At 40.6% G+C, this 72089-nt stretch overlaps 1 protein-coding gene across 1 annotated transcript; it reads right to left on the reverse strand.

Moving 5' to 3' along the window:
- Positions 1-22639: 22639 nt before the first annotated feature.
- Positions 22640-53336, reverse strand: LOC124144459 (putative methyltransferase-like protein 7A). The gene is made up of 2 exons (XM_046513870.2): positions 52252-53336; positions 22640-23598 (listed from the first exon to the last, which is right to left on the reverse strand). The coding sequence occupies exons 1-2, from the start codon at positions 52729-52731 to the stop codon at positions 23353-23355; spliced, it is 726 nt and encodes a 241-aa protein (XP_046369826.1). The 5' UTR covers positions 52732-53336; the 3' UTR covers positions 22640-23352.
- Between the last annotated feature and the right edge of the window lie 18753 nt (positions 53337-72089).

Here is a 72089-nt window from a genome sequence, read left to right on the forward strand (position 1 = left end):
CAAACATTTCAGTCTGACTGGACGGTATTGAGGAATAAAACAGGCGTAATCTAACGTTGGGCCAACGTTGGCTTTCAACGTTGGGCCAACCTTATTTTGATCGGCGGTCCTACGTTGGGCCAACGTTCGTGCAATGTTTGATTTTGATGTGTATATTTTCGGAAACAAATATGATTCTTTACATGTTTTTAACTTCGAATATTTCTTTTTTTTCAACTCTTTCGCAGATATATACTGAGTCAAATTAAGAACTTCACATTTTTAAAAGTAATCCCATATATGATATACAACGGACAAATGTATCAGAGAAGGTTATTTTTAATCATTTATGTCCAAAGAAGGATTTTAATTAACGGTGATAACCATAATTTGTTCCAAGCACCTACGGTATTCGGTAATAACATCAACAGTTTAAATCATAAGTCCCAAGCACGAGAATCTGATGGCACACAAGTTCAGTAGCGTGTATGGCCACCATGTGCGTTGACAACTGCAATACAACGCCTCCGCATGGACCTTGTGATGCTTGTGAACACATGATTGGGAAGACGACGCCATTGTTACTGCAAAATGGTGCCAAGATCTTGCAAATTCTGTGGTTAGTTCTAGAGAGTGCGCAGACTTTTGCCAAGAGCATCCCAGACGTGTTCGATGGGATTGAGGCCGGGAGACCTTGAGGGCCAGTCCATGACGTTGACTCCCGCATTCCGAAAGAAATTCCTTGTCAAAATTGCTGTGTGGGGTCTGGCATAGTCGTGTTGGAAGTTCAAACCGGGTCCATGTGCTGCCATAAAAAGCAGCAGTTCTGGTGCCAGTACATGGTCGCGGTAAGCAGCAGCGTTGAGGTTGCCACGGATGACAAGAAGCCTGAAACGTGCATTGCCAAAGAAAGCTCCACACACCATGACACTTCCGCCTTGAAATCTGTCAACTTCCTGTACACAACACTGGGCGTAACATTCATGACGGCGCCTCCACACCCTGGCCCTTCCATCAGCAAATCGAAGATTAAATCGGGATTCATCACTGAAGACGACTTGATTCCAATTCCTCTGAGTCCATCGTAAGTGTCGCTGTGCCCACAATTGACGTTGACGTCTGTGTAACTGAGTCAGAATCGGCCCGCAGAATGGCCGTCGTGCTTGAAGGTGAGCAGTTCTCAGACGGTTTCGAACAGTTTGCGCACTCAGTCTACCCCTAAACAGTTCATTTCTGGTTGATGTAGCCGTCAAAAATCGGTTACGGAGGTGACGTAAGACAATCTATCGATCCTCTGCATGTGACGTCACACGTGGTCGACCTGGCCGAGGGCTATCAGCGGTGGTACCCGTTTGCTGTAGACGCGTCTGTAAATCATAAACATGCCGATAGCACGTTCACGTTGCACATTTGAAACTCGTAGCATGACAAATGCCGTAAAGACTTTTGTTTTCTTGTGGTTTTTTTTGTTAATGACTCCTAACAAGTATGGCTGAAACACGTGCGGTATTATGGCCACGTGACCAGTTGCACGTGAAAAACCACTTTTGCCACTATAGTGCTGTGCACATGATTTTGATCGATTCACCTGCACAAAAACGGGTGTTATCTGAAGACAATACGTGGCCATTACTGTTTAAATACACAATAAGGGCCCACAATGATAACTGGTCAAAATATTAAAATTTTAGGATTGTGAAGTTTTTTATTTGGTTCAGTATAGTTCAAAGTGAATTCTGCTTGCAGAATGTAGTGCTTGTTACATCATGTCTCAAATAGATTGGTACAACCATTTCAGGCTGACTGGGCGGTATTGAGGAATAAAACAGGCGCAATCTAACGTTGGGCCAACGTTGGGTCAACCTTATTTTGATCGGCGGTCCTACATTGGGCCAACGTTGGTACAAAGTTTGATTTTGATATGTATATTTCGGAAAACAAATATGATACTTTACATGTTTTTAATTTCGAATATTTCTTTTTATTTCAACTCTTTCATGGATAGAGTTCAAAGTGAATTCAGCTTGCAGGATGTAGTGCTTGTTACATCATGTCTCAAATAGATTGGTACAACCATTGCAGGCTGACTGGGCGGTATTGAGGAAAAACACAGGCGCAATCTAACGTTGGGCCAACCTTATTTTGATCGGCGGTCCTACGTAGGGCCAACGTTGGTGCAATGTTTGATTTTTATATGTATATTTTCGGAAACAAATGTGATTCTTTACATGTTTTTAACTTCGAATATTTCTTTTTATTTCAACTCTTTTATGGTCAGAGTTCAAAGTGAATTCAGCTTGCAGAATGCAGTGCTTGTTACATCAAGTCTCAAATAGATTGGTACAACCATTTCAGGCTGACTGGGAGGTATTGAGGAATAAAACAGGCGCAATCTAACAACGTTGGCTATCAACGTCGGGCCAACGTTATTTTGATCGGCGGTCCTACGTTGGGCCAACGTTGGTGCAAAGTTTGATTATGATGTGTATATTTTCGGAAAAAATATGATTCTTTACATTTTTGTAACTTCGAAAATTCTTTTTATTTCAACTCTTTTATGGCCAGAGTTCAAAGTGAATTCAACTTGCAGAATGTAGTGGTTGTTACCTGATGTCTTAACTTGATTGGTACAAACATTTCAGTCTGACTGGGCGGTATTGAGGAATAAAACAGGCGTAATCTAACGTTGGGCCAACGTTGGCTTTCAACGTTGGGCCAACCTTATTTTGATCGGCGGTCCTACGTTGGGCCAACGTTCGTGCAATGTTTGATTTTGATATGTATATTTTCGGAAAACAAATATGATACTTTACATGTTTTTAATTTCGAATATTTCTTTTTATTTCAACTCTTTCATGGTCAGAGTTCAAAGTGAATTCAGCTTGCAGAATGATTTGCTTGTTACCTGATGTGTTAACTAGATTGGTACAAACATTTCAGGGTGCCTGGGAGGTATTGAGGAATAAAACAGACGTAATCTAACGTTGGGCCAACGTTATTTTGATCGGCGGTCCTACGTTGGGCCAATGTTGGTGCAAAGTTTGATTATGATATCCATTTTTTCTGAAAAAGATATGATTCTTTACATGTTTTTAACTTTGAATATTTCTTTTTATTTCAATTCTTTCACGGCTAGAGTTCAAAGTGAATTCAGCTTGCAAAAAGTAGGACTTGTTACCTGATATTTTAACCAGATTGGTACAAAAATTTCTGGCTGCCAGGGAGGTATTGAGGAATAAAACAGGCGTAATCTAACGTTGGGCCCAGTGATCTGTGTCATGGAATGTTGTTTGTGATATATGATAGGAGTAATTGTATATGTGTGATATGCCATGTGCGCCATGTATCCCGTGATATATGTAATGTAATGTGTGTAACTGTATATATGTGATGTGTTTTATATGTCATGCATCATGTGATCTGTCATACAATGTTTTTGTTGTAATATGTGATGTGATCAATTGATATTTGTGATGTGCCATATATGTCATGTATGCGTGCCATATGCGTCATATCATAGTCATTGCATATGTGTGATGTGGCATGTGCCATATCTGTCATGTATCCTGTGATATGTGTCATGTATTTTTTGTGTTATGTGAGTAATTGTATAAGTGTGATGTGCCATGTGCAATATGTGTCATGTATCCTGTGATCTGTAGCATGCAATGTTTTTGTTGTTATATGTGATGTGATCAATTGATATTTGTGATGTGCCATATATGTCATGTATGCGTGCCATATGCGTCATATCATGTGTGGTATATTTCATTTCATATATCATTTGTCATTTTATATGTGAGGTGAGATATGTGTAATGCGATGTTATATGCAATGTGTCCTGTATCTTGCGATATATATCAGGAGATATGTTTCATGTGACGTTTGTCATGAGTTCTTTATATGTGTCCTGTATCGTGCGTCATGTATTACGTAATGTGCCACATATATCATGTATCCTGTGATATGTGTTCTGTAATGTATTATGTGATATGTGATTAACCTTTTATGCGTGATGTGTCTTGTTTCATGTGATATTCGATATGTTTATGATATGTATCATTTTACCTGTGATATGTGTCATGTATTCTGTGGTATGAGCCCCTAAAGGTTTTTCGTAATATGGGGCGTCCGGTATTTGTCATGTGGCAAATGATGTGTGTAGTGTCCTGTTTTGTCATGTGTCATGTCCTAGGTGATATATACGTCTCATATGTCGTGTGTCGTATCATGTGAAATGTGATTTGTGTGATGTATCATGTGTTGTCACGCGAAATATGTCATGGCATACATTGAATGTTATGTAATTTGTTATAGTGAGTGAGTGAGTGAGTATAGTTTTACGCATCTTTTAGCATTATTCCAGCAATATCAGGGCGGGGGACACCAGAAATGGGCTTCACACATTGTGTCCATGTGGGGAATCGAACCCGGGTCTGAAGCGTGTCGAGCGAACGCTTTAACCACAAGGCTACTCCATCGGTTCTGTTATATGTTTCATGTGATATTTGATATTTGTCATTCCTCGTGGATACATGTGAAATGCGTTATGTGTCATGTCATGTGTGTCATGCGATAGATGACGGGTAGCATGTATGAAATGTAATACGTGATGCGTGATGTGTGATGTGTGATAAACAATGTTACTCAATAATCTTACTCAGTATTCGCATGATAGAGTAACCCTGAAACATCGCTACAAACATTAAAGTTGCTATCCATAACCGTTTTATGTCCCCATGTTCCTACAACTTCTAAATGGCTAACAAAGAGTATTTTACAATTAAATGAGCATTAGACCGGTGTATACAAAGTAATATCTTGCTGTTTAAAAGAGGAATACTGGCTTGACAGTCAACTCATCTCTCATCAATGTTATGCAACAAACAGACACCGAGTTATGTTCGGGGTAGTGAGTGAAATGTGTCGACCATATCCGACACTACTCGTGAGAACGCCAGAGATTATGTCAGAGTTCACAGAGTAATAGTTCATTACTTTCTGTTCACGAGGTCACGGCAAGACCTTTTTGTCTCCAGCATTAAGACTTTAAATTACGTATAAATTACTCTGGCATTTTAAACTTTAATAACGTACATACTTTGTTATTAAAGATTTTCAATAGGCGCTCATGACCATCTGTTTCGCTATGTTATTGTGTAAGCGTTGTATGCTAATCGGTAAACACACGGAAGTAACAGCTGTAAATACGTTAACTATGCCATTTCATTTTAAAATAATGTTTAATGCAATTTAATTAGGTTTACACGTTTGAAGTAGTCAAACTTGAGAATGTAAAGCTTTTGGAAGCACGTGAGTAAAGATGAATATCGTCAAAGAAACATCTATGTGATATACTAGTCATTAACAATGAATGTTGACAAACTGCAGCAATTACTTGTAAATGAATTTACAGGGTTGCTGTCGCGAAATCGTAATATGACAGCTTCTTTTATCAGTAAACATTCAATATTTGTAGAGACATCGTATTTAGAAACTGCAGACATGTTACATTGCGGCGCATGCGCATGTTGTAAAGTGCATCTGGTGTTGCGGTAATGTCCGAACTGCCTACCCTTATTCTGGTGTAGAAACATTAAAATTTCCTCTGATTATGCAGGATATATGGTAGCATTTACGTGGTTTATAGCTCCTTACCGATATGTAGTTCGCTTTGGGACAGCACGCTTCAGATCTTGCCCCACGTGCGGGCACGTGCGTTTGTCGGTTGCATGCCGATTTAGTGTTTTATGGTTATAAAGGTTGGTTGGAAGGGTGGATTTGATTAGGAAATAATGTAAGCTATGTGATGTAGCTACATTGACCGATTGTGTTGGGAGGTTTGGAAGGGTGGTTTTGTTTGTCCTCGAAGACTGTGTTAAGCATGCTGTAGTGATTATTTATTAAAGTGGCTTAGTTAGGGGTTTGTTCGTCTGCTTTAGGCTGCTTCTGGGTTTTATTCTTAAGGTATAAGTAAGTAGGATTTTTGGCTTAATAATGTAAATTTTAGTTAGGAATAGTATTGACTAATTTGTAATTGTTTTTTTATATTTTGTTGTGTGTTTTTTATTTTCTGTAATAAACTGTTGAAACTTGATTATATTTTGTCGTGAATCACCTCCCTACATCCAACGAACTGAGGTCGTAAAAGGACAGACGGAGGGACCGTAGACACATTCTTTAGTATTTTCGGCATCAATATCTCCTTGATAAAAAAATCACAACGCAAAGTCATGAAAATATTAGGTGTCTAAATGTGCCCAAAGCCTGTCCTGTTACAAGTGACACACCAAGCTGTCACTAACAGGTGAGGTGACCCTCCTAACACAAGTACCCCACCCCTACCCTCATTGTTTTTACCAATCACCCGTCTGACTGATCATAAATATCCAACGGTAGGTGTTGACAAGGGCGCAGGTTTTATCACACGGTTGTTTTACAACATGGATTTTTTTTGTGAAATCACAGTGTCTATCAAATTATATTTAATAAAAGCATAACCTACGTTTGGTGATATTTGTATTTACACGGTTGTGTTTCCTCAAAACAAAGAAATGATTTTTGAGTGAAGGAACACGCGCTGGTTCAAGGGACAAATGTTTACATGACGCTAAACATTGAATTATATTAGACATCGGTTGAGTTATATGTCTTGACTGCCAAAAATATCAGGCTTTTGCAAAGGAAAATTGGTCACCACGTGGTTTTTCGACAACATATTGCTGCGCTTTTCACACCTTAGGATGTCTCCGCGGAAACAACACGATCAACTGTGTAAAACCGGCCACAATGCTTAGAGTTTCTGGACAACAGATTTTTAAAGAATGAAAATTGGATAAATAGATAAGGATAGAAAAATCTTTACCTCGTTGTTTGTCCATTGAACTGTCTCCATGGGGGTCGGGCGGGGTTCGGGCTTGCAGTTGCTGCGTGCTTGTTTTTTTTCCAGTGTGTGGGAGGGGGTTGTGTTTGTAAAAAAGTCATATAGGCAATATACACCAGACGCACATTTCTCAATCACCGACTTCTTGGAATGCTCTCTGTGAACACGTTTTGGTGGACGTCCATTTTGGGGAATCACGTCGACTATTCATGTCTACTCTTCCTCTCTTCGTTCCGTTTTCTTTATCATCAGTGTATGTTTCAAACAGTTCATTTTCAACATAAATTCCATCACGTTGTCCAAGCCGTCTGTTTATTGCTTTGAAAATGTCAATGCGTGTGTCCTCCACACTTTGGATATCGTAGGCCGTCTTCCTTGCTGTGAGAACTGGTCAGTGCTTCTATGACCCTGCACGGGCTGCCCATTGTTTGTTGATTGCCTGGACGCTGGGTCAGTCAGCAGTGACAATACTTGTGTAAATTCGCCTTCACATTTGTTTACATTTTGGACACTTGATTTTAAGCAAAACGCTCAATAATGTTCATGATTCACTCACATATATCCATTCCGGGTTGCTTCAATGTCAAATTACATTATTTTTCACAACATCATCTCATAATTAACGCGATTGTGACGGAGCATTCTTTTCAGCGACATGCTATTCAGGCGCATGCGCATCCTGCTATGATCTAGACTAACACCCAATGTGAATACGTACCAATATACATGTTGCACTCAATGTGTTAAATCTGATTCATTTAGGCAATTTCTAAAATGTCTAAATATTTTAGTCATTTTACAAATTAAGTGACAAATCTGTTCATTATCCATTGACACGCTGACTGATTATACACATTGTCTGAAACATAATGATCTGTGTTGACAACCGGGCTGTTCACATGTAGCACTTTAAAAAGCCACGATGCATACTGGCATCCAGGGTGTACATGTGCCACTATATATAGCTACGTTGTATACTGACATCCTGGGTGTACATGTGTCACTATATATAGCTACGTTGTATACTGACATCCTGGGTGTACATGTGTCACTATATATAGCTACTTTGCAAACTGACATCCTGGGTGTTCATGTACCACTATATATAGCTACGTTGTATACTGACACCCAGGGTGTACACCTTTCACTACATATAGCTACATTATATACTATCATTCTGGGTGTATATGTACCACTATATATAATTCTAGGTGTATATGAGACAGTATATATAGCTACGTTGTAAACTGACATCATGGATGCGCATGTGTCACTATATATAGCTACGTTGTGTACTCCCGTCCTGGGAGTGCATGTGTCGCTATATATAGCTATAGCTTCGTTGTAAAATAACATCCTGGGTGTGCATGCGTCACTATATAAAGCTACATTGTATAATGACATCCTGGGTGTACATGTGTCACTTTATATAGCTACATTGTATAATGACATCCTGGGTGTACATGTGTCACTATAAACAGCTACATTATATACTAACATCCTGGTTGTGCAGGTGTCACCAGGTAAACCTATTTCATATACTGACATACTTGGCGTGCATGTGTCACTACATATAGCTACGTTGTATACTGACATCCTCTGTGTACATGTGTCACTTTATATACCTACGTTGTATAATGCCACCCTGGGTCTACATGTGTCACTATATATAGCTACGTTGTATACTGACATCCTGTGTGTACATGTGTCACTTTATATAGCTACGTTGTATACTGACATCCTGAATGTACATGTGTCACTATGTATAACTCTGTTGTATACTGACACCCTGTGTATACATATGTACATCTACCACTACATATAGCTACGTTGTATACTGAATTTCCCTGTATATTTGTACCACTATATAAAGCTAAGTTCTATAATGACATCCTGGGTCTACATGTGCCACTTTTGATAGCTATGTTGTATAATTACATCATGGGTGTACATTTCTCACTATATATAACTACGATGTATACTGACATCCTGTGTGTACATATACTACTACATACAGCTACGTTCTTACTGACATCGTAGGTGAACATGTGTCACTATGTATGGCTACGTTGTATACTGACATTCAGGGTGAACATGTGTCACTATATATAGCTACGTTGTATACTGACATTCAGGGTGAACATGTGTCACTATATATAGCTACGTTGTATACTGACATTCAGGGTGTACATGTGTCACTATATATAGCTACGTTGTATACAGACATCCTGGGTGTACATGTGTCACTATGTATAGCTACGTTGAATACTGACATTCAGGGTGTACATGTGTCACTATATATAGCTACGTTGTATACTGACATCCTAGGTGTACAGATGTCACTATATAGCTCCGTTGTATACTGACATCCAGGGTGTATATGTGTCACTATATATAGCTACGCTGTATACTGACATCCTGTGTGTACATGTGTCACTTTATATAGCTACGTTGTATACTGACATCCTAGGTGTACAGATGTCACTATGTATAGCTACGTTGTATACTAACGACATGGGTGTACATGTGTCACTATAGATAGCTACGCTCTATACTAACATCCTGGGTGTACATGTGTCACTATATATAGCTATGTTGCATACTGACATCCTTGGTGTACATGTGTCACTATGTATAGCTGCGTTGTATACTGACATCCTGCGTGTACATGTGTCACTATATAGGTACGTTGTATACTGACATCCAGGGTGTACATGTGTCACTATATATAGCTACGTTGTATACAGACATCCTGGGTGTACATGTGTCACTATGTATAGCTACGTTGAATACTGACATCCAGCGTGTACATGTGTCACTATATAGGTACTTTGCAAACTGGCATCCTGGGTGTTCATGTACCACTATATATAGCTACGTTGTATACTGACACCTAGGGTGTACATGTGTCACTTTATATAGCTACGTTGTATACTGACATTCAGGGTGTACGTGTGTCACTATATATAGCTACGTTGCATACTGACATCCTGGGTGTACATGTGTCACTTTATATAGCTACGTTGTATACTGACATCCTAGGTGTACAGATGTCACTATGTATAGCTACGTTGTATACTAACGACATGGGTGTACATGTGTCACTATAGATAGCTACGCTCTATACTAACATCCTGGGTGTACATGTGTCACTATATATAGCTATATTGCATACTGACATCCTTGGTGTACATGTGTCAATATGTATAGCTGCGTTGTATACTGACATCCTGCATGTACATGTGTCACTATATAGGTACGTTGTATACTGACATCCAGGGTGTATATGTGTCACTATATATAGCTCCGTTGTATACTGACATCCTGGGTGTACATGTGTCACTATATATAGCTACGTTGTATACTGACATCCTGGGTGTACATGTGTCACTATATATAGCTACGTTGTATACTGACATCCAGGGTGTACAGATGTCACTATGTATAGCTACGTTGGATACTAACGACATGGGTGTACATGTGTCACTATAGATAGCTACGCTGTATACTAACATCCTGGGTGTACATGTGCCACTATATATAGCTATGTTGCATACTGACATCCTGGGTGTACATGTGTCACTATGTATAGCTGCGTTGTATACTGACATCCTGCGTGTACATGTGTCACTATATAGGTACGTTGTATACTGACATCCTGGGTGTATATGTGTCACTATATATAGCTACGTTGTATACTGGCATCCTGGGTGTACATGTGTCACTTTATATAGCTCCGTTGTATACTGACATCCTGGGTGTACATGTGTCACTATATATAGCTACGTTGTATACTGACATCCTGGGTGTACATGTGTCACTATATATAGCTACGTTGCATACTGACATCCTGTGTGTACATGTGTCACTTTATATAGCTACGTTGTATACTGACATACTAGGTGTACATGTGTCACTATGTATAGCTACGTTGCATACTGATATCCTGTGTGTACATGTGTCACTTTATATAGCTACGTTGTATACAGACATCCTAGGTGTACATGTGTCACTATGTATAGCTACGTTGAATACTGACATCCTAGGTGTACAGATGTCACTATATATAGCTACGTTGTATACAAACAACATGGGTGTACATGTGTCACTATAGATAGCTACGCTGTATACTAACATCCTGGGTGTACATATGTCACTATGTATAGCTACGTTGAATACTGAAATCCTTGGTGTACATGTGTCACTATATATAGCTACGTTGTATACTGACATCCTAGGTGTACATGTGTCACTATGTATAGATACGTTGCATACTGACATCCTGGGTGTACATGTGTCACTATATATAGCTGCGTTGAATACTGACATCCTAGGTGTACATATGTCACTATGTATAGCTACGTTGAATACTGAAATCCTAGGAGTACATGTGTCACTCTATATAGCTACGTTGTATACTGACATCCTAGGTGTACATGTGTAACTATGTATAGCTGCGTTGAATACTGACATCCTAGGTGTACATGTGTCACTATATATAGCTACGTTGAATACTGACATCCTAGGTGTACATTTGTCACTATGTATAGCTACGTTGTATACTGACATCCTAGGTGTACATGTGTCACCATAGATAGCTACGCTGTATACTAACATCCCGGGTGTACCTGTGTCACTATATATAGCTACTTTGCAAACTGACATCCTTGGTGTACATGTGTCACTATGTATAGCTACGTTGTATACTGACATCCTGGGTGTTCATGTGTCACTATGTATAGCTTCGTTGTATACTGACATCCTAGGTGTACAGATGTCACTATGTATAGATACGTTGTATACTGACATCCTGGGTGTACATGTGTCACTATATATAGATACGCTGTGTACTCCCATCCTGGGAGTGCATGTGTCACTATATATAGCTACGTTGTAAAATAACATCCTGGGTGTACATGTGTCACTTTATATAGCTACGTTGTATACTGACATCCTAGGTGTACATGTGTCACTATGTATAGCTGCGTTGAATACTGACATCCTAGGTGTACATGTGTCACTATATATAGCTACGTTGTATACTAACAACCTGGGTGTGCAGATGTCACTATATATAGCTACGTTGAATACTGACATCCTGTGTGCACATGTGTCACCATAGATAGCTACGCTGTATACTAACATCCCGGGTGTACCTGTGTCACAATATATAGCTACTTTGCAAACTGACATCCTTGGTGTACATTTGTCACTATGTATAGCTGCGTTGTATACTGACATCCTAGGTGTACATGTGTCACTATGTATAGATACGTTGTATACTAACAACCTGGGTGTGCATGTATTACTATATATAGCTGCGTTGAATACTAACATCCTGGGTGTACATGTGTCACCATGTATAGATACGTTGTATACTAACAACCAGGGTGTACATTTGTCACTATATACAGCTGCGTTGAATACTGACATCCCAGGTGTACAGATGTCACTATGTATAGCTACGTTGAATACTGACATCCTAGGTGTACATGTGTCACTATATATAGCTACGTTGTATACTAACAACCTGGGTTTGCATGTGTCACCATAGATAGCTACGCTGTATACTAACATCCCGGGTGTACCTGTGTCACTATATATAGCTACGTTCTATACTAATATCCCGGGTGTACCTGTGTCACTATATATAGCTACGTTCTATACTAACATCTTCGGTCTACATGTATCACTATATATAGCTACGTTGTATACTGACATCTTAGGTGTGCATATGTCACTATTTATAGCTACGTTGTGTACTGACATTCTTGTTGTGCATGTATTACTATATATAACTGCGTTGTATCTTTGAATTGTTCATATTTAGAGACAGTCCCCATTTTTTTTTACAAAATTCACTAAGTCTTATACATTTAATTGATCTGTTGTTGTAATCTTCCAGTGGTATCGGCAGTGTTGGCAACATCATCGGCGTATAATAAAGAACAAATATTTGGTGCTTCTTCTGAGATGAATATTCCACGAGAGTCAGATTGATTTAGTTCGTTGACCAATTCATTTTTAAACAGGCAAAAGAGTGTCGGGCTGATCATGCATCCTTGTCGTGTTCCAATAAAACAGTTAAAATATTCAGTTAAACCATTATCAATTCTCACACAAGCTTTTAGTTTCGAATACATATCTCGTAGAATTTTTAGAACGTTTCCATGGATACCATATTTCATAAGCCGATGCCAAGCAAGTTATGGTGAACACAGTCAAACGCTTTACTGAAGTCAATGAAGAGACAATAAAATCTTTAATAGATTCTGGAAATATGAAAACCATCCCCAAGAACTGATACTGTTTGTTTTCCTGCAACATTTTATTTTCTTGATTTCCTTCCACAGTTTGTTGTTATCACTTTTTATCTCATTAAATCTATCTCTGAGTGAACGCTGAAATTCATCTTGTTTCTGTTTGCATAATTCTTGAAAGGTTCGTCTGTGCTGTTTATATACTTGGTAATCTTCATCTCTATCCGTGTCTCTGAATCTATCCAGTGCAAAATACTTCTCCGACTTCAGTCTATCACGCTCTGCGTCCCACCATGCAGGCTGAACCTAGACGTAGTAACAAGGAGATAACGTTTTGATTTCCTGACGAAAAATGTTAACACACATTTTATTTTATGTACTTGCTGATGTCTCATCTTTAGATGTGATTTTGTTGGAAAATATGAGGAGTACTGTTGTGGCTTCTACATGATGTTTTCCGATGGTGTTAAGAGAATACATGATCCTGTTAAATGTTATTGCTATTCAAATGGGTTTTTTTGTGATTTGACATTAAAAGTCTGTTGTACGACTTTCAGTGATCATGTTTATGAGGTTTGGTGGAGCATTGTTTTCATTGGACCCTAATTATTTTATGATGGTTGGGTCTCTTTGTCTCAGCTCCATAGCCGTGACGCTGGGAAAGGGCAGCATTTAATTAATGAGAGTAGGTTATATCATCGAGGATACACTTGAGGGAGAGGGTTCTACTAATTACCGTACCACAGGAAGAGACCTGTAGACGTGAGCGCGGGGTTGTGTGTAAGATGGCCGTTGCATAATGGCCGCCAGGAGTGCTAATCATTGAGCTAAAGCAGTGTTGTTTTCACGGGCCTGTTGAATAAATTCCCGGCGCTGCTGTCCATATATCTTCTACTTGATCCTGGATACATCATTTTGGCATTTTCAACGTACATTAATGGTTTACTAGTTATATCTTTTAGAGTATTTGTCAATTGTGTCGAACGTACAAGCAATAATTGTAATTTGTGGTGACATATAAATATAAAACGTCTCATTTAAAACATGAAGTAAGTACGATAGTAAATAATAATATTCAAATCGCATTAAAATACAATGATAACAAGATTCATATGTAACCCTAAAGCCTGTGTTCCACATTCATAGCCAGGAGGACAGCTGCTGACTAAACAAAGGGAAGAAGCTTGCCTTTACATATACTGAACCAAATTAAAAACTTCACAATCCTAAAATGTTTACATTTTGACCAGTTATCATTGTGGGCCCTTATTGTGTATTTAAACAGTAATGGACACGTGTTGTCTTCAGATAACAAACGTTTTTGTGCAGGTGAATCGATCAAAATCATGTGCACAGCACTATAGTGGCAAAAGTGGTTTTCCACGTGCAACTGGTCACGTGGCCATAATACCGCACGTGTTTTCAGCCATACTTGTTAGCAGTCATTAATTAAAAAAAGAAAAACACAAAAAAACAAAAGTCTTTACGGCCATTTGTCATGCCACGTCTTTCAAATGTGCAACGTGAACGTGCCATCGGCATGTTGAAGACGGGAACGTCCGTAGCTGAAGTCGCAAGGACGATGGGTTGTAGTCGACGGACTGTTTGTGATTTACAGACGCGTCTACAACAAACGGGTACCACCGCTGATCGCCCTCGGCCAGGTCGACCACGTGTGACGTCACACATGCAGAGGATCGATAGATTGTCTTTACGTCACCAGACCCGACACAGCAATTTTGACAAGGAATTTCCTTCCGAATGCGGGAGTCAACGTCATGGACTGGCCGTCAAGGTCTCCCGACCTCAATCCCATCGAACACGTCTGGGATGCTCTTGGCAGAAGTCTGCGCACTCTCTAGAACCAACCACAGAATTTGCTAGATCTTGGCATCATTTTGCAGCAACAATGGCGTCGTCTTCCCAATCATGTGTTCACAAGCATCACAAGGTCCATGCGGAGGCGTTGTGTGGCAGTTTTCAACGCACATGGTGGCCATATACGCTACTGAACTTGTGTGCCATCAGATTCTCGTGCTTGGGACTTATGATTTAAACTGTTGATGTTATTACCGAATACCGTAGGTGCTTGGAACAAATTATGGTTACCACCGTTAATTAAAATTCTTCTTTGGACATTAATGATTAAACATTACCTTCTCTGATACATTTGTCCGTTGTATATCATATATGGGATTACTTTTAAAAATGTGAAGTTTTTAATTTGACTCAGTATATATCTGCGAAAGAGTTGAAATAAAAAGAAATATTCGAAGTTAAAAACATTTAAAGAATCATATTTGTTTCCGAAAATATATATGTAGGAACATCATCTGAATATGACTATATATGCAAATGTTACGATACTGTATCTATCTTCACGAATTATTAAAAAATGGGCAGTAAGCTCACGGAGACGAAGGCTATAGATACAATACCACATTTGATTTTTTAGATGATAAAGTACATTTGGTAATAAATTCAGTTATTGATATCTAAAAACCGATTTGCCATATTGATAAACATTTCATGATAAAACAAAATCAAATGTGTGATATAAATTCATTCTTTAGTATCCATATATGAATTATTGATATCATATAACGAATAAATAGTAAAAAGGCGCCCTATATATTGTTCTTTGTGGACTGTATTAAGTAACGCATTTGCATCACGGCTATAGTGTTAATTGCTAGTCTGTTTTCTGCACCATCATTTCTTTCATCTTATGAAAAACTGTTTAAAAATGGCAACTTATAATTAACCAAGGTTATAATACTTACCCGACCTGCGTTTATTTATCTCTCTGTCATTATTATCGTTAACATGTGTCTACTTTTAAGTGTATATACTTATGCCATACATCGTACTGGTTAAGGAATGACACATCATCGTGAGATATATGTACTCCATACACATGAGCACAACGGTACTTTGATTCTATAGCACAGAACTTGTTTCCCCGAGTTACTGTGTAAAGGTTCACCCCTTGTTTTCAGGCGTCTCATTCAGACAAATAAGTCATGTTCAGGTGTGACAGTTATCACAATAAAAAGATTTTATACCTGGCGACTGACACTCTTGATGGGTCAGTGATTAAGACAACAGATCAATACACACGCTTCCTATTCAGCATGTACGTATGACTACATGGCTGTGTGTACGCATGGTATGTATGGCTGTATGTATGATTAAATGTATGTAAATTATGTATGAATGTAAATGTATGTAAGCCTAGATTACAAAATAAATGCTTTGGTCGTTTGAAGCCAGAAGGCAGAGGTATTCCCGGGAAAGAAGCCAACTCTCGGAGTTGATCACTAGAGCTGAAACTTCTCTCAATCTTTTTGAATAAGGCGAATGGACCAGAGTAAGCTTAGGGATTATCGGCTGTTGTGTGAAAACAATACTTCAGAAAGAACGACGTCCTGTCCCAATGAACAAAACTACAGATTACGGATTGAACGTCAAAAGTGTCTGTCAGGTTTCTTAATGCTTAATTACTTTCTTGTACAAGCGCTATCAAACATGTTAACATACAAATATATCAATGTTGAAGCTAGGCTTCACTTCAGATTTCCTTTATTTAGCAGGCCTCTTATACAGCCTAACTGTTAAATCATAAAATTCAAAGGGACTGTTCCCTACACCCATCAATATCATAATGAATGAACATTAGTTTATTGTATGGATTATAGAAAGCTCTCACTAAGTATATGTTTTACATGTATGAAAGATGGGATTAAGGGAGAAAGGAGAAATGTTCTAACTGTCAATCGTCTTAATAGGACCATAACGTTTGTTATATATCGACTGCCTGCAGCTGTCTCTATGTCTTAAGTTGTTAATCGGTAACTGCGGTCAAGTTTTATTTAATTTATTCATCTATTGCTGCAATCTTGACTGATTTGTTTACACAATAAAAGTTCTAATTGATCATGCACTATTGAGGCAGTCAAGCACCTGTATAAGAAATATAAAAGCAGCCATGTTACATGTAGTCCCAAAAGCTGGCAATTATTTCGCCGCAATATAACTGAAAAAAAGCTGATGTGACGTGACATATACCCACAGACAATACATTTTTCCAATGAGTGTGGCACAATTTTATCAAAGTTTTATTTACAATTTGAAAAACTATAATAATATGAATATTATAATTCGTCATCACTTTTCAAGTTTACTAAAATGTCACCAGCTGGAAGATGTCACAGATAAACAAGGATTCTAACTAAGTTTGATCGTCACAGGTTTATCCCCAATTTGCCAGCGCAATGCAGAGGATTAACAGTTACTGTGAGTGAGCATGGTTTTACGCCGCTTTTAGCAGTTACTGTGTTTATACAAGCACAGAAGTCAAGCAAAAATCGCTCACAGTAGTTAGTGAGTAAACTCAACTGAGGATTTTATAAGTATCCATCACAACCTTTGAAAGCTAACATGTGAATAAACTCAGTTCACTGAAACTTAAATAATTAAGGCACTTGCAGTGACCAGTTAACAAGTAATCAGTGAGATAGTATATAAATACTGGGAACGCCAAACAACTTCATTGTAAATAGACAAATGCACCTGTGAATGGTCAAGGTTTTACATACCGAGTGAAACAAAGACGAGGTGCCAGCCTACACTGGAAATGCTGTATGCTGCATGTCCAGCCTCCATCAACACCTCTAGTGATCTTTTCTTGATTCCGAGCCTTGCGCATAACCATTGTCATGACCTGGTTGAGTGACTTCCTTCCATCAACGTGAAAGGATTACCCACAGAGAATGAAAGGATTAAAATCCTAAAGATATCCTATCCAAATGGTATAAGTACTCACAACCAATTTCCTCTAATAGTAAACTGTCACCTTTGGTATCCCCAACAATCCTCACCATGGTCATTGGACAAATGTAAAAATCACAAACCTTAACGAGATTCTGTCTACATGGTCACACCCGGTCATTGTGAAGATCTAAAATTCTATCAACAGTGAGACAACATGGCTGTTCATAATCATTTCCAATATCCTCTTAGAATTAGTGATAAATGTTAAGTCCCACACTAAACATTCTCTTAATAATTCTTACAAAATACCAAACAGAAAGTGGGGTGTGGGAAAATGGGACATATTCCTACGTGAAATAATAAGACATAAGTAGTGATGACTGTTCTATCATAATTGTACTATCTAAAGCATGAATTTGGCGAACGAAAAACATTATATTCATAGTCACCCTCAATGACTAACGTGGGCAAAACTGAAAACGAATATGTCCGCAATCCACAAACAATCACTTCACTAATGGCGAGCATTTACCAACCCGCGACAATCGTGTCAACTCGGGGATTTCCCTAGCAATAAACTCGCTTCTAAACCTACTGCTGTTCTACTGTCGGGTAGCCACAATGGCTAGACTGGACCCTTCTGGAATGGTTCATGCCATAAAAGTCCAACAACGGAACACTAATTAAGACGGGCCGACCTTGTGTTCATGGTCTGGTGAACACAGGTCAATGGCGGCTCGTTAACTCAAGATTCACATCTCACTGTTTTGATTTATCTCACTATTCTTTTAATATATTTTCCAACTTCAACAGAAACCCGGTCCCGTGTTACACGTATGGCACACGCGTGTGCAACGAGTGACTCACGCGTGCTCAACGGGTTGCACACGCGCTGCACACCCGTTGCTCACCAGTGTCATATGCGTGTTACACGCGTTCTCAACGCGTGTTAGGGGAATGAACTTTTAGGCAGTAGTGTACCTATGGTTTGCGTATATTGGAAGAAAGAAAAGCAAAAGACATTATCGAAACGTCCAAAGCATTAGAGATATTAGACTCATACCTCTGTTATTCATAGAAACGGGTGGTCAGGCTCGCTGACTTGGTTGATACATGTCATCGATCCCAATTGCGTCGATCGATGCTCATGATATTAATCACTGGATTGTCTGGTCCAGACTCGATTATTTACAGACCGCCGTCATATAGCTGGAATATTGCTGAGTGTGGCGTTAAACAACAAACCAACAAACCAAATCATAGAAACGTATACTAACGAATGAAGAGATTGCTCCAAATGTTTTCGAGAACGAGTGAGAACGGACTCCATTGACAGCTTCCAAGAAGATCGAGGTTACTATACAGCTAGCCCTATATATAAGTTTTATAGTAGTCCGCGGCAAGTATATATATATATAATAATTCCATTGATATTAAGTTATGTGCAATCTCCTATTCAAAAGAAATGCTGACACAAGTAATTTCAAAGCTGTCTATTGCTAAGCATAACTTTGAAACTGACCTTGCCTGTTCGATACTCATATGAGTTGTTGCTATATATGTATATTATGTTTTTTTATTACGAATATTCAAACTTTTTCGCTCTGGATGTATAACAACAGAGCGTATATTCAGGTAGTTTATGTGTGGAATCAATGGCTTTCTATTCAAAATGTCTGGGAATTAGCATATCAGATATTGCTCAACCAACCAGGACCAGATTGCAATTACCCAAGATAGTTCTTAAATTGCAGTGTCACTTTCCGATTTGACAGAGATGCTTTTGAAGACCACAGTTGATTAACAACGGAAACTTAATTGATAAACAAGTCTTAAAATTCACTGGGCAATTCTATTCCCACTCATGCCTGACATGTGAGGTGAGTAAATGAGCATTGGGTGGACACAATGGATTCTGGGTAAGGATGGGTCAACATAATGAAGACTCTCCCACGCACAGGAGGTCCGGGCATAGCTATCAAACAGATTGGACACAACTGGCATATCGGTGTCTTAGGACTGAAGGGATACCGAAGATGATGACTTATATACGGTTAAACAAAACTACAGTGGTTCACCCTCATATGGTTTTACTTTGACAAGCCTTGTATTCAATTAATCTACTTCAAGCAAGCATAATAGTGCCTTGTCGGTGTCATTACAAAAATAACATAAGTGATGATAGGTGATGTCGCAACCTCGTATGTCTCGAATTTGAATAACTCATGTGGTTACGATTACCTTGGACCACCGAGTTAACAGATCGAATGGTTGTCTTCTCTATTAGATTTTTTATTCCCTTCCTGGATTATCGGACGTTGTTTTTACTTCCTGACACTTGACACTTCCATACTTCCATACAAAACCTTTCAGTGAACCATGACTAGAGAGAATACCCCATTCGTGCCTGCAGTTAATTTTGCCTCTGCTGAAATCATGGAGCTCCTGTCAGTGTTTCTCTCGCTGCTCTGTTACCTATATTAGGTTTCGAATTACAGTTGTTCTATGGACCTAAAAAGCAATTTGAAATATATTTTACTGATCAAACTATAGATTGCATTCCGACGCAATGAAACCTGACAAATAATCGGCAAAAGCTGTCTCAATAAGTTAAATAGAACTTTACAGAACTGGAACGTACGATTGAAGGAATTAGTTGGTGAATAGGTCTTCAGCAACCCATGCTTGCCGTAAAAGGCGACTATGCTTGTCGTAAGAGGCGACTAACGGGATCGGGTGGTCAGGCTCGCTGACTTGGTTGATGCATGTCATCGATCCCAATTGCGTGGATCGATGCTCATGATATAAATCACTGGATTGTCTGGTCCAGACACGATTATTTACAGACCGCCGTCATATAGCTGGAATATTGGTGAGTGCGGCGTTAAACAACAAAACAACCAACCAACCAACGATAAATTGTGATATGTAATAACCCCGACTGTTAAATTTCCCAGACTCTCGTGTGTTGTGTACAAAGGATTCATACCTGAATGCTAGAAATTGTGGCAAAACGTAAGAAGTGAGAATATTTGGGGTAATTACATGATCCACAACCATCTCAGGGATCTACATTTCCCGGACCTTCACATTAGCTGGCCTATGAAACGGCATTAACGAGTTACACAGATCTTCACCTGCTGATCTCATCTGTAAGTAAATAAAATAAGAGAGCGTAAAGAGAAGTTTGATGAACTGCTAGAGTCGATATAAACATAGGCACTCTTGAACAGGCAGCTACATATGTGTGAACTTCAGTGTCGAGCGTATAGCTTTTGTTAAGCAGGAACCTTTTTTCTCGCTTGTAATGCCTTATAGCCATTTATATATTTCATCTTACTATTTGCAACGAAAATACCGATTGTTCGTTCATACTAATTGTAACCCCATATGTTCGTGACCGCCTCCGTGGTCTAGTGGTAGAGGGTCCGGAGAGCGGAAGGTCCGGGGTTCGATCCCCGGACGCGTCATACCAAAAGACGTTAAAAGATGGTACCTGTTGTTACCCTGTCTGGCGCTAGGCTTTAAGGCCTGGTCGGCTCGGAGTCGGTATACTGTGTCTGAGTGGGGTATTCATGATAAACTGCGGCATGGTATGTCAGCGAGCTAGCACTATAAATCGGAAGGCATCAGTCCGGACTAGTACAAGCAGCCACACACACACACACACACGTGCATGCACGTCGCTGTATAAGTGCAATATTCTTGGACGCGTCGTTCAACCCAATTTCACCTTACCTCATATGTTCGCTCCTACACACGATGTCAAATAATACTTATTTAAACAGTATGATGAATGACATACTTCACATAGACATAATATGCTGTCCAACACGTTTGGGCAGTGGTATTCTTTCAATTGATCCTGTGTAGTGTTTTATCTTGTTGGATACACTATCATCCATCCATCCATTCCATCCCGTTCCGGGCATCTAGCCAGATGCGCGACCTTCCAGGAGAGGAGTATATCGTCATGATACCCACGTAATTAAGGATCATGATACAGAGATCGGGCAAAATAGAACGTGTACTTTTTCAAAACAAAAGGTCGATTCTCGCTATCTCAAAGTCTCTAAAATCGATATCTGATATCTCGAGGTTATGATCTCATCTTTACCATATATTATTCTTCGCCCTCAATGTTAAACCTCTGCTTTCAAACATTCTATTGCAACTGTACTGATATTTCAACGCTGACAAAGAGTATACTGTTTTAGGCAATACAGATTGGGCATGAGCTTATGCACACCCTATACATTCTTCTTCGCTCGTCATGTCAAACCTCGGTTGTCATTTGGATCGAAGCTCCACTCTGATGCTAACTGTAAAGATCTGCATGCATATTGCAATGATGTGACGTGTGTTTAAGGCTGATTCAGGATGGACACAAACAATTACTAAAAACGACAAGAAACATTTCCGTAATCACAAACATCTCTGTCAAAAGCACTGTACGATTCTGATGATGTCATCTGAATGTGTCAATGAAGCACCATCAAATAGTGATGACACCAGGTGTTCACAAAAAAATGTGAACGCATCCTTCCCCATCGGTGGCACCTGTCACAAACACATGCAAAGGCAAGTCAATTGTCACCTAAAAAACGAGAACAACCTGGGTCTCGTTCGACAAAGTGATCTTAGCGCTACGATAATAGTAAGCATGTGTTGAATTATTGGAGTTACGATTATCTTAGCGCTAAGATCGCTTCGTGGAACGGGCGTTATAGAGATAAGTACATACTGATGAACATGGGGTTTTATTCCAGGTAATACAACAGTCTCCTGAACAAAAACTACAAAAAACTCAAACTCATATCAATACAGCAATTGTTTGTTTTGTTGGCGCCAAGTTAGTGTTCATCCATATCACCTTTCATAGCTTTCATTTATGATCTTCAAACCTCGTGAGCCCCAGATTCATAAAAGCAAGCCTTAAGCACATATCTGGAACATATATACATGACTTGTCAGTGGTAATATATATTCTGGTATTGGGAAGAACTGTAATAAGCAGCCAACCATCCTAGAGTAAGTTGAACCTCCTCTTTAGCACAACACAACAGTAAAAGCCCTACTACACTGCAGCATATATGCTATAGAAACTCCAATAGGAAATGTGATAGGTTGAATGGTATACTGGAGCAATGGGTGTGTATCCGTAACGTACTCCTGTCTCAGTCGAGTTTATGCTTCGTTTACTCGCACGGGGATCCTTCAAATGGGGGGGGAAACACGGGGAGGAAGACACATTCACCATGAACACCAAATAGTGCAGTCCTTCTAACACGTATCTGGATTCAAACTCATCAAACTCAGTCTTCGACCTTGACCTTGACCTCGACCATGACCTTGGCACGAGAAATTACCACCAGGTCGTTCTTCTTGAGCTGACATGAAAGTAGGTCACGAATGACGTAACATGATGGAACGTAACGCCTCCACGCATCAACGACTTCACTTTGTGGCCGATCCACAAATGGCGGATCTGAGAGGGAACAGGAGCGGAATTGGGGGTTCGAACTCGATCCGCTTGAAGTCAACCTTGGAGAAGCCGCAGTTGGTGATAACCTCGTCGGTGTTGACCATGAGTTTTATGCCGTCGAAGAGGAAGGGGTAGAAGGGAGCCAGGACACGCTGAACCACCCTCGCCTTGTCGCCTATCTTTCCAAACACGTTCTCGATGAAGAAGAATGCACCTTCCTGGAAACAGACAAACCAGATTAATGTTGATTTGAAATACATTGTTCATAGTTAGTACGTGAGTGAATGCTGTGTTATGCATGTCCGCAATATCCCAGCTATACAACGTTAGCATATAAAAGCTCTTGGCCACACATTGGAAGATTAGATATTATGAGAAACACCCTTGGGTTACGATGACATGCAATCAACCAAGTCATCTAGCCTGACCAACCGACACAGTCTAGTAAGCAACGTTTAAATCGAACGGGGTGGGGTGTTCACAGTTAAAAACAAAAACATGTCGCCTTATTCTATGCAAGCTTGTGTCTTCAATTGAAACGCATGACCTCATACTCATAACCCTTGTAGCCGTTTCCTGAAGTCACAGGGGAAGTTTGTTTTAAAAGATGTCTGTGTTGTAAGAGGAAAATGCCATCACGAATCGATTCCACGGTGTGCACTAACTTTGTAAATGCATCTTATACTCATTATCCTGGCTTGTTATAATAACCTCATGTGTTTTCTGTTACGTCTATCGTGGGTGAAGTCAATACCTGCTATTTGTATTCAATTAAGTTCCCTTCCTTAATAGTCCGTGAAACGTTGTGTACCCGGACTGCACGTGTAAACACAAACGTTATCGTCCCTCCCAGAAACTATAGAGAACACTTAAAAAGACACATTGCTCAAGCATTTAGAGGTACCCCCGATATAGAGGCAAAGGTGTATGCAACGATAACGCCGATAGTGTGGCCGGGATAATATAAAAATTGCGGGACAGATCTGTCTTATCAGCACATTGTCTAGGTGTGTTGGAAGCCGAGTGGAAATGCCACAGCAGTGTATAAATTAGAAATATATACCCTTGGTATCAGCCCCGTCTTTGCCAACGCCGAATGTATTGCATAAAGGTGGCCAGCTTGGCGAAGAACATCACCACTACCGCAGAGATGTTCGTGGCGTGATAACCACCTGTGAAAGTGGGTCAAGGTCGGTCGGTAGGGTCTTAACATCTGGGCAAATATAGCCAGCCGAATTGATATTAAAATGGTAGACCGCAGCATCTACTAGTCATACTAGTACTTCGCTTAGGTTTCCATCGAGTTGAAAGATGCGAAAATTGTTTGGAGCACGGATTGCTCAGTGGCCATTTAATTCGCGTGCAAAGTTGTGTCCCTTAGCCCTGCCAGAATCTTATGATCGTGAGTTCGAGTCCAAAATTCATCCTGACTCTTATTTTTTATTTCTCAACACCAGATTCGCACTTGAAGATTTCATCTATGTGATCTGCATCACATTGGGCTTTCCTCGCACATTAAGCGGAAATATAGCCAGCTCACTCACTCACTCACTCACTCACTCATGATCACTAACTCCTGAGTAACCATTATGCCTCAAGAAATTTCAACATGTTGCCTATACAGCTCAGAAGCGTCACGGCTCGTCAAGTCAGAGACCCGTGAAGATTCCGGGGTAGAATAGGTCTTCAGAAACCCATGCTTGTCGTAAAAGGTGACTATGCTTGTCGTAAAAGGCGACTAACGGCATCGGGTGGTCAGGCTCGCTGACTTGGTTGATGCATGTCATCGATCCCAATTGCGTGGATCGATGCTCATGATATTTATCACTGTATTGTTTAGTCCAGACTCGATTATTTCCAGACCGCCGTCATATAGCTGGAATATTGCTGAGTGCGGCGTTAAACAACAAACCAACCAACAACCAATCGTCAAGTCAGATGTGTACTCATACACCAAATGAACTTATATGCACATTTAAACAGGCAATATGTCCTTTGCCCACAAAAACTTATAGTGACATCTACATGGGAACATTAACTATATCTACATGGGTTTTATGAGCCATGGCTACGCAGGCTAGATTGGTAAGGCCAACATAGATACTATACATGTAGGTCGTGCATACCTCGGAACGGTGAGTATATCTACGCAATATAAGAAGAATTCTGTTATAGATCATAGGCATGTAAGTATTGCCTACATGAGAACGTTAACTATACACACGCAGGCCAGATGATGTATACATTGACAAGCCGTACATACTTTGGAATTTTCATGCAGTATTAGTGACAGATATGGATAACGGATGGCCCAGCCGTTTCAGTCGCCGGAATTCGCTTCGCAGAGTTGCGCCTCTAATGCATTACCGAAAACTACATGCATAGTCGTGGGTTCGAATTGCTTGATAATATTTCTCAGTTTGTCAGCAATATACCTGTGCTCGATTTCTTTTCGTCAAGTGAAAAACCTCCATTGCACCAGGCTTCCCTAAGAGATCAAGCTGGTACGCCGCAATATAACTGAAATATTGTTCAAAGCGGCGATGAAGCAAACTCACTCACTATTGTCACACATCTATGGGACAGACTGTATCCTAGTGCTCATGGCAAAATGTACACGATAATGATATTTAATGCCTTAACATGTAAAATGAGTCATACCACACAGGCAAAATGTACACGATAATGATATTTAATGCCTAAACATGTAAAATGAGTCGTATCACACAGGCAAAATGTACACGATAATGATATTTAATGCCTAAACATGTCAGATGAGTCATACCACACAGGCAAATGTACACGATAATGATATTTAATGCCTAAACATGTAAAATGAGTCGTACCACACAGGCAAAATGTACACGATAATGATATTTAATGCCTAAACATGTAAGATGAGTCATACCACACAGGCAAATGTACACGATAATGATATTTAATGCCTAAACATGTAAAATGAGTCGTACCACACAGGCAAAATGTACACGATAATGATATTTAATGCCTAAACATGTAAGATGAGTCATACCACACAGGCAAATGTACACGATAATGATATTTAATGCCTAAACATGTAAGATGAGTCATACCACACAGGTAAATGTACACGATGGCAAATGTACATGATAATGATATTTAATGCCTAAACATGTAAAATGAGTCATACAACACAGGCAAAATGAACACGATAATGATATTTAATTCCTAAACATGTAAAATGAGTCATACCACACATGTAAAATATTATGGTATCCCTTGAGTCAGCATAACATGCACTTGCCGACACATTTAAGTCATTTAGTCTAATTTTGGAATACCAATTACATTATTTATGGAAAGCATATAAAACATTCAACCAACTTGCTGTTCACGACCTAAACGGTGTCTGCAATAAACCGCACCATTAAAACGATGTTCTTCCTAAGAACCACAGGTGGCATATCTGAGATGAAACATAAGTAATTCCAATGATATTAATATACAATGATGGAGGAAGCATAACAGTGGGACTTCCTCCATATAACAATGTATACGCCAGTTCCAGCTGCCATTGGAGTGAAATGCTGATATTTAGACAGCAAATGACAGGCATTGTAGTAGACCTAGGGCGCCTGAGCACACATGTTTCCTCTGACTGTTGTGGCACGTGCATGCAAACGCGCAACATGTGCAGATGAAATGTCAAATAGACAACTTTTTGATGAGGTTTCAATCAAGTTACAGTATTGGCACGACGGTAGAGCAATTCCGGCCCTGGTAACATTGCTTATTAACTTCCTTTGGGCGTCTCTACACGCTCACGAGCATATTTTATGCTTTGAACTGACTTCTCGTTGATCAAATATGCACCTTGAAAAGAGATTTCGTTATGTATAAGAACTGCCCCTAGGAGATGAGTTAAACTGGTTGTGTAACGTTTTGATCGCCGTTAGATTACAAATGTTTCTTTTGATAATGGCTTTTACTTCGTCAGCGTGAACACATACTGTGTTGTTATTTCATAATCCATGATCAGTGTTCTTCAGGGAGCATTTTGTTTCCCGAGGAAGTGTTTGATGTTTGCATCTTCATAACAGGGTATCCATTTATTATTTGTTGTTGCATGATCTATTTCCATATGTTCCATAAACTACTTTTGTAGTTTTGTAGTGTGAGTTCGGTTTAACGCCGGTTTAACAGTATTCCAGTTATATCGGGGCGTGTCAGTTTAGTGTGGGAGGAAAGCCCCAAGTGATGCAGGTCTCAGACGGGTATGGTGCTGACAAACCTAGAAACATAATCGGGGCGAACCGGGATTCAAACCCACAATCATAGGTTTCTGGCATGCCCAAGGGACGCAACTCTGTACACCGAATCGCGGCACCTTAGACGACTGGGCCATCGGTGCCCCCGTAGTTTTGTAGAGTAACTGTATTATGTATGGAATTGTATACAGCGATCAATTATATATTTGTTGTTGCATGGTCCTACGGAGGAACAATGTCATCTGTATGTTTTCAGTTGGTTGGTTGGTTTCTTGTTTAACGCCGCATTCAGCAATATTCCAGCTATATGACGGCGGTCTGTAAATAATCGTGTCTGGACCAGACAATCCAGTGATTAACATCATGAGCATCGATCCACGCAAATTCGGATCGATGACATGCATCAACCAAGTCAGCGAGCCTGTCCACCCGATCCCGTTTGTCGCCTCTTACGACAAGCATAGTCGCCTTTTACGGCAAGCATGGGTTGCTGAAGACCTATTCTACCCCGCATCTTCACGGGTCGTATGTTTTCAGAGAAAGCTTGAGGTATTTTTTCACGCATGTAACAGCACAGTTTTATATGTGTTCTAGAGTGACATTATACCATTTGTATATAACTACATAAACCCACAATATATCAAACCATTAAATTGTTGATTTAATAACAAGCCATGAACAAGCTTACGTCTTCGTTTAGCCTCATCCATTCACACGTTTGTGCGCATTGTGGGTCTAGAATATTATATTTAAACCTTTTGTGAAATATAATTTTAAAAATATATTTAACAAAAGACAAACAATAGAATGACGAGGATCTGAATAATATGTTGTCTTCATAATAAAGGATATGTGTAGTTTGTTTGTTTGTTTGTTGCTTAACGCCGCACTCAGCAATATTCCAGCTATATGACGGCAGTCTGGCAATACTCGAGTCTGGACCAGACAATCCAAGTCAGCGAGCCTGACCACTCGATCCCGTTAGTCGCCTCTTACGACAAGCATATTCGCCTTTCACGGCAAGCATGGGATCTATTCTTCCCAGGATCGTCACGGGATGGAAGGATTAAACTTCATCGGTACATCCTTGTCAAAGGAAATGTTGCTCACAGAATCAAAAGTGTTCTTTTAAATTAAAGAGCATGTAAATGTACAGATCAAAATGTAAATATCGCAAAACATGGAACAGATATCATGAGATTAAATACTATCTACCCACACACCTACTTTTGTTATGCTTCAGTCTAAAAATCGAAAACGCAGCCGGTAATAAGACAAGTTCAATGTACTTTCAATATAATATAACCGAGCCTAAGATATAGGGTCTGAATATGTTCTGAGCCTGACTACGAGGATGTACAGTACACGCTTAACATTTTACACATATCAATTGGAACGTCCATGGGTGCAGGCTCCGTTTGAACAAAAAACACAACTAGGCAGCATATTCTGAAGGCATGGAAGTGACTAGATATTCTCTGATGGAAACGGATAACATTGGCTACCGCGCTGTCACCACGAATCTCCAACTGAAAGGGCTATGGTGTGCTCCTTCCTTTGCCACTGCTAAGTGATGGGCAGCGGAGGTCAAAGGAAAGTAAGACCCACGAAGATGATCCTAGATCAGGATTTATTCAACAGCCAATGTTGATGAAATGTTGATGTGAATAAGGAAGATCAACGGCTCATCACACACCACATAGCCAATACCGTAGGCATCTTTCATGGGAGAGTTTAATTTAAAACACTACGAGGAATGAACCGGGCATGACAAAGGTTTCAGCACCAGATTCATCATCTCTCGTGAGAATATACGTCGTTTTGAAGAAGACCCAGCTGATTTTGTACAGCGATTTGTAACCATGGATGAATCGTCTGTTCACCCTTTCAGCCAGAGACTAAACAACGATCAAAGCAGTGGAAACATCGAATGTCTCCTCCGAAGAAGGCCAAATCTGGACCATCACCTGGCTACGGATTCCTGGGCGTCTAAAGGGACCTTACCTCTCGAAAACTCAGACCATTAATGGATTAAGCTTATCTGCTGCGGCCACTGCGGAAGAATACTAAGGCAACACGTCGTCGAAAACTCAGGGGTCGTGTTCCACCAAGACAATGCCCCTGTGTACTCTTTCGTTGTCGACATGTCTGCAATTCATGACTGTGGCTTTAGACTCTTCCCAACCGTGAATAATGACCTGTCTGGCAAGCATTATGCAAATAATGATGACGTCATTTCTGCCGTGGATCACCTTTAACACCACCAGGAGGAGCTTTCACTTCTGTGTAGAAGAATCCACTGACAATTACTGCCGAAGGATCCAGCTTGTAGCACAACCAGTAGAAACAACAGAACCAAAACAGTGTTGCGTACGAGTACATTCATGTGGACAATCCTGTTCACGTGGTTGCTGCGTGTTCAGTGTTATACGTTGTGATTTTTGAAGTCATTCTTAAGAATGTGTGGCTTCCTTAGAAAGGTTTTAAATATGCTCAGTATCAATTGGCTCTGTAATGATATAGTCTGCCTGTGATATTACAATGTAAACAATATTGTTTTGTAAACAAACATCAATCAAATGCCATCTTTTTATAATACAATGCTATTTTTTCGGTGCCGACGACAAGCATGAAGCCTATAAACTTAGCATAAACAAAGTATCAACTCTCGGTGTCATTGTTAACGTTTTTTAATTTTCTTCATTTTTCAGAAAAAAACCTTTATTAGTATTTCCAATCAGACCACTGAAGACTACATAAGTACCAATATAACCATGTTCTACCCAGTTATTTATTACTTGCTTAAAAAGTACTATCACTGAAGCGTCGCTTTGAATGAATAAACACGTTGAAATCTTCTAATGCAGTCTCCATACTTTATACTACAGCTTCCTACGGCCACAACATATATCAGCTTCGGACCATTCATAGTCTTTCTCAACATCCTATCTGATATCGTCTCTTGTCATCGATTCTTGAATATGTCCCCTTAGAGCTTTCCACTGGAGATAAGATGCGTAACATTTGTATACCTTTTTGACAATATGAATTTAAATTTCAACGAATAAATCTTAGTCCTATTATGGTGCAAAGGAGTCCAAAGTGATGTACAGCAATAAATACTATGTCCTAAACTCACTCTAATATTCTGTTCTTTTGCATGTGATAAGTAAATAACAAATTTCACGATAATAACACCTTAAAATATCTAACAATCGCTAGTAGCCAGAGGGATGGTGTAAATCCTGCTGGGGTACCATATAGGTAGCAGAAGTAAGTCCCCATGGTACCTAGTATGGTGACCTACCTTTGGCTATTGGTGATCTATAGCCCATTTTTATTGTGTACTGTTCTGAATTTTATTATGATAAGCTAGTTTTAAATCTACATCTGTGATAGTCTAGTGGTTTTACTGTCCTTTTTCGACAGATTTTAATGTCTATATGTATTAATATATAACTTGATTTTGTCACTATATGGCTGGAAATTTGCCGATTTGACTTTAAATATTAACTCACTCACTCACTCACGATAATAACACAGAGAATGAGTGTATAGGAATCTGACGGGGAAAGAGGTGAGTGTTCTACATTCGAAATGCCTGTTCAAGTACGGAACTTGAAATGATGGATGGAAGTTCGCATGGTCTCTGGAAACGGTAATGATCCGAGACTTGACATAGCCAGCTGCGGCATGTAAGTTATATATAGAAGCACCCCGCAGCTGCCAGCGCGTTATTTACTTGCTGATAAGTTTAATTGTGAACGATAGTTAATTTTAATATTAGCATACAGGAGATAAATCAGGAAATGTTTAAAAAACAAATAACGGAAACTGGAAAAACAAACATTGTTGAGAAAGAAAATAAATTATTTAGATTTCCTTATCAAAGTCAACACCTGTAACTAACGTTAGTTAAATACACAGATTACGATCGTATTGGGTATTCATGCAGTGCGGGAGAGAAGTCAGTGAACACCATACACCATAGCCGATCCGGCGTCACTGACATAGTGACCCCTTAGCGAAGGTAATGCCGACTTGGCAGACATGATATGAATGAATGAATATTGTTTTACGCCGCATCATAAATTTGCCAGCTAGTCGCTGCGAGAACCAGTTAATAAATTATCTAGCATATGCATATGAAGAACAATCTTAAAAGTATGATATCAAAGATCACAAAAAATATCCGTCATACAATGAATATCACAAAAAAAGACGAAAATATGACCATTTTGGCTAAAGAATATAGCATGTCTTAAATATGGATTTCTTTAAAAAAAAAGCTATAATCTTTTGGTATGAACTTGAGCAAAACGTTGTTACAAAGTACAAACATTCAAATACGTCTGACGTATTAATGCAGTATCCACACAGTCTAACAGAATGTGTTTTCAGGGTAACTTGACATTTAACTCCCTTTAAAAGGAAAGCATGAGAAAAAATGTGAATGTCATATACAGTATCCGTTTAAAACAACATCACCTCTACGACAGATGACACTGATATTGTTAAGACTTATGATTGGCTGAATAATATGCAGCTTGTTTATGGTTCGTTTATCCCAAATGTGACAGCCATCATTGATTAACATATACCTAATAACTGGCTTACAATCAGTATAAGGGAGCTTAGTGAGTGTTACTGTTTGATCAGTTGCAGCTTTTGCTGCTGCATCAGCTTTATCTTTACCTTTCATGCCAACATGGCTTCGAAGCCAACAAAAGACAACATCATTATCGGCTGCGGATGCATTCAGGCGTTGTTCTACAATTTAAGCCAAAAACGCCTGATCGATTTCCGACCATTTATCGCCTGCGAACAGGCGAACAATCAGAAAAATAATAAATTGCCTTTTCTCAGAGTGCTAACTACACAGTTACAATATAGCCATTGTTTCTACAGTGAACGTAGAACATCCATCAGTAAGTCAAAGCGAAAAAGAACTATCATTTGTGACAGCCGGTAAAGTCATCCACACCATGACACCAGGCCTAGGGTAAAGATACAGCTGAATACCAGCGTCATGGCATGATGTCTGGTCTTGTTACAGACAATACCAGAGTACCAGAGTACAATGCATGTCATGTCACTGTAAATCACTAACACCATTACATCAGAGTCATGACACTGACAGCCGAAAATCACAGTGACGGCATGTACAAGTACCATACAGTACAAGTACCATACAGAACAAGTACCCTACAGTATAAGTAACCTACAGTACAAGTACCCTACAGTACAAGTACCCCACAGTACAAGTAAACTACAGTACAAGTACCCTACAGTACAAGTACCCCATAGTACAAGTACCCTATAGTACAAGTACCCCACAGTACAAGTACACTACAGTACAAGTACCCTACAGTACAAGTACCCCACAGTACAAGTACCACACAGTACAAGTACATGTACCCTACAGTACAAGTACCCTACAGTACAAGTACAAGTACATGTACCCTACAGTACAAGTACCATACAGTACAAGTACCATACAGTACAGTTCAAGTACCATACAGTACAAGTACATGTACCCTACAGTACAAGTACCATACAGTACAAGTACCATACAGTGCAGTACAAGTACCATACAGTACAAGTACCATACAGTACAGTACAAGTACCATACAATACAAGTACCATACAGTACAAGTACCATACAGTACAAGTACCCTAAAGTACAAGTACCATACAGTACAAGTACCCTACAGTACAAATACCCTACAGTACAAGTACATGTACCCTACAGTACAAGTACCATACTGTACAAGTACCATTCAGTACAAGTACCATACAGTACAAGTACCCTACAGTACAAGTACCATACAGTACAAGTACCCTACAGTACAAGTACATGAACCCTTCAGTACAAGTACCATACAGTACAAGTACCATACAGTACACGTACCACACATTACAAGTACCATACAGTACAGTACAAGTACCCTACAGTACAAGTACATGTACACTACAGTACAAGTACCATACAGTACAAGTACCCTACAGTACAAGTACCATACAGTACAGTACAAGTACCCTACAGTACAAGTACATGTACACTACAGTACAAGTACCATACAGTACAAGTATCATACGGTACAAGTACCCTACAGTACAAGTACCCTACAGTACAAGTACCATACAGTACAAGTACCATACAGTACAAGTACCATACAGTACAAGACGGTCGAAAGTTGTAAAGTCACTGACAGAAAGTGGGTGAGTGAATATTGCTTTAGGACGCATCAGCAATATTGCTGACAGTGCAACCATACAGTACAAGACGGTCGAACGTTGAAAAGTCACCGACAGGATGTTGGTAAGTAAATATTGCTTAACGACGCACCTGCAATATTGCTGACAGGGATATCGCTGACAACAGATAAAGAAAGTTCCATGAATGTTTTTACTGACATCAGCTTCACACAAACGTGAAGTACTTGACAGGCAGACCCAGAGTGGTGTCACTTACAGCAACATGAAATCATTGACAGAAATACATCAGTTGTGAGTGACTGGAAGCCATACACCAAAATAGCTATGACTGACAGTGACACACCAGAGCAGAAACACGGAAAATCAGACCCAGAGAGGAATCACTGACAGTCAGACATCGGAGTCGAAACACTGACAAACAGACGCCACAGAGGAAACACTGACAAACAGTCGCCACACAAAAAATACTGATACTCAGACGCCAGAGTAGAAATACTGATAAACAGACGCCAGAGTGGAAATACTGACCGTCAGACGCCAGAGAGGAAATACTGACAGTCAGACGCCATAAAGAAATACTGACACTTAGATGCCACAGAGGAAATACTGACAGTCAGACGCCAGAGAGGAAATACTGACAGTCAGACGCACACAAAGAAATACTGACACTCAGACGCCAGAGTGGAAATACTGTCAGTAAGACGCCAGGGGGAAATACTGATAGTCAGACGCCAGAGTGGAAATACTGATAGTCAGACGCCAGAGTGGAAATACTGACAAACAGACGCCAGAGTGGAACCATTGACAAACAGACGCCACAACAAATACTGACAGTCAGACGCCACAAAAAATACTGACACTCAGACGCCAGAGTAGAAATACTGACAAACAGTCGCCAGAGTGGAAATACTGACAAACAGACGCCAGAGTTGAACCATTGACAAACAGACGCCACAAAAAATACTGACAGTCAGACGCCACAAAAAATACTGACACTCAGACGCCAGAGTAGAAATACTGACAAACAGTCGCCAGTGTGGAAATACTGACAAACAGACGCCTGAGTAGAAATACTGATAGTCAGACGCCAGAGTGGAAATACTGACAGTCAGACGCCAGAGTGGAAATACTGATAGTCAGACGCCACAGAGGAAATACTGACAGTCAGACGCCAGAGTGGAAATACTGACAGTCAGACGCTAGAGTGGAAATAATAACAGTCAGATGCCAGAGTGGAAATACTGACAGTCAGACGCCAGAGTGAAAACACTCACACACAGACGCCAAAGGAGGAAACATTGATAGTCAGACGCTCGACAAAAAACACTGACAGTCAGACGCCAGACGAGAAACACTAACAGACGCCAGAGTTGAAACATTGACAGCAGAGCTGAGTTACTGACACCAGACGCCAGAGGGTTGCAGCTTGTGTTACACCACGCAATACAAATCCTAACAGACAACATTGGAAATACAGGGCCCACCCATAACGCTATGTACGATGTGTCGAAGTTCTTAGTAAGCTTAATAATTCACGACAAAATGCATATTTATGTTACGCTAAAAAACACAGGAAAAACACATCTAGAAAAGCGGGGATTTCTTCCCTGTCTAAGTATAGAACGAACACCGTTTTGTGTGTTTATCGCTGAGAAATGTGAAGCATCCTAAAGATTTTGCGAGTGCAGGGAACGTCTGTTTTCACGCATAGAGTCCCTTTGGAACACCTTTTTGCAAGAATGATTCTTTGTGTGATAAAGGTTGTATGTTACACATTAAGAAGGCAATCAAGCATTTTCTCCTCCTCTGGATGTGTCAGTGCAGAACATAATTTTACTCCTAACCAGGCCCACGTGTTGTAATCATTATTCAGTACTTGTGTAAGCCTATGTCCTATGGTTCGACCAGTATGGAGACAGCATAATGCATAATGCATAAACATGGCTGTATTTCTAATTAACCATTTGTTTCGGTTAGAATATTAGAATATTAAACTTAGATAGTGTACGATGGAAATTAAACCTTTAGGGAATAAACTGTTGTTGTAGGATATCATATGCGTTACAAAATAACAATATATGTAGGTTCTCCACAATGCGTATTTTATACATATATTACAAAACCTCTGGTCTCTGGGAGGGTGACTAGTTGCTAGTTATTAGTTACAAGTTTCCATATGTTAAGCACGTGAGTTACAGCGGAAGCGAGGCATTGCCGAGTAACTTTATCCAAATTTTACAACTGATTAATAATATTCAACAAAATTTGTTTATTAATTAAGAGATTTCAAACGTGTTGCAAATTCAGAAATCAACAATTTAGATAAATCGGCACCCTGACTTTCACAAATATACAAAAGCTTTTCTTATAACTTCTTCAAATGCATAATGTCACTTAATCTAGGATAATGAGATTCAGGAACATTTACACTTTGTAGCAATATGAAATATTTCCTCGCCTAGATACTAGGCCCACGTGTTTAATTCATTTGTTCCAAGTGACATTTTATAACATTGTTTTTATTTTGTATGAATCGGTTGCCCGCCGTTCTAACTTCTAATTAAAAATCAATTACATTTCCTGCAAAAAAATAAAGCAAGACATCCCTTAACAATAAAAATGTAAGTCACATCGGAATTCTTTATCAATTCCAGATCTATCATCTCTTGACCCAGGTATTGCCATTTGAACCCTGTCACTTGGCCTTGGATGCACAAATCGGGATACAGAGAAGCTTTGTCCATTTTCCAGGGTTCTGGGTTTAAAGAAAAGGCTGTGTTAAGGATGACCTGTCTTGAGATGATTGATTGTAGGCATCTGGAGCCAATTGATTAAAGGTCAGAGTTTGGTATAGAGTTGACCACGGCCACTACGCTTGGCCCACGCATGTACTTGACGAACGGTATCTAGGTAACAACGTTCAGCGTATCAACCACAAGTTCTCCGTGCTAAAAGGTCAATTGTACAGAGCGTGAGGTCGTGTCAGTGTGGGAGATCATTATTCGAGGGCCTCTTGTTTGGCGATTTGACCTTATAGTGTTATCAACAACTGTTCTGGAACGATAATTGCAACAGTGGGTTTGGCATTTGCTGTACCAGGAAGAATTAGGACCATTTCAATGTCTTGACGTACATACATTATCAGCCATTATCAAGATTGATATGGAACTGACACAGAAACATGTTAATGAAAGTCCAGAAAATGCCCATAGCGAGGTAAATATTTAACGACAACGCCAGAAAATAACCAGTCACGATTATCCGCCGAAACAGATTCCATTGTCCGTAAAAGGCAAAAGAGTGGTGAACATTACATGAATTAATGATTCATTGAAAATCAGTGATGGCACACGTTGTTCGTGTAAAGTCCACAAGACCATTGGTCAGCGAGTCCAAGACAAGTGAAAGTTATGTTACATACACTTTCAGTCAGTCATAAATGGGATGTTGTATAGACAGCTACAACATAAATGGTCTACCTCTGCACGATAGGAACACTATTAAATAAATAGCGCCACCCGATGAACTTTCAAATGATTAAATAAACGATTCCATTCTTGCGGTAGGTTGTTAGTAAGAACGTAGTAGAGTTTAACGTCGAATTTAACACTATTGCATACCATATTATCACACATTGGTCTTATATCATAGCTAACAATCAGATAAATGTACAACGACAACGCAAGAGAATAGCCCAATCTCGATTATGCACTGAAACAGATTCCATTGCGCGAAAAGGCAAACAGCCGTGAAAATTATATGAATGGATCACTGAAAATCAGTGATGATACCAGGTGTTCGCGAAAATGGTAAACATGTCCCCGGACTCTATAATGTCATAGAGTAACAATGCTTACTAGCAAACTCCGGAAGGGATATCATAGCTAACGTTTAAAGAGGCAGCGAAATTCCAAACTCTCTGATTAGATATGATAGCTGACAATCACAGAGGCAGCTGACTTCTTGAAATGATATCATAGCTGACAATAGAGAAGTGATACATGACTAGCAATCGTAGAGGCAGAGAAGAACATCACATTCTACTCAGGGGTTGATATCATTGGCGTCAGCCACGACGCCATCAAAGTGGTATTGCAGCTTGGAATCGCATCAAGAACGACCACCCAGTGTAACTGCGACTTAAGCGGAATACATTGATCCCTGAATTAGACCATTCAGCCTACAGCTATGATTAGATTCATTTGATGTTACATCGCTATAACTGGTCTTGCGCCATAACTGTGGAATATATATGATTTTATTGTATTTTAACTAAAAGCCGAGGTGTAGGTCTTTTTTATGTTACCTTCTGGTGACGATACAGGTGTGAGATTCGTACGTCGTACGTGTGTCGTACAAGGTTGACCTCGTATTATTCGTTTTAATTGAGTAACCGTGACCTCTGTCACACCGGAACTACCTTTTTCTTTCATAAAAAAATCATGAAACGTCATTCGATTTTACAATACTGTTTACCGCTCAGAGGCAAAACAGAAGGAATCTCATGAAAACAAGAAACATTTACAAACACTTTGTTTCAACATTAGCTTTGTATTTTACATTAGTTTTGCATCTATCTACTACATACATTATGTAATCGAGCTGTATCTACATTTGCCAGGTACGACCACCGACAGATCAGGGGTCCCTTTGAGCGTGATGCACCCCAACACTCGATATGCAGGTTTATTTAATGTAAAACGTTGAGTGTGCCGAAATGAAGTGAGTTTAAACTATCTCGACAGATATCTAGACTTACGTTGGATGCTTCACTTGTGCCATCAGTATCCCCTCCGAAACCTTTGCACTGTTTCCGATGGTGTTCGGTTTGGAATGGACGTACACGACTGCACGATCAGATCTCTCAAAGTGAACAGTTTAGATACAAATCATTCGCAAACGCCGTGGAAGTGTGCCTGGCTTCTTATTTTGGTGCCAAAAACATCATAAATGTACATATGAACAATAACATTCCATATTGATCTCTAGCGTAAAACGTTGTGAGAGGATCACTGCTGTCTTGCTTATTCTGATGGTGACCTTACCCTTCGTCACCGCCCAACAAGCAGACTCGGGTTCGTTGATTTATACTTCTTCAGTATAGGGTCGAACAGTTAACATGAACGTCTTTTGCTAGCACTCTGATATCCCTCTTCCAAAATGGTGCGGACACGATATTAATTCAGCTGATAGATCAAGGAAACCAATTTTGATTGTTCAGCCGAGATCCCGGCGCTTTGAGTGACCAACTGTTGTTCCAATGTTCAAAGTTTTCTTACAGCTGTCCTGCGTACTGATAACAATGCGCTTGAATTACTATAAGTTGAAGAATTTTTTAAAGAAATATCTTGAGCGTTGCTGCTGTCATGTTTGGACACCCTACAGCATGAACATTTTGTTTATGCCTATTTATAGAAATGTCAACGAACGAAAATTGTTATGTATGTACACTTAAATACATATTTTACGTGAGTAATAAATACAATACCACACTCAATCTCATCAGATACCATTATCATGAAACTCGAGAACTTTCTACGGTATCTGACCGAGCGAATGTGAGCTCAGATACCATAGAGAGTCCACTACTTTTGAAAATGTGGTATCTAACGAGAATGAGTGGAGTATTCTTAATAAATCAAAATAAACCAAGTCTGTTGTCATTGATTCCAACAGAGGAGGAGGAACTATCATTTTGCACACACAAAAAACACAATTATTTTAATTAGCTTTTTCATTTCATCGTGGTTGAATTAAGGTAATTAAAGCCAACTGAATTTTCCGATTTGAAACCTGTAAGAACTTAATTCCAAACGTCCCGCTCACCGTCGTCCGAAGTAGGTTTACAGGTATTCAACCTACATTGGACACACTGTAGGTTTGTTTAGCTCCTAAATCAGAGAACCAGCAAACAGCTGGGAAGAGGTACCATAGCTGTCAATTAGTGAGTGATCTCGATCATCGGCGTCAGGACATTTCAGCTTACAACAGCTACTTGGTACACTCACAAGGGTTAACATGAAAACAGATGTGTGCAATCTGAGTTCATGGGAGATGTGTGCAATCTGAGTTCATGGGGGTTAACGTAGGAACACAAACATTGCAGAATGAGTCATGTGTTTCTCGTTTTTCACGAAACACTTTCATGAGGATATAGAGACTATCACTTTCACTGGGTAAAGCTGGCGTACATCTACATCTTGTCCCTAATTATATACATGAAATTACTAGTGCGGAAAGAACCGTACTTTGCTATAGATGCCAATACCTTGGAAATTGCAATTATATCTGATACACTCAAAAAGGAGCCGAGCTAATCATTCATTACCATGGCATATAGACAGATGTTACTTATTAGTAACTCAAAAAGTGTTTAAGTGAAAACTGCAAAATTAGTATGAAAACTATGATTCACTGGAACGTGACGTTAAAACTCGTTTCAAGCCTCCTCATCTTTGATTTACTTAGATAAAGAGAGCCTGGAATATGTTTCCCTCAAAATTAACAGTTTGTAATTGTAAATTGTAAAAGATGGCATTCAGCGAAAAAATATATCGTTGTCATACTGTTTCCAATTATCTCTGCATTCTGCATTCGAGTGGTGCTTTTTGAAATCTTTGCTTATGTACATTTTCTTTGCATTCTACATTCAACAAAGTGATTCAAATGACACTGTAACACATAGCGCCATCCTTGCATAATAACGTTACTGCATTCCAAAGTAACACTCCGTAATTTTGAATGCACGTAGAAATAGAGCGAAAATCAAATATAACCTACACGTCTTTGCAATAAATATGTGACTGTAATGTGATGTAATATCTAACGCCCGCGAAGACAGCTGCGTGTGGTGTTACATTTATTTATATCTTATGATTGGTCTTCAGCAAACCCGACTAATGGGATCGTGTGGGTCAGGCTCGCTGACTTGGTTGATGCATGTCATCATATCCCAATTGTGTAGATCGATGCTCATGATGTCAATCACTGGATTATCTAGTCCAGACTCGATTATTTACAGACCGCCGTCATATAGATGGAATATTGCTGAATGCGGCGTTAAACAACAAACCAACAAATATAATTGAAGGAGGGAGGGACAGAGGGAAGGGAGGAGGGTACGAATGTGAAACAACTGCTCAATGAAATATCATCTATCACATATTACAGTAGCCAAGCTACTAAACTTTAATACTAAACTAAAATAGACAACATCAACGCTAGAGACTGATCATCCTCGACTGTTTGCCGAAACAGATTCCATTGAATGCAAAAGGCCAATAACGGTGAAAACAGTATGAATGGATCACTGAAAATCATTGATGACGTACACCACGTGTTCGCGAAAACAGTAAGCATGTCCTGTCGTACCGGTAGCACGAGGAACACCACGATTTGCATAAAAGAAGACCATCAATGGTACGTTTCCGTGCAATAACGACATATAACCTTGAGGGCGGAATGTGGTAGGGGCACGTTTTTACAAGGGATCTGACAGAAAGCTATATCTACATCATACGGTGATCAAGTTTCTCAACAACCCTTCGTCTCTATAATCAGAGTGACAGCACATGGATAGAGAAGTGCCACGGCCAATAGCTTCTGAAATAGCTTATTTTCATCCCGTCAGTTGTCGTGTTTTTACAAGCGGAAATACTTGGCTCTGTCTATCTGTTATGATAACCCGTATTCGTGGCTGTGTAGTTCCAACATATGTATTCAGACAGAACCAAAGGCCTGTCATGTTGAAGCTATAATCTATATATCTGACAATGCGGTGCCCAATATCTATCTTCTATTTCTCATGCAAAATTGGCTGGCGCATATATAGAAGCACTTCATATTCTTTGATCTACCTCCGGGGTCAGTCTGGAGGAACAGAAATAGAGTTAACAGATGGTGGTAATAATGTGTGGAGATTACATGATCGTAGGTCCTCGATAGATGCTGGGGTTGAGTGTGTGTGAAGTTCAAATAGTCAGTACCTTTCATATTGTTATAGTGGGAGCGTGGTGTGTAAGGCTTGGTTGTAGTGGGAGCGTGGTGTGTGAGTCCTGGTTGTAGTGGGAGCGTGGTGTGTGAGGCTTTGTTATAGTGGGAGTATGGTATGAGAAGCTTGGTTATAGTGGGAGCGTGGTGTGAGAAGCTTGGTTATAGTGGGAGTGTGGTGTGTGAGGCCTGGTTGTAGTGGGAGCGCGGTGTGTGAGGCTTGGTTATAGTGGGAGTGTGGTGTGTGAGGCCTGGTTGTTGTGGGAGCGTGGTGTGTGAGGCTTGGTTATAGTGGGAGTGTGGTGTGTGAGGCCTGGTTGTAGTGGCAGCGTGGTGTGTGAGGCTTGGTTGTAGTGGGAGTGTGGTGTGTGAGGCCTGGTTGTAGTGGGAGCGTGGTGTGTGAGGCTTTGTTATAGTGGGAGTATTGTGTGAGAAGCTTGGTTATAGTGGGAGCGTGGTGTGAGAAGCTTGGTTATAGTGGGAGTGTGGTGTGTGAGGCCTGGTTGTAGTTGGAGCGTGGTGTGAGAAGCTTGGTTATAGTGGGAGTGTGGTGTGTGAGGCCTGGTTGTAGTTGGAGCGTGGTGTGAGAAGCTTGGTTATAGTGGGAGTGTGGTGTGTGAGGCCTGGTTGTAGTGGGAGCGTGGTGTGTGAGGCTTGGTTATAGTGGGAGTGTGGTGTGTGAGGCTTGGTTGTAGTGGGAGCGTGGTGTGTGAGGCTTGGTTATAGTGGGAGTATTGTGTGAGAAGCTTGGTTATAGTGGGAGCGTGGTGTGAGAAGCTTGGTTATAGTGGGAATGTGGTGTGTGAGGCCTAGTTGTAGTGGGAGCTAATTTTTAAGGTGTATGATTTCTTTTAATGTGAAGCAGAAAGAGGAAATCCATTTTATGCCATAATAAATACCTGAAACGTGCAATTATTAAACTGCATGAACAAAATAAGTGCATGTCTTTATAAGGCTCTTAAAGAAATACCCTGAAAGATGATTTAATTGTAACGAAATAAAAACTATGACAATGATTGCATATATTTGGTTACAGACACAAAAAGATGAGTGGTGCAAATACGTGTGTGTAATGTAAACGATCTGACGTCCTTCGTCTCCGAAATCATCATCTCCGAACCATCAAGCAGAAACGTGAAGAAGGATATGAGCCTGTTTTCAAAGATAAGACGTGGGTAAATGCGTCCCACACAGCCAGCAGTGGGTACTGCTAGGAGACCCGTGAAGATCCGGGGTAGAATAGGTCTTCAACAACCCATGCTTTCCGAAATAAGGCGACTATGCTTGTCGTATGAGGCGACTAACGGGATCGGGTTGTCAGACTCGCTGACTTGATTGATGCATGTCATCGATCCCAATTGCGTGGATCGATGCTCATGATATCTATGACTGGATTGTCTGGTCCAGACTCGATTATTTACAGACCGCCGTCAGCTCGAATATTGCTGAGTGCGGGTAAAACAACAAACCAACCAACCAACTGCTAGGAATCTGGCAGAAGGTTATCAGTTGGAAAAGGCGAAAGACTTATCGTTCTCCATGCTGGCTGTGCTCGTCAGTGAGTGAAAAATACAGCGTCCCTGCTTTGGCTGCCAAGTCCCTAATTACCTTGGACAACGCACCATAAAACAGTATGCAGGGTCCAGACAGCAAGGCCCCGTCGACTAATAGCATCAAAGGAGATATGGTGACGTAACTGTAACGGATGAGTATGACCTTTCCTTCCAGAGCTACAAACCACAACTCTATGAAATCATCCATTCTAACGTACCTGCGCCCATGTTTATGTACTGTATTGACATTTAATAGATCATTCCTGATGTTGAATTATTTGGCAATGCATCGTTCTCACTTGGAGACAAACGGACCTTTTGTCGTGGGACCGTGATGTGTGAAATAACGCGTGAGGGCTCGACATGGTTTGAGCGTGATGAGTGAAGGCTCGACATAGCCTAACGGGAATGTGGTGAGTGAGAGTGTTCCAAATACATATGCGAGGGGTGTTCATTAAAGATGTCCCCTGACCCACTTCCGATGGACCTAGTGGAATGAAACTTGGCATAGGTATTAGTCTTTCTCCACATAGGAACCACCAAGAGTTACACACTTCTCCCATCGTTTTATGCAACTATGGAGACCTCGCTTGTAAAAGCCCTCATTTTGCGTCTCAAACCAGGACTTGACTTCAGAAATCAGTGTTTCATCATCTGTGAAACGTTTTCCCTTCAAAAATGACTTCATGGTTGGAAAGAGGTGGAAGTCAGATGGTGCAAGGTCAGGAGAGTAAGGAGTATGTGGAAGGATTTCATAGCCACAGGACCGCGCTTCTGTCTGGGCAGCATGAGAGTTGTGTACTGGGGCATTGTCTTGCAGGAGACGGACACCCTTGGTCAGCATGCCACGCCTCTTAAGCTTGATAGCGTCCCGCAATTTCCGCAGCAGTGAAGCATAATAAGCTCCTGTAATTGTGGTACCCTTTGCCAAGAAATCCATCATCAATACTCCGTGCAGGTCCCAAAACACCGAGAGCATGACCTTGCCTGCAGAGGGTTGGACACGTGCCTTCTTTGTGGGGGGGGGGGGGGGGGGGGGGGGGGAGTCCCGTCCCTGATTACACTTGTCAGAGGGGTACACAAAGTACGTGATCTAGACTACCAGTCGTCGGATTTTTGTGTTTGTGGAAGCCTCGGTGGCTGAGTGGGTTAGATCGCTGACTTTGTGCGCAGGCTATCAGGTGCCTCAATCTGGCAGTGTGGGTTCAGAAAGTGTTATCCCCAAAATAACATTTGTTACATTTGACCACTTTCAAAATGGCATTGTGTGTTTATAGTTGGAGTGCTTTTGTATACTAAGAGTTTGCAGGTTTACATTATTATAGCGGCAGTGAGAGGGAGCTTAGTGCGTGAGAGATTAAGTATATTTGCATTGAGTGAAGTGTAGTGGTACAGTAAGTGCAGGTTCACACAGACAGTAGGTATAGAATTGAAGTATGGGTGTGGTTTGTACTGAGTGGGAGGTGGGTGTTGGTAGAATGCACAAACTCGAAAAAAGGAAACAGCATTGGAATAAACTCAGTCTGTGCCAGCCAGCCGTCTTCCAAGGTCTGTCTGCCCCACATGAAACAAATGCAGCCGTTCCCACTGGCAAGGCCCCGAGTAACATAATCATTGTATGCAAGCATCACAGCATTAGTTCTTTGTATCACAGAACATGTTTTAAGTGTCATATCAAATAATACCACACATAAGGCCAGTGTGTCAATTGCTGCAACACATGCAACAGTACCATCAGCATTTGACTTAAAACCCTGAAGACGTGCCCATTCCTCTCTTCTACTGATTTCCTGATTCCAAAGAAAGGCACAAAGAGAGGTATATTGCTGGGTCCACCAAATGTACCACTAAATCCATATCTCAATATTAACCATAATCCTCAATACAATCGTGAAAGACTTTCTTGTCATTTAGAGAAAGTATTTGAGACAAGTGAATTGAATACCATGTGGATTCTCAAACATCAAAATATTTCTCGATGTTTTGCAATCTCAGAAACGAACCAAGTTCAATTATGTAAAGACATATGAATTTTCAACTTTGTACACCACAATCCCATACGACAAAGTTAAGGGAAAACTGCATTCCTTGATCTACATGGCAATTGTCACTACACATGGTGACCATATGTACAGCTGCATCTATATCTTCAAAGGTGCAGGACAACTGGAAGCAAAAGTCATCTGAAGTTTCCTGAGAAAACAAAATGTTAAATGATGATCTTCTTCACAGATAACATCTACGTAAAGTTTGACTGAGGATATTAGGAACGACGTGGCCATGCTCGTGGTCACCAACTGTGAGCCCTACCTTGCTGATATGTTTCGTAATGCATACGAGTCAGAACTTATTCCCGTATTGACAAAATGAAAAAGGGGATTTGGTCAAGGAGTCTGAAATAAGGCTTCGGGCATATCGATGATCTGATGAAATAATGATCAAATATCAAGATCCCTTCCACTAATTTACCCATCTGAACTAGGAATAAAAGAGACCAATGCAGCAGCATTATCTTTTTCATATTCACATCTGTTCTTAAACATTCACAGTGACAAAATAAACCATATAAAAGACAATACAACAGGGATCATTTTGACTTTCCAATACGCAACCACGTGTTCATGAAATTGTCGGAATCGTACAACGGACGAGAGATTTTTTTAATATTATGAAAAGGGTAGTATCAGTTGTCAATTTGACACCTTTATACTGGGAGTGAGTGGGAGTGTGGTGTGTGATATTGTTTAGACAAGGTTGGAACATGATGGTTATGTATGAATTTGCACATGGACTGTACCATATATTGACAGTTACTTGGTATGCATATGTGAAAGTGCATCTGCAGACAGACTGTACACACTTGAAGTAAATGCAACGTGATTGTCAACACACAGACAGATAATATCCTTGAATCGTGAATACCCTCTACATAGTAGGAGTGGGTGTGAAGGTGATATGTGATGCGTGTGAAATAGCTTCTGGTAGATTGGGATGACTATGTTTGAAGTTCAGAGATTCCAATTTGACATAGGGAGTTGGTAGGTTCAAACATGAACTATGTGAAACTGAACTGTGCTTAGGCAATTAGACCAACATGCTCTGCCGAGTTTATTATTCAGGCTTAACAGGAAATTCAAAGAAATAATTTGTTCACAACAAACATAATTCATAAATAAAACCATATGTTGATGCATCCAAAGCAAGATTGTATTTGTACAAGAATGTAAAACGTATGTTCATCGGATGTTTTGGGGAAGGCATGGATGATCTTCAGCCAGCTGCAGTTGGCGTTTGTGTACCTGAGTGAGATTCATTGGATTCAGCATGTGTGGTGCAGGGATTACAGTTAATTAGATAGGAAAATTGATTCTAAATATGTTGTAGCAGGTACTGTCGTTAAAGCAAAACACTGTTATTTTATGTTTTGCACTAGCAAAAGAGATGTTATGATATTTTAACTCGTTGTTCCAGCAGGAAGGTCAGCGTGGTTGCATAACAGCTATGACTAAGGAGAACATCCAAACTCGCTGAACAAACTGTTGGCCAAAGAAAATAGCTAACGGCACAACACTGTGACGTTGCTGGTATGCATGGGAGGATACCAGAGTGTTGTACACGTGTAGCAAGCCATGGAACTTACACAGAGAGCGACGGCTGAAGCTGGCTTGTTGAATGTGGATGACCTTTAGCGCTATCAGTGTCATGCACGAGCGACGTGCTTCTTGGCAAAGATGTCTCGATGCATAATGTAATCTTTCATAGCAAGGCACTTGCATGTAAATGCCGTGGTTGGGTATAACCCTGATCATACAGGGTGAGGTCACGACTTATGAAGAGACAACCGACCATCATGAAAGAAGTTATAGTTCTGAAGGTGACAGGGTTGCCGTGTTACCATATTATTGTGTTTCTGTTACAATCAACATAATACGCGCATAAAAGACTAGACTGTTCATCGTCCATGAGAACACAAAGAAATGTCAATAAACGGAACATATTGTTCGCCAATATCAACAATCCCTTCACACAACCTATATAGGGTTCCTCTGGAAATGCCATGGTTTCCATTTCTGATATTGTCTTCACTTTTAAGATAACATTCATCTACTTTGGTGTCTGGGATCTAAGCAAGTTCGAGATTACAACACACGGATTGTCTTGAATTTTTTCGCAGAGAAGGATCACAGTATATTGACGGATTGACAATTAATTGAGAGCATTTCCCATGCAGAAATGAATCATGTGCTAACCTGAATCGTTATATTATGAATAAGTGAGTAGGCTTCATTGCCAATTTGAAAATTATTCTCGGACAAGACGTAAAAGCTTAAAATTGGCGAAGGACAATATGACACAGGTCATTGACCTGACCACTTTCGTTAAAAATACAACCAGCTTATGCTTGTACTCCAAGGGAATGCATACGAAGCACACATGTAGTAATGATTAACGTGCCCTACATGCAAACGTATTTTTGACATTTTCTTCACCACGTTTGATTGTAAAAGTGTGGGTGGAAACATGTCTGCATTCTTTTGTCTACCATACTGATATAAAGTTAAACACGGAAGTATTTGTCCGTTCTCGATCTGAAAATGTAAACGTCATACTCGTTTTCTAGATTGTGTATGACACTCACACAATAATATCCTCCGAGAAAACTATTGCACTAAATATTGTAAAATTAATTTCTTTAACAAATCACAAGAGTCGTTTTGATTAAAATGCAAAGTATGCAACGTCATATCTTTGACCACCACTGCAAGCTTTAAAACCCAACTGCAACATGTTAAAACACTGCAACAAACTGGATGCTGCAAGTACTACGAAAATGCAGGTTAGTAACCCTGACAACAGTGACATGGTATTGTTGATTCCCCTAGGGCTGGGATCGTTAATCTTGCCCTGACTGAAACACTGACTGGTAACTAGCATGTAACGAAGCCGAGAAATACCTGCAGTAATTACATACGTCCTGTACTGGATGCCGCGTGTAAGTGATGACACGCCAACAGCGCAATACAGCAACAACTCTACAACCTCACCACACTCGAGAACAGCGAAGTGCGCAAAAATACTGATCTCAAGTTGTCAAGATCGTTACCATGCATGTCTCATGTCGGTGACATCCTAACACATAAAGATTTCAGTGGAATGCATCAATATCCATGTACCCGTCTCTTGGAGAGGATCGTCCAACTCGCGAGTACAACGAAGAGCGTTAACATGTATGTCTCATGTCGATGACATCCAAACAATAGATTCAAATAGTCTTGACTTTTCGGACGGAAGCAAGGCAATAGGGCCAGATGTTAAAATGTCCACGAACTTAAACGGTCAAAATCACAGTTAAAACTGTATAATAAAAATGTCAGTATTGCCAAGTGAAAACTGCTTACCACACTCGAGAACAGCGAAGTGCGGCAAAATACTGATCTCAAGTTGTCAAGATCGTTACCATGCATGTCTCATGTCGATGACATCCTAACACATAAAGATTTCCCTGGAGTGCATCAATATCCATGTACACGTCTTATAAGTTGATCGTCCTACTCGCGAGTACAACGAAGAGCGTTACCATGCATGTCTCATGTCGATGACCTGCCAGCACTAGACATCAGCAGAGTGCATCAATGCACATGTACACGTCTCATGAAGATGATCGTCTATCTCGCAATTACAACGAAGTGCGTTATCATACATCTCACTATGTCGACGGCTTTCCAACTCTCTTCCACATAAGTCTTCAGGCTCTTCCAACAGACATATATGCAACCCATGAGTACCTCTAGATGTACCGAAACACAAACAACACGACATATTTCTGTGTCTGGACAACCATCATGGCAAGTGATCTTGGCGCTGGGACACCTAAAGGTATTTGGATTCCGATAGTCTTGGCTTTTTTCGGATGGCAAGTCAATAGGACCATATGTAAAAATGTCCAAGAACATAACGGTCAAAATCACAGTAAAAACGGTATAATAAAAATGTCAGGATGGCCAAGTGAAAACTGCTCTGTTTTGTTTTTACGTCCAACGAAACAAACATAGAATTTGAATGGAACTAACTTCAATGATGTGACATTAGGCCATGACAGAAATGTCATGAGAACCGGCCATATTCAAACACAAACTACACAATAACTCAAACTTTAAATAGTGAGTTGGGTTTCAGTAGTCCAGTTTTAATATACTGTAAACTATGTTTATAACGAACACGCCTATAACGAACTGACGGATATGACGAACTTGTCCCGGCAATTAACTGTATATATGCTATACATATGTTTATTACAAACTTGTTATAACGAACTAAAATTAGTGGCCTCTTTGAGTTCGTTATAACCGTATTTTACTGCATTATATATATATTTTTTAGGAAGCCCGAAGTGATGTTGGTCTTAAACGTTTACCCCTTTGGTGAAACAGACGAACACGGGTAAGGTGCTGCCAAAACTAGAAACCTAAGAAGTCTGGGCCACCGTGCCCCCCAAATGTCAATAAAGGTCATAAGTTTTATAGTATTATGTCCTTATAAATTTCACGGCTTTGTCATATAATATATTTCGACAAAGTCATTCTGATAGTTTTAACAATACTTTCCCTACATACCCAAAGAATTCATTGACTGTTATATACACTCGGCAAGATAAAACCAATTCTGTACCATACACAGGTACATGAAGATCATAAGGACATACACCTTACACACAGTCGTAAGACAATACTGGCTTACTTTTATTAGAAACCCGGATTCCGGAATGATAGGTGGTTCCTGTAGCGATAGCAATCTGTCCCTTCTACTGATGGTGAAGGAGATATGCCAAGCCTAGTGCCAGAGAGCCGAGCTCCTCACTGCGTCATCTATACAAGTACGCCAGACAATGCTCTTTCAGTTATCTGCCTGTAAATGTCAAAGCCTCGCAAATGTACCGGTGAGCTATGTAAGCTGTTCGGAGCTGGTAGTGATATAGAGGGATATATAAGCGTCATAGAGGGCTAACCTATGTCGTGTAACTTTAGCATACAATTAAAAGTACATTTACCTTTTTAAAAGATAGAATTGCTTATGTCTTTATTTGTTTTACGCTTTGGTTATGATGAAAAGTGGCATACGTACTTACAGTGCTGTAACTCATCCAGATAATGATTATAGGGTTTTTTTATTTAGAAGTTGGAGTACTATGTAAGGATAAGAATTTATGGATGAACAACTTCTTTATTACAATTATGAGCGACGTTTCGGTGTAGGTTCTAACACCGTTATGCTTGATAACGGTGTTAGAACCTACACCGAAACGTCGCTCTTAATTGTAACAAAAAAGTCGTTCATCCATAAATTCTTATCCTTACTTAATTATTATAATAATACATTTACATTTAATCTTAGGGAGCAGTGATTTGTTTTCTAGAAAATATAATAATTTCAATTAATACGTTTGCCTCCAGATGTACACAAAACAATAACTGCTCCATGGAAGTCCTGAAATTGATTTTAGAGAAAACAAAAGTATGTCTCGAAGCAGTGCGTGAGTGAGTGAGTGAGTGAGTGAGTCGGGTTTAACGCCGCTTTTAACAGTATTCTAGTTATATCAAGGCGTGTCAGCTTAATGTTGTGGGAAAGCCCGAAGTGATGCAGGTCTCAGACGTTTACCACTTCGGTGAAACCCACGAGCACGGGTATGGTGCTGACAAACCTAGAAGCATAATCGGGGCGAACCGGGACTCGAACCCACAATCATAGGTTTCTGGCGTGCCCAAAGGACGCAACTCTGCACAGCGAATCGCGGCGCCTTAGACGACTGGGCCACCCATGCCCCCTCGAAGCAGTGCGACCAATTGAAAGCTTCCCACGTAACTACATATACTGTTTCGCTGAAGAACGTCCACCTCACAGAACGTGGGAATATCATAGTGATTTTGTTGTGAAGTAAGTGAGTGAATGAACACTGATTAATGCCAGTCAGCAATATTCCAGTTAAATCACGTCATTATCGTGGACCAGACAAACAAGTGGTTGATAGTATGAGCAACACCCTATGAAGTCGGGTTAAAATGACATGTATTCGAAAAGACCGGGTGTTCGTGAAAAGATAAGCATGTCTTCACATCCATATCACATTAGCATTATCAATTCGGTGGTGACACCAGGTGTTTTTGAAAAGATAAGCATGTCTCCACATCCATATCACATTAGCATTATCAATTCGGTGGTGACACCGGGTGTTCGGGAAAAGATAAGCATGTCTTCACATCCAACTCACATTAGCATTATCAAATCAGTGATGACACCGGGTGTTCGGGAAAAGATAAGCATGTCTCCACATCCATATCACATTAGCATTATCAAACCGGTGGTGACACCAGATGTTTTTGAAAAGATAAGCATGTCCTCACACCCATATCATATTACCATTATCAAATTGGTGGTGACACCAGGTGTTTTTTAAAAGATAAGCATGTCTTCACATCCATATCACATTAGCATTATCAATTCGGTGGTGACACCAGGTGTTCGGGAAAAGATAAGCATGTCCTCTTATCCATATCACATTAGCATTATCAATTCGGTTGTGACACCAGGTGTTTTTGAAAAGATAAGCATGTCCTCTTATCCATATCACATTAGCATTATCAATTCGGTTGTGACACCAGGTGTTTTTGAAAAGATAAGCATGTCCTCACATCCATATCACATTAGCATTATCAATTCGGTGATGACACCAGGTGTTCGTCAACAGAACGCCATCATATAGCTGGGACATTGCTCAGTGCAACGTTGAACATCAAAACAACAACAACAACAACAACAAAGCAGACCCTCAATTCTAGGTTTAGTCATTACTAGGTGTTTAACTTACCTTGTTGAGAACTCTCCTGATTTCCTCTACAGCGCTCGTGGACTTGCGTACAGAGCTCAGCACAAACGTGGAAACTACGGCGTCGAATGTATTATCCGCAAACTGGCTTAGGTTTTCGGCATTACAACATATAAAATCCTTCACATCCACTTGTGTATTTTGAGATTTAAGATTCTCGTCAACAAATTTAAAGTATTCTGCGTTGATGTCGAGACAGACGACTCTGGTTCCGTCAGGGTAGTACCTGAAGTTCGTCCCCCCTCCAGACCCCACCTCGAGGATCAATAGGTCTCTGTTGAGATTCTCTCTCATTTGGTGAAGGCTTGCAAATAATAGAATCTTAGTGTTCCTTAAATTATCGTCCATTGTCTTCCACAACCTGTTGAGATACCAGGGACTTGTCTTGTACTTTTTATACCATACAAGAAATCCTATAATAAAAAGGATTATTATGAAAATCTTCCCTGCTACGGAAACCATCTTGCCTGGATCGTTTAATCCAAAGTCAAGGGCGGCTCGTTCTGGATATTACCTTTAGCTGCGGGTGACGGGATATGTGAACGAACAACAACACTCCAGCCAGAAAACGCCTATCGAAATCTGTAGAGAACTGTATCTCTAGTTACTCCCTTCAAACACCCTGGTTTTGGGACCTCTGCTGCCAGGTGCCTCACGATCTCGCTTGTCAAGAAGAAGCGAGACTTGCTCCGAGAAACACACACACACACGTGCACCTTGGGTTTCTCGGCCTAAGGAAAATATATATTGCTAGCTAGCCGGCGTTCTGTGGGCTTATCGAAATCGGAGAAATTTGATCGCCACCTCTGCCCCGTCCCTCCTGCTGCTCCGTGCGCGTGTGTGCGGGTCTTCTTCTTGTGCTGAGAAGGCCAGCTGATGCCTTCCACATTCGCTTCCCTCCCTTTGATATGGTGATCTCACTCAATCAGCCGATGGTGGTTACCGCAATGATGTCTTACCGATGTCATGTTTCGTATTAGGAGAGTTCTTTCCAGTCAAGAACAGAACGGTGTTCTTGTATCAGCTTATAGTGGATTATAGTGGCGCGAACCACATAATGGAGTTGTGGCACTTTATCATTTAGCCCTGCTCAAGTATTTTGGCTGCGCACCGACATCGCGTTGCAATTTCCTGAGGGTTGTCGACAACGCCCGTTGTTTGATGATGACGTGCTGTTAGACATTAAAGAGGAAGGCAAGGATTTCCGTGTATGCATGCAAGCGTACAGTACAGCGTACCAATGCTGATACAACGATGTTGTAACAAAAACATTTTGCACCTGCTCACGATTGTACAACCCACAGCCATTAAAGTACACATATTATTAAATCTATTCATAAGTTGATTCTTATGTAGGTATTATTAATGTATACCTTATTCGTTGTCCAAGACCGCCTCCGTGGTCTGGTGGTAGAGCGTCAGCCCGGAGAGCGGAAAGTCGGGGTTCGATCCCCGGCCGCGTCATACCAAAAGACGTTAAAAGATGGTACTTGTTGTTACCCTGCCTGGCGCTCGGTATTAAGGGGCTTTTACAAGGGCTGGTCGGCTCGGAGTCAGTAAACTGTGTCTGAGTGAGGTATTCATGTTAAACTGCGGCATTGTATCTCACTGGGCTAGCACTAAAAAATCAACATTAGTCCGGACTACTCTCTCTCTCTCTCTCTCTCTCTCACACACACACACACACACACACACACACACTTGCATGCACGTTGCCTCACCCTACCTCCAATATATATGAAAGGGAAATGGGAACAGCGGTTCCAGTTTTAATTGTGAGATTAACCACACGTTGGTGAAAGATCAGGTAAAACTTGTTAATGTCTCAATGGCACAACGTCCTCTTGTTTCTTCCATGTCTTGCCCTGTGGCCATATCATGTGTACCTGCACCTGTATCTGAACAACATGTTACTGAATTACACAAAGCGTCGTTATAATCTTTTTGGCAATCAAGTCTGCCAAAACGTGAGCATTATGTCGCCATCCCTTTACACGCATGTGCGGGTTGATTGGAACAATATGCACCTATACGACATACCGTTCAGGGAAGAAGCAGCCTTGAATGTCTAAATGCGTTGTATGAAGTCACCATGACCTTGGATATGTGTATGCGGGGTTATTGGAATAATATGAAATACCGTTCAGCAATAAAATATGCAACCTTGTACGATACCATCAAAGTAAAATTTGGGGGTAGGATATTTAGGCAAGATTGGGCATCCCCATGGGCACCAACTGTGCTCCCCTTTTTGTTGAACTGTTCCGTCATGCATTTGAAAAGAATTTCTGCTGAGATTGGCACGGTCTAAACAAGATAATGTGGCAAAGGAGTGTACTATAGCTTTAGGAATATCGTACAATCATCATCAAATAGCCAGTTCCTTCCACTGATTTACCCACCTGAAGACAAATATAAGAGACCAGTGAGACCGCCTCATCTGTTTCATATTTATATCTGTGCATAAGAAGCCAGTGTGACAAAATACTGTCCACAAGACTTATTTTATCGAGCAATATCCCTTGCATCTCCAGCCTTTTGTGTTTACATTTCACATTTTTTTAGGGACAGTCGAGCATGATTTTTTCAGGATTTAAAAAGAGCGTCATATGACTCTTGCTCACAAGTTGATTGATCAACATTCAAGGACTCAGTAAAAAACATGAGTCAGTTGACGCAACGGTAACAAAAATGATGTCCGATGCAATTCCCTATTTGGACTCCTACGATATGTTTCCGTGTATTTTAGGTGAATAATTGACTTGCATTGCCATGTGTTTGTGACGGGGGCGCCGGTTGGGCAGGGTAATCTCACCTTTTCTAGAACATCTAGTATCATCACTATTTGATAGTAATTCATAAACATACTCTAACGCTATGTCGGAATCGTACACTCGACGCTGCTTTTGGTAAAGATTTCTTTTACAGATGGGAAGGGAATTGCCCCCTTATTGCACTGTGTCGCCATGCCCGTATACATGTATATGTATACGCATTCATTGGAACAACATGCTACTATATGGTTTTCCGGGCTGTAATAACAGTATGGAAGTCAAGTCGTATTACTAACCACTATGTGTCTGGAACACTGAGTTTCGGCGTTAAATATCAAGTCACTGTGACCTCTAAGACGTGCACCACTTCAGCATTCCTCCCTCATTGACACGCCGTGTTCAAAGCGGCCTTAAACCAATCTCACACACTCACCGAGCTATTGTGCTCCGTTCAACATGCATGACAATGTGCAACACCATATACTGATGCAGCATCCTTCACATGCACTTCATCATGAGATACCCTAGTGTGCTGTGCTAAGCACTGTCGTGTACATCTGCATCATGCAGGGTTAATGGTCCCATACCTCAGTCATGGTGTATATACGTACGTTTGCGGCACGTGTCCAAAGCATGGAAAATAATGTCTCTACCTTTAGCGCTAGCGTTGTTTGTTGATAAGAGGATGCCTACATGTAACATATGTTAGAAATTACTGTTTTTATTATCTACATAGGAAAAATAAATATCCCTCTCCGGTTTCAGCTAGTAGATACATGAATCGACCAAGTAACAATCTCTGAAGAGCTGGCATTTGTAACAGACAGAATGACTTATTCAAACAGGTAACATTGTTCAGCATAAGGTTTGCTTGTTTAACATTCTTAGAAAATAAATGATTCGAAACACATTTTTTCCATGATTTTAAAATTCCTAGCGGAGATAGATAGCTCCTGGCTGATGACTTTCTCCAAATACATTAGAAAACACTATGGTCAAGATCGAGAAATGCACTGGACATCTTGATGGTCACTGATGCGTCAAATTTAGAAATGTCCTCCACATGTCCACCATCAAACTTTTTGAAAGCTTTATAAGGCCTTGAATGGTATAACTTTGATCAAAGCATTTATTTTGCAAGAGTCGAAAGAGGATGCTCGATTGTACCTTACATTTTGTAAAACACCAAAGGCTGGAGCTGTTCGATCAAATATTACCTGCATAAAGGGAAAGTTGGTGTCATTCCTGTTGTCATACGGCCTTGTGGATATTTTTGTCACTCTGATTTTTTATGCACAGATCTGAATATGAAACACATATGAGGCGGTTTTCCTGGTCTCGTTCAGATGAGAAAATCAGTGGGGGCTGATTGAACGATATCAGATCATCGGTATACCTAAAGTTGGCCAGTTTGCCTTGTTTTCACTCTGCCAACCTAGCATGTCTAACGAGATATGGTTATGTAATCTCCAGGGCCCTGTTCCACAAAGCGATCTTAGCGCTACGACTATCGTAAACCAGTGTTAAAGTATGAGAGTTACGATCACTTTAACGCTAAGGTGGCTTTGTGAAACGGGGTCCAGGGTGTTAAATATGCAATTTGAAAACAACGCGATCCCTCATTATTATTTTTATTGTTGTCTTTATGATTAGTATTATCACATGTACTGTACAGTTGTCAGTAAGATGTACAAGAATCGTAAAAGAAATAATATTATGTATCCGACATGATATCACATGTTTACACCAACCCTGAGAAAAAGCTTGATGTAAGCGAACATGAAAATTTGTGAGGAACTTCTAAGTATTATTGACCGCCTCCATGGTCTAGTGGTAGAGCGTCCGCCCGGAGAGCGGAAGGTCCGGGGTTCGATCCCCGGCCGCGTCATACCAAAAGACGTTAAAAGATGGTACTTGTTGTTACCCTGTCTGGCGCTCGACATTAAGGCGCCAAAACAAGGACTGGTCTGCTCAGAGTCAGTATACTGTGTCTAAGTGGGGTATTCATGTTTAACTGCTTTATCTCAGTAAGCTAGCACTACAAATCGGCATGAGTCCGGACTAGTACAAGCAGCCACACACACACACTTGTATGCACGTCGCTTTATAAGCGCAATAATCTTGGACGCGACGTTAAACCCAATTTCACCCCACTTCACCTAAGTATTATTTCATTCATTTTCTAAGTGAACAAAAGATACACGATAACAATCAAATGATGCCATGAAACATCATATTGCACATGGAAGTAACAAACCAAAGGAGTTACAAAACTTTTAAATCTTTAAGAAGAGTTGACTAGCATAGTTAATTCACCGCAAAATAATAAATAACAACGCCATTGAAATTGCGCTATATTTTCACACCAAACAGGGGCATATATACGTGCATACAAACCTGTAACCTGTTATTTATTATATGTTATGTTGTTCGATCGGATAGCGTCTTGTAATGGACTTGTGTAAAAATGAGAATGATGTTTTTATTTGAGTGGATTTCCTGCAAAGCCCTCAGTTCCGTAAACGTTAAGGTGTGAGTGAGTGAGTTGGGTTTAACGCCGCTTTTAACAGTATTCCAGTTATATCGCGGCTTGTCAGCTTAATGTGGGAGGAAAGCCCGAAGTGATGCAGGTCTCAGACGTTTACCACTTCGGTGAAACCCACGAGCACGGGTATGGTGCTGACAAACCTAGAAACATAATCGGGGCGAACCGGGATTCGAACCTACAATCAAAGGTTTCTGGCGTGCCCAAAGGACGCAACTCTGCACAGCGAATCGCGGCGCCTTAGACGACTGGGCCACCCGAGCTCCCTGCAGGTGTGAGATGATGCTTACATTGTTCAGTTATCCATATATGTTCTTACCTTGGTTTGACAGGGACTTTATGTCTGTCATCAATCACAATTCGAAGAACAGAGGTCGATCCTCGAAAAGTAAAATAGTAAATGAATAATCTATGAAGCAGTTAAGTAATCATGGATGTTCTCCGATACACGTCGGGTCATAACTTTATCCGACAAACACACGCCGGAGAGTCGCGTAGAGTGAGTGAGTGAGTATGGTTTTACGCCGCTTTTAGCAATATTCCAGCAATATCACGGCGGGGGACACCAGAAATGGGCTTTACACATTGTACCCATGTCGGGAATCGAACCCGGGTCTTCGGCGTGACGAGCGAACGCTTTAACCACTAGGCTACCCGAACGCCCCGAGTCGCGTAGAAGGGGAACGGCACTAAATATCCTGCTTTTGTCACGTGGTAGGATACGTAATCATGTTCTGATAGCATGCCTCATATTGGAAACTACGTACAAGGACAACGGTGGCCAAAATACAAGATGCCATAATATTGCTTCTTACGCTGTAAGACCGCCTCCGTGGTCTAGTGGTAGTGCGTCCGCCCGGAGAGCGGAAGGCCCGGGGTTCGATCCCCGGCCACGTGATACCAAAAGACGTTAAAAGATGGTACTTGTTGTTACCCTGTCTGGCGCTCGGCATTAAGGGGCTAAAACGAGGACTGGTCGACTCGGAGTCAGTATACTGTGTCTGAGTGGGGTATTCATGTTAAACTGCGGCATGGTATCTCAGTGAGCTAGCACTATAAATCGGTATCGGTCCGGACTAGTACAAGCAGCCACACACACACGTGCATGCACGTCGCTATATAAGTGCAATAATCTTGGACGCGACGTTTAACCCCATTTCACCTCACCTCTTAGGATGTACCCGATCTGACCCGAGGGGGTTACGTTCAGAATGTTGATGATGGGAATCAGTGGTTGTTAAGCATGGCTAGTGCTTTGATTAGTGGGCATCTGGGAAGCCGAACGTTGAGCAGACTGAAAAGTAGCAAGACGCCATAACGCCATAATATAGCTGTGATATCACGGTTTCTGCGTAAATAACATTCAAATCAACTGTAGCATTACACGCCAATATGAATTTCTGTCACTGACACTATCATAGGTTAAACGCATGTCCTCCTTTCGTAAATCAACGCTTCATAATCATGCATCTGTAACTTCCAAAAAATACATAAATATAACACAGGGTTATCGGGTTACTGAAAAACACTAAATCAACGTAAGAAACAGTATAGGTACTAAAACCAAAACGTGATAACGATATACATCAAGGGAGTGTTAACCCCAAAGGATATATCACGTGCAGGGTCTTGTCTGATGGTTTCCAAACGGCTTGAACGCACATTTATACTCCCACAACATGGCACATCACCTGCAGCCACGTTGAACTACTTGAGATGTAGGTTACTATTCAAAGTATTTTCAAAGTACTGGTTTTAGGAGAGGTGAAAGGAGATAGGCATCTGCTTCCTCCTACACCGGTAACTCCTTCCACTGAAGAACTACAATATAAAGAAACATCATCTATATAAAACACTGCTGTATGTAGTATTCATCTTATGTAAAAATACGCTGACAGTACTCGATGCACTTTAAATCTGTGCTCAAGTGCTAAAAGGCTTAAAAACCTTACCTTAATAGATAAAACGGTTGCCAGAGTAACTTAACTATTGAAAACAAAATTAAAAGTGCATGTTACCTGCCAGGTAAACTGTAATATTCCGGGCAGAAATGTTTGCGTAACAATAAAAAGTACAATGCAAATGGGATTAACATCAAGTGAACGACTGTAACGTTAACTGTTATATATCCTTTAATACAGGTAATGCTTTTAAAACATAGTCGCTAAGTATGATGCACGTATTTGTTTCTGGTAATGTGTGTGCACATAATAAGAAACAACGAAAGTATGGATTGTCGGGGAACAATTGGGGATTGTCGGGGAGGTAAGCCCAGAAGCCATTGGATTAGCGTAGGATAATCTGTATATAATCAACTTCCCTGATACTGCTGTTTCCTCTTGGATAATTTCTCCCTGATACAGTATGAAGATACTGTGTCTGTTGTACTTGCAGTTTCCTCGGGAACAAATGTCCCTGATACAGCATTAAGATATCGTGTCTGTTGTACTTGCAGTTTCCTCAGGAACAAATGTCCCTGATACAGTATTAAGATATCGTGTCTGTTGTACTTGCAGTTTCCTCGGGAACAAAATGTCCCTGATACAGTATTAAGATATCGTGTCTGTTGTACTTGCAGTTTCCTCAGGAACAACTGTCCCTGATACAGTATTAAGATATCGTGTCTGTTGTACTTGCAGTTTCCTCAGGAACAAATGTCCCTGATACAGTATTAAGACATCGTGTCTGTTGTACTTGCAGTTTCTTCGGGGACAAATGTCCCTGATACAGTATTAAGATATCGTGTCTGTTGTACTTGCAGTTTCCTCAGGAACAAATGTCCCTGATACAGTATTAAGATATCGTATCTGTTGTACTTGCAGTTTCCTCGGGGACAAAATGTCCCTGATACAGCATTAAGATATCGTGAATATTGTCTTTGCAGTTTCCTCGGGGGCCAAATATCCCTGATACAGTATTAAGATATCGTGTCTGTTGTACTTGTACTTTCCTCGGGAACAAATGTCCCTGATACAGTATTAAGATATCGTGTCTGTTGTACTTGCAGTTTCTTCGGGGACAAATGTCCCTGATACAGTATTAAGATATCGTGTCTGTTGTACTTGCAGTTTCCTCAGGGACAAAATTTCCGTGATACAGCATAAAGATATCGTGTCTGTTGTACTTGCAGTTTCCTCGGGAACAAATGTCCCTGATACAGTGTTAAGATATCGTGAATATTGTCTTTGCAGTTTCCTCGGGGGCCAAATATCCCTGATACAGTATTAAGATATCGTGTCTGTTGTACTTGTACTTTCCTCGGGGACAAAATGTCCTTGATACAGTATTAAGATATCGTGTCTGTTGTACTTGTACTTTCCTCGGGGACAAAATGTCCCTGATACAGGGACAACACACTGACACACTGACACACTGAGGACAACACACTACCCTCAGTACCCTCAGAAGCAGCATCAGGACATATTGTTTATCCGTTCTGTTTATTCATCGAGGACACCTCACTACCCTCAGATGCATCACGAGGACACATTTTTACATCCGTTCTGTTTATTCATCGAGAACATATACTTTCTGGTGGAGAATATATAATGCTTCCTGTCCTCTCATGGTAACTATCCCTTGTTGCAGAAGTGTCCAAGCTTCGCTGACAAGATGAGATCTTCCCCTGATGAACCCTGAGGATAATGTTCCCACGTACACAGCTGGTACCCTTCGGACACCGTTCCTCAACTGTTATAGGAGTGAGTGAGTTGGGTTTTAGGCCGCTTTTAACATTATTCCAGTTATATCACGGCATGTCAGCTTAATGTGGGAGGAAAGCCCGAAGTGATGTAGGTTTCAGGCGTTTACCACTTCGGTGAAACCCACGAGCACGGGTATGGTGCTGGCAAACCTAGAAACATAATCGGGGCGAACCGGGATTCGGACCCACAATCATAGGTTTCTGGCGTGCCCAAGGGACGCAACTCTGCACAGCGAATCGCGGAGCCTCAGACGACTGGGCCACCCGTGCCCCCGATGTCATAGGACGACTCTGTCTACTGTCTATTATCCGAGAACATCTTAATGCGGATGCAGTATAACAACACAAAACTTAGTTCCACAACACGACAACACCTATCTTAAGTGTCTGTCGCGAAACCTGCACACATCCCCCAAAATACTACAACCATAAATCCAATTCTGTCTTACCAGTTTCCTATTAATTTGAGCTGATGTGAAATTGATACGAATCCGTGCCATCCTACTTGGATGCGTAGTTGTGTGCATAGCGACCCCCCTCTGTCGCCCTACAGGAAGAAAGGTGAGGAGAGGCCACAGGCGGGTTTAACAATGTCTAAATCTCCCGAATGCCAGACCGTATTTCTCAAGAGCCTCTCCGCCATTGTATGTAAACATACGGATACACAGCAGGGCCAACAGTCATCACTCATGTACATTTTTCTCACAAATACCTTCCTACATACCTAGATTGAGAATTCGCTATTTTACCTCCTCAGTGTTTCACTTGACAGCTTAAAGGCTCCTCACCACAAGGCGTTATATTTCTTTTTGAACATTTCATCGAAGGTTAAGTATAATTATGTCATCCAACTGATTTAGACGTTCTTCTTACCTTTTACAGTGTAATTATCTCCTTTGGAGGTACTTTAGTATATTTGTCTGTTTAACTTGCGTACATGTACATTACCATTTATTCCGGGAATAAATAAGTTGTGTTTTATTAACGAAAAAGATCCTGTAACCTCTTATCCGCCTTGCTCAGCGAATTGTGCAACACTTCGGCTAAACACCAAACAGATGTACACGTCCTGGTGAAACGGTCGACTACAGTTCGCACATCTAAACATTAATAGCAAAGGTGAGGCGAAAACTGCAACTCCATTCACAGGAACGTTTATTGTTCCAGTGCAGCTCCGCCGTAGAAAAACAATATTCACGCCGGATTTCAACATGCACCGCCAATCCATACCAAATTTCATCGGTGCACCACAGATGCCGGCTAAATATTCCACGTGTTTATTTTCACCAAATATATACAAGTAGATATCTTTCTCACCAGGTTGGCGCAATTGTGTCAGATAAACGAGGCAGTTAGGACGATTTGACGTTATCGGGTTTTCTTCTGACGTTGGGATGAGCATCGCTTCGTCCAATCCGATCCTTCAAATTGGAGGGTTGGTATGCGTAGATTAAGTGCTTGGGCGGGTAAATGTGTGCTCCGCTACATTGCATGGCGACTCTTGCTGAGGAACAACATGTAAGGAAGGAGGCGGGTAGCAGAGCAGGGAGTTTGTGTAGCAACACTGCGACTCGTGGTACGACCTTTTCGTACTGGGTACTTATTAATAGACAGGCGTTATGCAATGGTTCTGTGAGGAAATGTTAGAGTTTGTTAGATGACATATGGAGATATGACATATGGCATGTAGTCGGTATACAAACACAGGCTAAAACAAGATAGTTAGTGTAATCGTTTAGGTTGGTCGACACATTCAAAACATTTGTAAGAACCATTAGTGGAAGTTGGTGCTTCGTCCGGAAACTTGATATAAACACACTGGTCTCGTACAAATGGCTTTTTGCGTGGGTGGGAGTTGAAGATGGCTGGAAATGTTATCAGAAATCACATACTGGACGTTTTCCTTGTACTAACCGCGGGGCACGAAGCCCAATGGTCTATGGTACCACAATTCGCTTTGCAGAGTTGCGTCCCTTTGGGCACGGCAGAAACCTATGATCGTGGGTTCGAATCCCGGTTCGCCCCGATTATGTTTCTAGGTTTGTCAGAACCATACCCGTGCTCGTGGGTTTCACCGAAGTGGTAAACGTCTGAGACCTGCATCACTTCGGGCTTTCCTCCCACATTAAGCTGACACGCTGCGACATAAAAGGTATATTGTTAAAAGCGGCGTTAACCCCAACTCACTCACTCACTCTGATTGCTGAAAATTGTATTTGTTTAAGATACATGTATGTCTTAATGTCGTGTAGGTCATTCTGTGCGAGTGGCTAAGCTTAGTTTTCAACAGTATTTCAGTTATTTTTATTGAGATATGTCCACCGTGCTTCATATTGAGGTCGCTGCCCTTTCATGATACTCATGTATGCAGAGCTTACAGCGGAACCCAGGCCGACTAAGGGAGGCAAGTCTGTGTCGTCTTAGATGACTCACAATCCATGCCCTCCAATTCATGATTAAAGAGAAACTGAATAGCATATTTCAGATTTTGTTTTTATTTATACAATTGTTGGAGATATCCTTATATACCAGTGGATCAATATTTGATTATGTCATTTTACTTTATCCTACAATGTATATATTATTATAACTGGCAATACGTCCAGCTTCAAAATTTATTTATTTATTTAATATTACATTTTGCTTATTCGATGAATTGCCTTTATATGATCGTAATGCAAGTCTCACTTATAGCGTTATAATAAATGTCAGTTCTTACTTTCTTTACTAAACTTAGGCCATTTGGGGAATTATTTACCATCTAACGAAAAAGTTGAATAGCTCTTTCTCATTGAATATTACACATATAGAGCTTCTGTCGTACGAAAAACATGTTCATCTTTTAATATATATATATATATATATATATATATATATATATATATATATATATATATATATATATATATATATATATATATATATATATATCTTTTGTCCATAAAATAGATGCCGGAATGTTGTCTACATGCACAATGTAAGGGCGAGATATACAAACAAATGTAAGTTACACGATGTCAAATACAGGATGAACTATGTCCACACCTTTAGAGGTAATATATTAATACGTGTAAGATACACCGTGTCAACACAGATTACATGCATCACGTCTTTATATTAGGATGACCTATGCTTAAGAAAAGCAGCGTATGTAGTGTGTAGCATATCGATGTGTGAAAGTCTAAGTATGCCTTTACATGTAATGTACCCCATGGCTAGACATGTAAGATACGCTATATAGATACCTGCCAGATGCATCATACTAACACATCTATATAGCTACATAAACAGACAATATATACCATTCCAACATGAGCACCGAATAGAATATACGCCACACAGGCGGACATAAATAATTATAGATATTCAAATGCTCAGGTTTTCATGTCTGTGGAAGGTTAACATTATCCATTCATTAATAATTCCTAACCTAGATAAATGATGATGTAACGTATGTCCAGATAGAACCTGTCGCCTTAGTGATCCAAATATAGCGATACAACTAACACCATTCAAATATACATTGCATGACACTATTACATAGCCTTAATTCGGCGGTAATACAGTGTCATTGTAATATGTAATATGTATCAAAACTTGTCCATTACAGCCAGAATAAAGCTAAGAAAAAACATTGTTCTTCAGGAAAGTCACACGTGTGGTCGGTTATATATAATCATACCGTGTTAAGACAAAAGGTTTTTGTAAATGGAAACTTTTCATCTTTCAGATTTACCAAAGCCGGTGTCCGACAAGGCCCAGTCGTAGAGTCCTTCTTGTTTTTAGTTTACATCAACGATCTCGCTGATAATCTAGATAATTCTACTCGTCTTTTCGCAGACGCTGCTTCCATTGGCACATCATCATTTCATAGAAAATGATAAAACATAGATTAAACAGTGATTCGGAGCGTCTCAACAACTGGGATAATAGATCATTAATAGATTGGTTAGTTAAGTTTAACCCGGACAAAACATTTATCTTGTTCACTCATTGTCCGCTCTGCGGATATTATTAATAACAATAGCGCTCTAAGTGCATCTTTGTTGCACAGTCTCTCTCTCTCTCAGGATATGATATAGACAGCCCACGATAACGTGTGTCGCTTAGCTTCAATGCGATGATTTGAACCGTAAAATATTTACTTGTCAGACAAACCTTTCTCAGTAAAACTATGGAATGAGCTACTCCTTGTATAAAGAAGCACAACATGATTTGTTCGTTAAGAACCGTAAAATATTTACTTGTTAGACCAACCTTTTTCAGTAAAACTATGGAATGAACTACTCCTCATATATCGAAGCACAACATGATTTATTCGTTAAGAACCGTAAAATATTTACTTGTTAGACCAACCTTTCTCAGTAAAACTATGGAATGAGCTACTCTTTGTATAAAGAAGCACAACATGATTAAAAGATGATTAAAACAACTACATGTACCTGTATATCAACTCATCATCCGTATTTCTTAACAAGTAAACGAAGAGCTAACATATTACATTACTACTGAATGCAGAACTTTTCAAAGTAAACTGATCTGATACTTTGTCCAGCTCTTGTTGAAATCCACGTGAAAACAATTTACACTTCTTTCTTGAATGTTCCAAATACACTATGCTCAGAAACATAATGTATAACGTTCACTGACATGATAACAACTGGAACTACGTGTCCAATGCAAAATAGTCTCTATTGTGATGCATCTCTAGCTGAAATTCACATTGATGTCATTTTCAACATAGTTAAAATATATACGTTGTCGACTGACAGATTTGAGTAGCATCTCACCGTTCACGACGACATTAGTGTATGGGTTGCAGGCATACAGTAAACTACGTTTATAACGAACACGCTTATAACGAACTGACCGATATAACGAACTTATTAATTAGTCCCGGCCATTTGGTGCATATATGTTGTATATACGCTTATAACGAACTACGGTTATTACGAACTAAAATTAGTGGTCCCTTAGAGTTCGTTATAACCGTAGTTTACTGTATATATGAATATAGGCGTCTGTGTGTGCAATTAGTTATGCAGGTTTGCATGTGTATGTGTGTTCATGTATATTGGTAAGTATGTGTCGGACAAGCGTAATGTTCCCGTGGGGGCACGGGTGGCCCAGTCGTCTAAGGCGCCGCGATTCGCTGTGCAGAGTTGCGTCCCTTGGGCACTCCAGTAACCTATGATTGTGGGTTCGAATCCCGGTTCGCCCCGATTATGTTTCTAGGTCTGTCGGCACCATACCCGTGCTCGTGGGTTTCACCGAAGTGGTAAACATCGGAGACCTGCATCACTTTGGGCTTTCCTCCCACATTAAGCTGACACGCCGTGATATAACTAGAATACTGTTAAAAGCGGCGTTAAACCCAACTCACTCACTCACTCCCCTGCATGCACACAATACATTGTTTATCTCCATCTTCTTCTTCTCATCCCCCCCTCCCCCCCCCCCCCCCCCCCCATTTTATATAAGGTTATTTCTTCCAATATGTTTGCTAATTAATACTTTATTAGCACATTTGCCACTACTGATATAGCAATCGGGAACGCATCTTCCCTCTGATATACCTTTTCCAATATATTTCTTGACAAGGTGACTTTGCCGCTAAATGCTTTTACCCGACATCAATTATCATGAAACTCGTGTATCAAAGCAGATGCGCGTCTACGCCAAGATAAAACATACCTTTTTAGAGCTAATACTGATAAGACTGTCGTGTTAGTTTGTTGAACCATCTGTCTGCATCCACGTGTTGCCAGTATACATGAACTTCTCAGCTGGTCTGTGGTAAAGTCCATAATTCTAGCTGGCCGAAATGTACCGTATTTCCCCCTAAAGTGCTCGGTCGCTAACAGGTGCCGGGTCAAACCCAACTTGAAAAATAGAGGCTGCGTCTCCAAATCGCACCTGTCGAGAGCAAAGACACACATGGCAGGGTCTAGTGAAACAGTTAATTAATTACCTCCATTATATAATGAGTGGATTCATATTGACGATGAAGAAATGCACGTATGGCTCTTTATAGACATCGGGGTCCTGTAACATACAGTGATTTTAGTTAGTGCTTCGACTACCGTAAGTGTATGTTAGAGAATGGGAGTTACGCTTCCACTATCGTAAGTCTATGTTAGTGAATTGGACTTACGCTATCATTATCGTAAGTCTATGTTGGAGAATGGGAGTTACGCTTCCACTATCGTAAGTCTAAGTTTGAGAATGGGAGTTACGCTTCCATTATCGTAAGTCTATGTTAGAGAATGGGATTTACGCTTCCACTATCGTAAATCTATGTTAGAGAATAGGAGTTACGCTTCCACTATCGTAAATCTATGTTAGAGAATGGGAGTTACGCTTCCACTATCGTAAGTCAATGTTAGTGAATGGGACTTACGCTATCATTATCGTAAGTCAATGTTAGAGAAAGGGACTTAAGCTACCACTATCGTAAGTCTATGTTAGAGAATGGGGGTTACGTCACCACTATCGTCAGTCCAGGTGAGCGTACTCGAGTTACAATACCACCATCGTAAGTCTATGTTAGAGAATGGGAGTTACGCTACCACTATCATCAGTTCCAGGTGAGAGTACGGGAGTTACACTACAACTCTCGTAACTCCGTTTGGAAGTATAGTGGTAGGCTACGACTATAGCGTAAGTCTGTACTGGAGAATGACGCTTCCACCATCATTAATATCATTACGACAACTGTGAATCGCTGGGACCTGCAATATTCGTAGTGTTAAGATCGCTCTGTGAAACGAGGTTAATGTCGAAAAGAAACTCCCCCGAGTCGCCAATTTGATTAAATACGGCAAGTTATTTACCTTTACGGACACCTACTTTAACACGTGTCTGGTTAAAGTATATCACTGTCCAGTAATAATTCCAGCATCTGTGCATGCAACCTTGACTTGCTCAAAAGGCCTTTGTGGATGGCGAACGTAAATTCAGCGAATGTGCGGTGCGTAGTGTTCAGGCGATAGAGTTACTAGCTCCATTATGCGAAGACGTTCTCCTCCGCTCAGATGTACACCATGGACCTTGGATAGTATGGAAGTGATTACCTGGAAGATAATTAACTAAGCTGAAAGCAATGTAGCAGTCTGTACCAACAGAGTAAGGGGGTATCAACTTACGTGCGTTCAAGTCACTGTTTTGTAACCTGAATTTCCAACATACGCCATGGATGTTGACAGTGAGGAATATTTGTGTGGTCGTGTCAGATAGTATCGTGGTGTCAGGCTGTTACATTAGGGATGGTTGGAGTGAAGGCGAGAGGTCTTGGGACTCTCGTTGTCGTCATCAGTTGTAAAGATGGTGTAACTCGCAACCGGGCCTGGTACTGTGGACTACAGTAAACTACGGTTATAACGAACATGTTTATAACGAACTAACGGATATAACGAACTAACTTTTTAGTCCCGACTATATGCTGTAGTTATGCTGTATATATGCTTATAACGAACTACGGTTATAACGAACTAAAATTAGTAGTCCCTTTGAGTTCGTTATAACCGTAGTTGACTGTAGTCGGTGGAGTTAGATTCGATCTACGACGTCACGATGCTCAGGAACGTCGGGAGCAGGAGAAGGATTTTTACAACTCAAATGTTTGAAAGTAAATGTGATTGACGTGGAGCTAAGATTGCTTGGTGGAGAGAAGTGAAATGGGGTTTAACGTCGCGTCCAAGATTATTGCACTTATAGAGCGACGTGCATGCACGTGTGTGGCTGCTTGTACTAGTCCGATTTATAGTACTAGCCCACTGAGATACCATGCCGCAGTTTAAGATGAATACCCCACTCAGACACAGTATACTGACTCCGAGCCGACCAGTCCTTGTTTTAGCCCCTTAATGCCAACAAGTACAAGCTTTTAACGTCTTTTGGTATGACGCGGCCGGGGATCGAACCCCGGACCTTCTGCTCACAGGGCGGACGCTCTACCACTAGACCACGGAGGCGGTCTTGCTTGGTGGAAACAAGGTGAAGGTTATATTACGTCTTAGGGTTTTCTACTCATGGCCACAGTGAGTGAGTGAGTGAGTGAGTGAGTGAGTGAGAGAGTGAGTGAGCTGCATTTAGCATTTGTTCCAGCATTATGATGTCGGGGGAAAACGGCTATTTCCTCATCCGTTCCCATCACTTCGAAACAGTCGTGTGTGCCAATATTTCAATATTATAGGTTCCGAAATGTGCACAACGTATTAAGACAAGAGTCATCTATGATTATCCTCCATTGTATCCATGAATGAAGGTTTATTCCGCCGTAAGCAATATTGCAACAATTTCACAGCTGGTTACGCCGAGGATGAAAGGCATACGTTGTAGCCCTATGGCTGATTAAACACAGAACTCCACCTAAATGAACGAACGCTTCAACACATTTTCGGGTATCATTTTAAGTAATAGATACTTATTCCCTCCGGAGCAAGGTATGTAATAGCATAGCAATAGAGTGGCTTATTTCTTGTACTACTTGCCAAAACACTTAGCATCCTGTATTCTGAATAGTTGAATACATGTATTCGGTATGGCGACCTGGCTATTAATATGATCTTATTATCAGTTTCGTAATTATGGAATAGGAAAACTTCGTTTAAGTTCTTCTCTGCAATGTGCTGACAGGCGGTTCGTTTGGTTGTCATGGAAGCGATTGCGCTACCCATTGCCTGATGACGTTATTACATTCCAGAGTGACGCCATGTCTGTTTCACATATGTACACACTTATAAAGGACTAGGAAAGTTACCGATAACTTTTGTATGCACGATTTTGGTGACTTAACGCCCTATGATCCAAGTCTTCGATAATACCAAAATATTTCAAAGTTTTCAACATGTAAATGGCCGATATGAAACTCGTTGCTGTTTTACTGAAGCAATACCGATGCGACGATAGGTGTTGACTTACTCGCGTCTATAGCATGACATTGTTTGCTCAGCAATTGCCATTGAGACCCGTGAAGATCTGGGGTAGAATAGGTCTTCAGCAACCCACGCTTGCCGTAAAAGGCGACTATGCTTGTCGTAAGAAGCGACTAACGGGATCAGGGGGTCAGGCTCGCTGACTTGGTTGATGCATGTCATCGTTTCCCAAATGCGTAGATCGATGCTCATGATGTCAATCACTGGATTGTCTGGTCCAGACTCAATTATTTACAAACCGCCGTCATATTTCTGGAATATTGTATGGTAAACAATAAAGAACGAAACAAATCGGCATTGAGACCGTCCGGGACAATATGTTTGTTGTTTTACGCCGCACTCAGCAATATTATAACGAAGTCCTGTGAATAATCGAATGATAATCGACCAAGCAAATCAGTGACAAAGCATAAGCAAAGACCCACGATGAGCCAGGTCACAAAATCTGACCACCTGTTCGATGTTTGTGGACTCTTTCGAGCATATGTTTTGGGGACCTTTTCTTAACCAGATTCGGAACCTACAACACTGACACGTAATCATCCTGCAGTCACAGAGCGCAAATCCACCTGGTCTACACGCGCTGAGTAAACACTGACATCCACATGCACTCAAGCACACAAACACACACAGATGCTTAACATATAACCTACACATGCACATGCATGTGTATTTATGTGAAACATTCCGCTGAATGCACATCTAGGGTAAATCATCGGGGATGTAAATGAAACTGTAAGTTCATTGCAGCAATATGTGGCCTTTGCATGGTACACAGCCCCCTGTTCCACAGAGAGCTCGGCGGTAGGGTGACCGGAACCCCCATACTGTAACATTGACTTAAGACAGTCGTGGATCGAGGAACAGGACCCAGGGGCCCAGCAGGACGAAGAGAAGTGAGTGCGAGGTTTGGGTTTAACGCCGGTAAGTATTTGTTTTGAGAGCCCAGATTCCGCATTAGACCTGGTTAAGATCCTCTGTATGTCAGTATTATACCTATACTATTGTGACCTGTCTTCCACATTATGTCACGCCGTGATATAACTGACACTGTTTTCTCACTTGTGGTGTATACCTCCAAGGAAGCCGAAAAGTAGCTTTGAAAACCGGAATGCAATGTGTCATGTGGTTTGGCACGTTAGTTTAAAGGTGGATCATCATCATCATCATCATCATCATCATCATCATCATCATCATCATCATCATGTGGTTTGGCACGCTAGTGTAGAGGTGGATTGTCACCACCACCATCATCATCATCATCATCATCATGATGTGGTCAGGGCACGCTAGTGTAGAGGTCATCATCATCATCATCATCATCGTCGTCGTCGTCATCATCATCATGTGGTTTGGCACGCTAGTGTAGAGGTGGATTGTCACCACTACCATCATCATCATCATTATCATCATCATCGACGTCGTCGTCATCATCATCATCATCATCATCATCATCATCATCATCATCATCATCATGTGGTTTGGGCACGCTAGTGTAGAGGTGGATCATCATCATCATCATCGTCGTCGTCGTCGTCGTCATCATCATCATCGTCGTCGTCGTCGTCGTCGTCGTCATCGTCGTATACATATTATTGATAATTGATTTGCAGACCATACTGCAGTTAGGAATATCCCGATTAATTAAAAACAGCAGATACCGTTCCTGTTTGAAATGCAAAACAAACACAGAACACTGCTCCAAGACGGAAACATGACATGGAAATGACAAGGTGCCAAGACAGTTTACGCTCTGTTCCAACACAGCCCCAAAACATTTATGAAGGTTCGCGAGGTGGCGAGCTGTTTACTTTGCTATCTAAACTGATCTTTTCACAACAGGAAAAATACCTTTTCATCGT

This window comes from Haliotis rufescens, unplaced genomic scaffold (assembly GCF_023055435.1).
Source record: "Haliotis rufescens isolate VD_foot unplaced genomic scaffold, xgHalRufe1.0.p SCAF_7, whole genome shotgun sequence".
Classification (NCBI taxonomy): domain Eukaryota; kingdom Metazoa; phylum Mollusca; class Gastropoda; order Lepetellida; family Haliotidae; genus Haliotis; species Haliotis rufescens.

Excerpts from the sequence above, each read along its gene's own strand:
- LOC124144459 (XM_046513870.2), bottom strand. The coding sequence starts at position 52,731 with ATGGTTTCCGTAGCAGGGAAGATTTTCATAATAATCCTTTTTATTATA. Across the intron at positions 23,599-52,251 it reads TCAGGAGAGTTCTCAACAAG|GAAGGTGCATTCTTCTTCAT; the intron begins GTAAGTTAAACA and ends GTCTGTTTCCAG.